Genomic DNA, 72,089 nt, shown 5'->3' on the forward strand with positions numbered 1-72,089 from the left:
TAACATATGTAAAGCCTTGGGTTCCATCCCCAGTACCACCAGGAAAAGAGAAATTGCTGACTGTTGAACAAAGGCAAACTGAACTCTCTGGCCAAAATGAACAAACATAAAAACGATGTGAGTCACCAAGTGTGGTTGGTAGCCCATACCTGTAATCTAACACTTGAGAGCCGAGACAGGAAGATTTCCATGAGTTCTAGGACAGTCTGAGCTTCATCAAAAGACTCTTTCTTCAAAAACTTAAAAACAGGAAATGGGCTGGGTGTGGTGGCACACAGCTCTGATCCTAGCACTCAGTAGGCATAGTCAGGCAGATCTCCATGAGTGTGAGGCCACCTGGTCTACATAGCAAGTTCCATAGGGCTACATAGTGGGTCTCAGAAAAGAGTGTCGCTTTTCCCCTTCCTATTACCCCTTTTATGTCTCTTGTCTAATTGCTACAGCTAAGACTTTGACACTGTAGAAAACAGGTAGAGGAGAGTGGGCAACTTTCCTTATCTCATTCCTGATTTTAGAGGAAATGCTCAGTATGTCTCCATTTAATATAATGTTGGCTATAATAACATGTTGGTATATAACCTTTATTATTTTGAGGTGTTTTCCATCTGTTCCTACAGTCTCCAGAGCTTTTATCACAAAAACTTGTCGAACTTGTCCAATGTGTTTTAAACATCAGTTTAAATAATTAATGTAATTTCTGTCCTTGAGTTTGTTTGTATTCCATTTATTGGTTTATGTATGTTGTAACAATGTTGCCTTTCTAGGATGAAGCCCATTTGGTTATAATGTGTAATCTTCTCAGTGTATACCTGAATTCAGTTTGTAAGCATTTTGTTAAGAATTTTTGCATCTGTGTTCATCAAAAAATTGGTCTGTATTTTTTTCTTTCTTTTTCCTTTCTTTATTCTCCTCCTTCATCTCTTCTCTTTTTTCTTCTTCCCTTTTTTTTTAATATTTATTTATTTATTATGTATACAATATTCTGTCTGTGTGCATGTCTGCAGACCAGAAGAGGGCACCAGACCTCTTTACAGATGGTTGTGAGCCACCATGTGGTTGCTGGGAATTGAACTCAGGACCTTTGGAAGAGCAGGCAATGCTCTTAATCTCTGAGCCATCTCTCCAGCCCTTCTTCCCCCTTTTTTTTTGTTTTGGGTTTTTCGAAGCAGTGTTTCTCTCTGTTGCTTTGGAACCTGTCCTTGAATTCACTGTAGACCCCCAGCATGTGCTGGGATTAAAGGCATGTGTCATCATGCCTGACCTAAAGAACTTTTTTTAATATATTACCTGAACTAACCCAAACTATCAACAAATGGAACTGTATGGAATTGAACACTTTGTGTACATCAAAGGGTGTTGGACTCTAGCGTCCAAACACCGAGAAGGAGTCACCCCCAGAGACCATCTCATACACCACAGCCGATGCAAAAGCATAAGGATTTTATTAATTCTGTCATGACAGGGTCCCCCAGCATTCGGGAAGCCGAGGGACCTCGAATAGCTGGTACAGTCTACTTTTAAAGGGGCCACAGAAGCAAGGGGGGGTTGTTCTTTGAACATTCTGATTGGCTTATTTGCAAGGGCTATTACCAATAATTGACTGGAGAGCTGTTGCCAGATCAGATGAGGTAAGAGGTCATTTTGACCCCGTTTCCCAGGGGACCGAACCAAAGCATACGTATATGAGTAATTGTTCAGGAACCGAGTACGTGTGAGTGTAGCTGTTAGGTCCTTGGTTCCCGGGGAGGAGGGGAAGCACTATGGCACAGAGGCTGAGAGGATTCAGAATTGTCAAAAATGGCTTCAGGATTGTCTTAAAGTCTTACAAGGGAACAGTGGGCAGAGCCAAGAGCAGAGATCTTTACTAGCTACACCTCAGACAATGGGCTGATAGCCAGAATTTTTTTTTTTTTTTTTTTTTTTTGTTTTTCGAGACAGGGTTTCTCTGTGGTTTCTCTGTGGCCTGTCCTGGAACTAGCTCTTGTAGGCCAGGCTGGCCTCGAACTCACAGAGATCCACCTGCCTCTGCCTCCCGAGTGCTGGAATTATAGGCGTGCGCCACCACCGCCCTGCTTGATAGCCAGAATTTACAAAGAATTAAATTAAATTAAATACCAAGGAAACAAAATTGCCAGTCATCAAAAAGTACAAATGAGCTGGGCGTGGTGGCGCATGCCTTTAATCCTAGCACTCAGGCAGGTAGATCTCTGTGAGTTCAAGGCCAGCATGGTCTACAAAGTGAGTTCCAGGACAGCCAGGACGTAGAGAAACTGTTTAAATAAAAACGGGCTGGAGGGTAGTAATGGTGATGGTGACTGCGCATGCCTTTAATCCCAGCACTCAGGAGGCTGAGACAGGTGGATACCTGAGTTTGAGGTCTGCATGGGGAAAACCAAACAAAAACGACCAATAACCATTTTTAAAGTGTTCACTATCCTTAGCCATTAAGGAAATGCAAATTAAACCTACTTTGAGATACCACCTCACCCCAGTCAGAATGGCTGTCCATAAATCTGACAACCAATGTTGGAAAGGATGTGGAGAGAAAGTACCCTTAATCAACTTTTGATAGTGGTGCAAGCTAATATAAAGTCATTGTGGAAATCAGTTTGAAGATTTCTCAAAGAACCCCATACCCTACCATAGAGATATTGGCACCCCCATGTTTATCGCTGCTTTAATCACTATAGGAAAGAATGAAATCTATCTAGTCCATTAACACACACACCAAATTTTCATTAGCCGTATTGAAGGGTTTACCCAGCACTCCCCACCCCAGTTGGCAACTGTGACAGGCTGCAGAAAAGACCCAGCAAGATACAGGCCCCTGACTGAGCAGGATGTGCTGAGCCCCTGGCCTTGCCTTAATTACTGGGAAGAAATTGCCAGGTATTCTCCATTTGGTAAGGAAGCAATCAGAAGTGAGCTGGCGCTGGCGGGCTCTGGATGTGCTTTACTGTTAATGGTGGAATGCAGTAACCGCTCCCCCATGGCTTCCAGGTATAGCAACCTTTCCCCAGCTGCAGCTGACCAATTACCTCAGGACAGGTTCCCCCAGCCTGGAGGTGTGCCTATCCCAGACTGTCCGTGCAACTTGAAGACTCCCAGACCATCCCCCCTTTGCTCTATCCCCCTGCCCCACTGCTGCTCTTGGGGGGTCCCTCCTCCATCGGACCAGCGGGTGGACCAACGGACAGATGGATCCCATTTAACTTGTAATAAAAAAAGACTTTGCTTTTGCATTGGATGTGGTCTCTTGGTGGTTTTGGGGTTCCAGAATCCCAACAATATATTTAAAACAATGGAATGTTATTCAGTGCTAAAAAAAAAAAAAAAGTTAAACAAAAACTCGCAGGAAAATGGATGAACTTAGAATGTATTTTATTCTCAGAAAATGCCTGTTATATTTGGAATGTAGCCAATAATATATGTATATATGTAAGCAAATGTTTACATGGGACACAGTATAGCAAAGAAAAGAACAAGAAAGACTAAGTATAAGGGAATGGGGAAGGACTGAATGCAGGGAATGGACATGAATTATGAAAAAAGATATGAAGCTAATTGTTGGTGGGTTTTATTTCTCTTAAATCTCTAGGTATTTTGCTTGCCTCTATGTCTCTGCCCTACATGAGTGCCTGGTGTCTGCAGAGACCAGGGGAGTGCTCTCCTGGAACTGGAGTTCCAGAGAGTTGTGAGCCACCTTGTGGCTGCTAGGGATGAGCCCAGTCCTTTGAAGAGCAGCCAGTGCTCTTAAGTGCTGAGCCATCTCTCCAGCCCCTATTGTTACTATTTTTGTTATTTGTTTTTTTGTTTTGTTGTTGTTTGTTTGTTTGTTTTTGGCGAGGACTCAAGACAGGGTCTCATTTCGTAGCCCTAGCTGTCCTAGAACTCAGTTTGTAAACCATTATGTCCTCAAACTCAGATATCCGCCTGCCTCTGCCCCTCTCCCCTGAGTCTGGTATTAAAGGAGTGTGCCACTATGCCGGGCTCACGAAAGTTACTTTTATGAAATATCTGTGTAACGTTCGGTATTTTCCCAAGCCCCTCCCCACCCTGTCAATCACTCCTATAACCGCAGTGTTCAGCAGGGTAGCAGGAGGATCTCCTCGAGTTTTAGGTCAAACTGGCCAACACAGGATGTTAGAAGCCAGTGTGGACAATATAGAGTGTACGACTCTATCTCAAAAGTGAAAACCAGGTCACTCCACAACGTGTTCCCTTTCAAATATTTGCAGTCTCAGGACCGCACCCACCCTAAGACCTGGTGCTCAGGGAAGTAGCCACTCCCAAGCCCTGTGACGCTAGCTCGGCCCAAACCACTGCGTGTGACCGGAGGGGACCATCTGAGCCGCGGATCGCGGCGGCCTGGGCTGAACCACATGGATGTCGGGCGTGGGGGGAACTCGGGAGCCGCCGCCCGGCTCGAGCCCCTGCAGGGCGCGGCCATCTTGGGACGTTCCACTTGTCCATGGCGGAGGAGCGGGGCAAACAGGGAAGCGGCATCTCGGCCGCAGACGGCCACCATCCGCTCACCCCAAAACCCCGTCTGGGCGTGCTTCCCGCCACGCTGCGCTGGCGGATGGAACTATCGGGCCAGCGGGACGCCGCTATCCCACCCGGCACGTTCGCCCGCTTTCCTGCGACCCCTCGAACCATTTGGAACCCGCTCCTAAGGCCCTCGCGCAGGCCATTGACTGAGGCGCTGCCCCGCTTGGCTCTGATTGGTCGCCGGTCACGTTCGCAGATTTCCTGCGACCCCTCGAACCATTCGGAACCCGCTCCCGAGGCCCTCGCGCAGGCCATTGGCTGAGGCGCTGCCCCGCTTGGCTCTGATTGGTCGCCGGCCACGTTCGCCGCTTTCCTGTGACCCCTCGAACCATTTGGAACCCGCTCCCAAGGCCCTCGCTCAGGCCATTGGCTGAGGCGCTGCCCTGGTGGGCTCTGATTGGTTGCCGGCCGGGCTCGAGGTCGGCCTTTCCTGCGACCCCGGGTCGGCTGCTTTCTGCGGCTGCGGGGTCCTGGGAATAATGTAGCTCCACCCCCACCCTTGCTCCGGGTTCCCGGAACTGCTTCTAGACATGCGCAGTGGTTGTGACCTGTAGCTAGGCATCCTTCCAAAACCCAGGTTTAAGAACCTTAAGTCGCTGGTTCAAATACCACCTCAGTGTTTAAAACTGCTCGTGGCCGGGCGGTGGTGGCGCACGCCTTTAATCCCAGCACTCGTAAAGCAGAGGCAGGCGGATCTCTGTTGAGTTCAAAGCCAGCCTGCTCTACAGAGCGAGTTCCAGGACAGCCAGGGCTATTAAGCAGAGAAACCCTGCCTCAAAAAACAAAAATTATAAAATAAAATTGATCGCGGGTCAAAAGTCAGCAGAGGATGCTTGTTTTTACTGTCAAAGATTAGTGAGATCACACACCAGGCCTGGCGCTTTCATCATACTACAGTTTAAAATTTATCAATGCTGTTGTGCATGTTAGTGCGCCCCTTTAATCCCAGCACTAGGGAAGCAGAAACAGGCTGATTTTTAAGTTCCAGATCATTCTGATCTACATGGTTCCGCCAGACAGTGGTGGCGCACGCCTTTAATCTCAGAGTGGTGGCGTATCTCCGTGAGTTCAAGACCAGCCTTGTCTAAAGAGCTAGTGCCAGGATAGGCTCCAAAGGTACACAGAGAAACCCTGTCTCGAGAAAAAAAAAAAACAAGCCAAATAGGTATGCATGGTGTTATTAACAGGCAATAAATAATCTCGCCTTGCACAAAAGAACACTCAAAGGGAAAAATAAAGTAGCTAGGTAAGTTAGTTCTTGGAGGAGAGGGTGGCAAAAGAAGTGCTAGAACGCACACCTGGGCAAACATGGCTATTTTTTTTGTAGGTGGAGGTGTTGGCTGCATTGCATTATACCCATTGGTGGGAACTTAACTTCACAATCTGACACGATTGGCTAATCAAAGCAAGGGGGAATGGGGAAATTAGGGGAATACAAGTCATTGCTGGACTGACTGCTTTTGATTTAAAAAAACAAACTTTTCTCATTATTTCTTCTTTTATTATGATTTTTTATTTCAAACTTAGAAAGCATACATAGATCATTTGGAGGCTCTAGTAGCAGTGTTGGGCCCTAAAGCCCCACCAAGCAGGAGGTCGCCCCAAGAGACACTCTCAGCACGGTTGATGCAATAGCACGAGGAATTTTTATTCTGCCACGGCAGAGGTCCCTCAGCCTCGAGAGGAGAAGGAAGGACTCCTGCTTTGTCTATTACAAGCTCTTTTAAAGGAAAAACCACAAAATCAGGGAGGGGGTAGTACAGAATCAAAGGGAAAGTCCAAAAATCATTTGTCAACTATTTTGACTAGTTCATTCAACGGTCAGCTAACTCTACTTGATCAATGTTATGGCGATTACAAGGAGGAACACCTGCAGGTCGTCTCACCCCAGTTCCAGGTCCAGGTCTATTGAAGAAAGACTACAATGGGGATGGAAAGCACTCAAAGCTCCAGTGTATGCGTGGTTGGTTCCCAGGAAAGGGGTGCAGTAATGCTGAGGTGCCCCAAAGTCTTTCAGCAGTACATTACTGTTATGAGTGATGGCCTAAACATGGCTTTCAGCAGGGCTGCTCAACTTTCCTCCTGCAGCGACCCTTTAATACCTCATGTTGTGGGGACCCCCAAAACACCATAAAATTATTTTCGTTGCTACTTCCTGTCATTTTGCTACTGTTGTGAACTGCAATGTAAATATCTGTTTTCCAATGTTTATAGGCAACCCCTGTTAGGTCAAGGCCCTTAGGCTGTAAAGAAACCACTGACTTACAGTCAGGATACCTTCCAAAGGGTAGTTTCTTGACAAAGCTATTGAACAGGCCCAACTGGAATATAAGGTTTTCACCCTGTTCAAAAATTTTATTCTCTTGACTAGAAAGAAATTTGTCTTTGCAAAGTCTTTATTTCACTATTCTCCTCTCTGGAAGGGTCACTCTAGAATTGTTTAGGAGCCAGATTCAAGATCAGGTTTCCCAAAACACTTTGGTGCCCAGACATTTTTGGGTTTTAGCCAAAAAAGAAAAGAAACTATATGCTTTTCCTTGGGGCCTTTTTACTTTAAACTGTCTGGCCAATGTCTACCCCCCTCTCAAGAGGTGTCCCTAATTGCCATTATGGGATTGGGGTGATGGCCGGTCTGGCTTGCTCCATATGAATTTTCAGTGTCAGGTGTGGCATTTGGGGAGTACCAGCCCAGAGGGACTATCCAAAGGTTACCAACTACCAGCTGTAGGGAGGAAAGGAAGTTCTTAACTGCTGTCGAGGCATGCAAGGAGGATAAAGGCCAGAGTTAGGACAAGCAGGTAAGGAGGGAAAGGCAGAATATGGGAATATGTCTAAAACAAAGCCTATTAGAAGTTCTTTCTTCATTTGATTTTTCAAGACAGAGTTTCTAGTAGCTTTGAAGCCTGTCCTGGAACTCCCTCTGTAGACCAGGCTGGCTTCGAATTCACGGAGATCCTCCTGTCTCTGCTTCCTGAGTGCTGGAATTAAAGGCGTGCGCCACCACCGCCCAGCTCATTAGAATTTATTGATGGGCTCACATGGACATATTCTACTGGGCCTCTCATTTTTCCCCCAAGGTGGGGTTCAACAGGATCTGTGGGTTCTGGAAATCCAACCCATGTCTGTTGGAAGAACAGCCAATGCTCTAAAGACTGAGCCATCTCAGCCAGGGTGTGGTGGTACACACTTCTAATCCCAGCACACAGGAGGCAAAGGCAGGCCATTCTCTGCGAGTTCAAGGCCACCCTGGTCTGCACAGCAAGTTCCAGGACAGGCGTTAAAGCCACAGAGAATCCCTGTCTCGAAAAACCAAAAGAAATGTATTATTATTTTGTGTATATGGGTGTTCTGCCTGCATCTATGTCTGAATATCACATGCATGCAGAGTCCTCAGAGACCAGAAGAGGACATCAGATGTGCTGAGACTGGAAATACAGTTGTGAGCAGCCATGTGGGGACTGGGGACAGAACCTGGATCCTCTGGAAGAGCAGCCAATGCTCTTAACCATTAAGCCATCTCTCCAGCCCCCGTACATAGTTTTGCTTTGCTTGAGGCAGGGTCCTACTAGGCAGCCCTGAATGGCCTCAAAACTCGGAGGTCTGTCTACCTGTTTCCAGAGTCTAAAGTCTAGCCCATACCTGGCTCTCTATTGTGGTTGAGACGGGATCTCTCACTGGACTAGAGTTTGCCACTTTGGCTAAATGGTGGGCTACTGAGCCCCTGGGATCCTTCTGTCACCCCTGCCAGCTCCCACTGCTGAGATTAGAGATATACCACTCTGCCCAGATTTTACATGCATGCTGGGGTTCTGAACTCAGGTCCTAATACCTGCGCATCAAGCACTTTACCCACCAATGCATATCCATTACCCATTTTAATTTTTTTTAATTTTATATTATTATTGTTGTCATAATCTGGCTTTTTTAGACAGAGTTTCTCTGTAGCTTTGGATCATGTCCTGGAACTAATTTTATTTTTTAATGCGCATGGCTGCTTTGCTTGTATGTATGTCTGTGCACAACTTTATGCCTGGCGCCAGAAAAGGCCATTGGATCCCCTGGAACTGGAGTTAGAGAGTTGGGAGATTCCTTGGTACTGGGACCGACACTCGAGCCCTCTGGAAGAGTGGCCAGTGCTCTTAACTACTGAGTCATTTCTACAGCCCAACACAGTCTTCTGAAACAAGGTCTCATGAAATCTAGGCTTATCTCAGCCTTCCTGTATAACTGAGCCTGGCCTTGAACTCTCAGTCCTTGGTCTCTGCCTCCAAAATGCTGAAATTGCAGCTTGAGCCACCATGCCCAGCTTCCCTGAGATATTTTTTTTCTTCTGAGACAGGGTCTCACTGTGATCCCTGGCTAGCTACGTGAATGTGGACCAGGATGGCCTGGAAGTTGTGACAATCCTCTTGCCTCCCTGAGATATTTTTTTTTCTTCTAAGACAGGGTCTCACCGTTTATCCCTGACTAGCTACGTGAATGTGGACCAGGATGGCCTGGAACCTGTGGCAATCCTATTGCCTCTCTGCCTGCTGTGCTAGAATTATAAGCATGAGACATCATGCTCAGCCGCTCGTGCTATCTTGAGGGGATTCTTTAGATCTTCTGACTGAGGAATCGTGAGTGTTCTCCCCACGTTTGGGTCCAAGGCTAAATTGTCCTGCACAAGCTCAAACTCCTATAGCTCCAGGAGCTACTGGATACACGCCCTCTGCCGGTGGTAGAGGAGGCCAAGGGGTTGCTTCTGTAGCTTGTTGCAACACATTGCGCCTGCGCGGCAAAAACGAAACCAAGAAACCCTGCCCATTTACTGGGGGAGCCTTAGCCTCCCATGGGCCTGGGCAGGCAGAGAGCCGATATTTGGGAGCCGAGGGCCCGTGATTGTCTGTTAGGTTCCTAGGTGGGGCCAAGTGGGTATACTTCAGGACAAAAGCCTAGGAGGTGAGGCCTTAGGTTATCCTAGTGTAGTCTTCCCTGCAGTGGCTCTCAAGCTTCCTAACTGCGCCCCTTTGATCCAGTTCCTCGTGCTGTGGTGACCCCCCCCCACCATAAAATCAGTTTCCTTGCTTCTTCATTACGTCATTTTGCTACCATTAGGAATCGTAATGCAAATCGTTCTGGAGACAGAGGCTTGTCAAATGGGGTGTAACCCACAGGTTCAGAACTGCTGTTTTCAAGTTTCAATGATAGAGGATTGTCAGAAGTTTTGTTCACCTGGGGTGATTTAACGCTTGGGAGGCTGAGGCAGAAGATTGTCACGAGTTCCTGGGTAAAACAAACAAACAAACAAAAAAAAACACAACCTTAATTTCTCAATATTATTAATGGTATAAGTAATAGATAAGTAAATAGATGTTCGCTAAAATAGGAACCAGGAGGTAGAGGAGGCCCTTGGATTGTCTTTACCTTTTTAAAATATTTTTTGAAGGCCGGGCAGTGGTGGTGCACACCTTTAACCCCAGCTCCAGGCAGTGACAGGTGGATCTCAGAGTTCAAGGCCAGCCTGGTCTATGGAACAAGTTCCAGGACAGGCTCCGAAAAAACTATATATGTGTGTGTATGTATGTATGTATATATATGTGTGTGTGTGTATACATATATATATATGTGTGTGTATATATATGTATATATATATATATATATATATATATATATATAGAGAGAGAGAGAGAGAGAGAGAGAGAGAGAGAGAGCGCTAAGGTCTCATTTGTATGTTCGTATGTCTGACTGATTACTTATGTAGACCAGGCTGGCTTGGAACCTCCAGAGACTCACCTTCTTCTGACTCTGAGTTCTAAAATTAAAGGCATGGGTCATCATGTCCAGCTCAATTTAATTTATTAATCATTTGCCTTTAAACAGGTTTGAGGGAGAAGACATCACACTTCAATTTAAGCAAACACTTTCTACTGTCAGACTTCTCTCTTTCTGTACAGTAGGCCACGAATCCATAGGCAAGGGCCCCACCAGCTTGGGCTCCTTCGTATCAGTTTAATTACTTTATTTAATGATTTAAAATAGTTTTGTTGTTGTTTTTGTTTGACACAAAGTCTCAGTATGTATCCCTGACTGTTCTCGAACTCACTTGTAGACAAGTGGCCTTGAACTGCCAGAGTTCTAACACCCCTCTTCTTAACTCCGCGAGCTCTGCCAGCGCTTGGTACAGGTCTACATGCAAACACAAAACATTCACAGAAATAAAAACACCTCCAAACACCCTCTGAGGATCTGTGTCACACATGGCTGTAAAAGCAGGAAGGGACGGGCACAGGAGTGTATCAAGGGCACAAAGGGAGGCTAGTGCAAGACCCCTGCAGGTACAGGTGAGGGCATAAAAAGAAAAACTAGTGTCATTTCTAGCACCCTGTGCCAAGGCCTACTCTGGAGAAATTAAAGGCATAAAAATGGATGGATGAGTGGCCGGGCAGTGGTAGCACATGCTTTTAATCCCAGCATTCAGAGGCAGAGTCGAGTGAATCTCTGTGAGTTCAAGGCCAGCCTGATCTACAAAGTGAGTTCCAGGACAGGCTCCAAAAGCTACAGAGAAACCCTGTCTTGACACCCCTCCCCCACACACACTGAGAAAAAAGGATGAATGGACAGAAGGAAATAATACATGGTGGCTCGCACCTGTAATCCTAGCACTCAGGGGGCAGAGGAAGGACTGCTAGGAGTTCAAGCCCAGCCTGCACTATCTAATAATCAGACCATCCAAGACTACACAGCATGATCCTGTCCCAAAAAAGAATAAAGTTTTACATTGATTTATTTTGTGTATATTTGGGGAGGGGGTATGTGTACCTTGGTGTGCTTGTAGAGGTCATTGTCAGACTTGGTGGCAAGTGCCCACACGTGCTGAACCATCTCAATACCCCTAAATAAATCATTTTTAAAAAGGGCTGATGATATAGAACAGTGGTAAAGAGAAATCTTTGAAGAAAGAAATTGAAGGCCAGGCGATGGTGGCATACGTCTTTAATCCCAGCACTCGGGAGGCAGAGGCAGGTGGATCTCTGTGAGTTCGAGACCAGCCTGGTCTACAGAGCTAGTTCCAGGACAGGCTCCAAAGCTTCAGAGAAACCCTGTCTCGAAAAACCAAAAAAAAAAAAAAAGAAAGAAAGAAAGAAAGAAAGAAAGAAATTGAAGAAGATGCCAGAAAGTGGAAAGATCTCCCATGCTCTTGGGTTGGTAGTTGGTAGAATTGTAAGACTTTAAGACAATCCTGAAGCCATTTTTGACAATTCTGAGTCCTCTCAGCCTCTGTGCCATAGTGCTTCCCCTCCTCCCCGGGAACCAAGGACCTGACAGCTATACTCACACGTACTCAGTTCCTGAACAATTACCCATATACGTATGCTTTGGTTCGGTCCCCTGGGAAACGGGGTCAAAATGACCTCTTACCTCATCTGATCTGGCAACAGCTCTCCAGCCAATTATTGGTAATAGCCCTTTCGAATAAGCCAATCACAACCCCCCTTGCTTCTGTGGCCTTCTCCTTTAAAAGTAGCCTGTGCAAGCTATTCGAGGTCTCTCGGCTTCCCGAATGCTGGGGGACCCTGTCATGACAGAATTAATAAAATCCTCATGCTTTTGCATTGGCTGTGGTGTGTGAGGTGGTCTCTGGGGGCGACTCCTCCTCGGTGTTTGGACGCTAGAGTCCAACAGAATTAACATAGTAAAAGTGGCAATCTTACAGATTCAATGCAATGCCCAGCAAAATCCCAACAAAATTCTTCACAGACCTCGAAAGAATGGTACTCAACTTCATGTGGAAAAGCAAAAAAAAAAAAAAAACAACCCAGGATAGCCCAAACAATCCTGTACAATAAAAGAACGTCTGGAGGCATTGCAATCCCTGACTTCAAACTCTACTACAGAGCTACAGTAATGAAAACAGCCTGGTATTGGCATAAGAACAGACAGGAGGACCAATGGAACCAAATTGAAGCCTGGATATTAATCCACACTCCTTCAAACTCCTGGTTTTTGGGGGGGTTTTTTTGGTTTTTTTTTTTTTGGTTTTTCGAGACAGGGTTTCTCTGTGGTTTTGGAGCCTGTCCTGGAACCAGCTCTTGTAGACCAGGCTCGAACTCACAGAGATCCACCTGCCTCTGCCTCCCAAGTGCTGGGATTAAAGGTGTGCGCCACCACCGCCCGGCCAAACACCTGGTTTTTGACAAAGAAGCAAAAAATATCAAATTGAAAAAAGAAAGTCTATTTAACAAATGGTGCTGGCACAACTGAATATCATCATGTAGAAGAATGAAAATAGACCCATATTTATCACCATGCACAAAACTCAAGTCCAAATGGATCAAAGACCTCAACATAAATTTAAGCACACTAAGCCTTAAAGAAGAGAAAGTGGGAAGTACACTTGATCGCATTGGCACAGGGAACCACTTCCTAAATATAACCCCAGCAGCACAGACACTGAGAGAAACAATTAATAAATGGGACCTCCTGAAACTGAAAAGCTTCTGTAAAGCAAAGGACATGGTCAACAAGACAAAACAGCTTATGGAATGGGAAAAGATTACCAACCCCACATCAGACAGAGGGCTGATCTCCAAAATATACAAAGAAATCAAGAAATTGTTTATCAAAAGAACAACTAATACAATAAAAAAATTGGAGTACAGATCTAAACAAAGAACTCTCAACAGAGGATCACAACCCAAGAGAACCTAGACAACAATGAGGACACTAAGAGAGACACACATGGACCTAATCTACATGGGAAGTAGAAAAATATAAGATCTCCTGAGTAAATTGGGAACATGGGGCCCTTCGGAGAGGATATAAGGGGAAGGGAGAAGCAGGGAGGAGAGCAGAGAAAAATGTAGAGCTCAAGAAAAATTTTTAAAAATGTGTATGTATAAATGTTTTGCCTGCATGTATGCATGTGAACTACATGCATGGTAGAAGCCTTCAGAAGTAAGCAGAGGGGGTCAGATCCCCTGGCACTGGGGTTATGGATGGATGTAAGTCACCATGTGGTTTCTGGGAAGAGAACCCAGGTCCTCTGGAGAACAAGTACTCTTAACTGTTGAGTCATCTCTCAGCCCCAAATAGACTTATTTTTTTATTTGTATGTGTGTATGTGCACATGTGCGGTGCCTATTGAAGAAAGAAGGGGACATCAGATGGTTGTGAGCTACATATGGTGCTGTGAATTGAATGGACTCATTCATCATAACCACTGAATCTTTTCTCCAGCATCTGGTTTCTTGACTTTGACAAAGTGTGTCCCAGCACGGGAGAGGCAGAGGCAGGTAGACGTCTGTGAGTTCAAAGTCAGCCTGTTCTATAAAACAAGTTCCAGGATAGCCAGAATTGTTACACAGAGAAACTCTGTCTCAGAAAAAGAGAAACAAACAAAAAAGATAAAAAGGGTCTTGCTGGCCTTAGTGGCAAGTCTGTAGTCTAGGCAACTGAGAGGCAGAAGCAGGAAGAGCAGAAGTTCAAGGTTCTTCCTGGCTAAAGATTTCTGGACCAGTTGGATGGAAATACAGTTAAGCAATATATATATGCTTGGAAGATGCAGTGTGTAGTGTCTTATGGGATCACACCTGTACATTTGTAATATCAGCAGTTCTTAAAACCAAGGGGGATCTAGAGTTCAAGGTCATCCTTAGCTACATATCAAATCTCAAACCACACATGAGATCCTGCCTCCAAAACCAAAAAGCAAAAGAGCAAAATAAAAACAAGGACCCACATGAAAGGAGAGAACTGACTCGGACAATTTGTTTTCTGACCTTCACACAGGCAATGTAACAAGTATACTCCCCCACACACACAAAAAATGTAAAGTCATTTTATTATTCTGTTTGCATGAATGTTCGGCTTGCATGTATTATCTGTACACCACACGGATCCAGTGAGTGCTACTGGAGGCCAGAAGAGGGTATCAGATCCCCTGGGACTGAAATAACAGACAGTTGGGAGAGCCCTGTGGATGCTGAGGATCGAACCTGGGTTCTTTGAAAGAGCAGGCAGTGTTTGTTCCATTGAGCCATCCCTCCAACCCTCTAAAAGATTTTTTAAAAAAACAAAATTAAAGCCAGGAATGGTGGTGCATGCTTTTAATCCCAGCACTCAGAGGGCATGGGGCCTACTCAGTGACTTTCAGGACAGTCCAAACTACATAAAGAGAGTGTATCTCAATAAAGAGAGAGAATGAGGGAAGAAGTAGAAAAAAGAAAGACACACACAGAGGAGAGGAGATTATTTAATGGGCAGATATACACATACATACATACATATATCATTTTTTAAAAATCATAAAGAAGCTGGCTGGTAGTAGTCCATACCTTTAATCCCAGAACTCGGGAGGCAGAGGCAGGCAGATCTCTGTAAATTCAAGGCCAGCCTGGTCTACAGAATCAGTTCCAGAACAGGCTCCAAAGCTACACAAAGAGACCCTGTCTCAAAAAACAAAAACAAAATCATAACGATACTCAGTCTTGCACATTTAAGGAATTCCTCCAAAAAATTTCTTTTTTTATTTTTTGTTTTTTTTTTTGTTTTTTTCAAGACAGGGTTTGTCTGTTTAATAGCCCTGGCTGTCCTGGAACTAGCTCTAGTAGACCAGGCTGGTCTCGAACTCACAGAGATCCACCTGCCTCTGCCTCCCAAGTGCTGGGATTAAAGGCGTTCGCCACCACCGCCCAGCGATCTCATTTCTTTCTACCTCATCTGTAGGCGTGACAGAAAACATGCTGGAAACCCTGATTCCCAAGGGAGAGGGTCACCGTGTGATGGTGGTGCTGGGACCACATGCTGGAAAGGTGAGTCCCCACACCTGGAAATGACTCTGGAGATCACTGAGGATCTAGGCTGCCTTTGCTGACTCTCCCCATTCCTCCTCAGGTGGGACTTCTTCTGAGTCGGGACAGCGTGCAGAGTCAAGCTTTGGTGCAACTTGGGAGAGAGAACCAGGTTGTAGAGCTCCACTATGATGCTATCTGCCAGTACATGGGTCCCAGTAACTCGGATGAAGACTGACATGTGGACCACTGTCATCCCCCAGGCTGTCACTAGTTGTGTTGCAATCTGCAATGGATGCCATGGAGAAGATAGGAGACAATTGTTCTATCCTCCTTTGAGGAGCAAGAACAGAGGTGTGAGTTGATAGACCAGACTATTTACCAAAATTTAGAATATAATAAAACCCATTTTAAAAAGTGGGAAGATGACATCAAAACCAGTATGTGAGCTGTGAATTCAGGTGGGAACTGAGATGACTGAGGTGGAGCTACTTCACTTCTTAGCCTCATTTCCCTGCTCAGGGTGCAGGACAAGTTAAATTACCTATCCAATACAGAGTTCCCTCTTGGAGCATAGAAATGATGAGATCTGCCGGGCGTTGGTGGCGCACGCCTTTAATCCCAGCACTCGGGAGGCAGAGGCAGGCGGATCTCTGTGAGTTCGAGACCAGCCTGGTCTACAGAGCTAGTTCCAGGACGGGCTCCAAAGCCGCAGAGAAACCCTGTCTCGAAAAAACAAAAAAAAAAACAAAAAAAAAAAAGAAATGATGAGATCTGTCCTCACACAAACACTATAGAATCTCCAGTGCTACATCTCAGAACAGCTTCCTGAGTTTGGATCTTGAATGGCTTTCAAAGACCCATATCTTTCTTTTTTTAAGGTTCATTGTATTTTTAGTTATATTATGTGTGTGCCTGTGTGAGAGTGTGCAATTATGAGTACAGATGCTTTCAGAGACCATTAGTGTTAAGTCCCCTGGGAACTGAAGCTACATGCAAGGAACCAAACTTGGGTCCTTTGAAAGAGCAGCAAGCACTCTTAACCACTGAGCCATCTCTCTAGCCCATATATCCATATGTTAAAGGATTCTTGCCCAGGATGATGCTAGTAGCACTTATTTTTGACCTTTGAAAGCTAACGGCCTGCTAGAGATTGCTTAGGCCATGACTTAGAACCTCCAAAACTGTGAACCAAAATAGACCTTTCCTCCTCACACTTTATTTCTGGTAGTTTGTCTGAGTAAGGGAAAACTGCTGCCCCCGCTGAGAACTCTAGTAGGACATCCGTTATCCTTGATCCAGGGCAGACCTCCAGGAATGTCACTGAGGTGATGATGCACTGAAGAGACATGGAGACTTATGCCCACAGATGGGATGGGTTACTTCTAATTTCCAAAGAAGCCAGTCACTTTTAGTCCTAAATTATTAGCTTGCAGGTTAAAAGCTATTTCTGACTCATGCAGTTTCTCTGCTTGCCCTAGGTAATTATATTTTTTTAAAAGGTTATTGTTGAGAATCCTGAACATTTTTCCTGCTTAATGGTGTAAGATAAAAATCAACAAGAGAAGTCAGAGTATTAGACACTATTGCTTCTAAATCATATTTGAAGCTTAAGTCATTCATGCAATAAATGGTATTTGACTTAGATCTGGGCCACAGATAAGAATACCTAAATGCCTATGGCATACATTGAAAAGAGTCAAAACACCCCAGAACAGGATGATAAGATAATTGGGACTAGGGATGGGGCTTAGTGTTGGTGTATGTGCCTAACATATGTAAAGCCTTGGGTTCCATCCCCAGTACCACCAGGAAAAGAGAAATTGCTGACTGTTGAACAAAGGCAAACTGAACTCTCTGGCCAAAATGAACAAACATAAAAACGATGTGAGTCACCAAGTGTGGTTGGTAGCCCATACCTGTAATCTAACACTTGAGAGCCGAGACAGGAAGATTTCCATGAGTTCTAGGACAGTCTGAGCTTCATCAAAAGACTCTTTCTTCAAAAACTTAAAAACAGGAAATGGGCTGGGTGTGGTGGCACACAGCTCTGATCCTAGCACTCAGTAGGCATAGTCAGGCAGATCTCCATGAGTGTGAGGCCACCTGGTCTACATAGCAAGTTCCATAGGGCTACATAGTGGGTCTCAGAAAAGAGTGTCGCTTTTCCCCTTCCTATTACCCCTTTTATGTCTCTTGTCTAATTGCTACAGCTAAGACTTTGACACTGTAGAAAACAGGTAGAGGAGAGTGGGCAACTTTCCTTATCTCATTCCTGATTTTAGAGGAAATGCTCAGTATGTCTCCATTTAATATAATGTTGGCTATAATAACATGTTGGTATATAACCTTTATTATTTTGAGGTGTTTTCCATCTGTTCCTACAGTCTCCAGAGCTTTTATCACAAAAACTTGTCGAACTTGTCCAATGTGTTTTAAACATCAGTTTAAATAATTAATGTAATTTCTGTCCTTGAGTTTGTTTGTATTCCATTTATTGGTTTATGTATGTTGTAACAATGTTGCCTTTCTAGGATGAAGCCCATTTGGTTATAATGTGTAATCTTCTCAGTGTATACCTGAATTCAGTTTGTAAGCATTTTGTTAAGAATTTTTGCATCTGTGTTCATCAAAAAATTGGTCTGTATTTTTTTCTTTCTTTTTCCTTTCTTTATTCTCCTCCTTCATCTCTTCTCTTTTTTCTTCTTCCCTTTTTTTTTAATATTTATTTATTTATTATGTATACAATATTCTGTCTGTGTGCATGTCTGCAGACCAGAAGAGGGCACCAGACCTCTTTACAGATGGTTGTGAGCCACCATGTGGTTGCTGGGAATTGAACTCAGGACCTTTGGAAGAGCAGGCAATGCTCTTAATCTCTGAGCCATCTCTCCAGCCCTTCTTCCCCCTTTTTTTTTGTTTTGGGTTTTTCGAAGCAGTGTTTCTCTCTGTTGCTTTGGAACCTGTCCTTGAATTCACTGTAGACCCCCAGCATGTGCTGGGATTAAAGGCATGTGTCATCATGCCTGACCTAAAGAACTTTTTTTAATATATTACCTGAACTAACCCAAACTATCAACAAATGGAACTGTATGGAATTGAACACTTTGTGTACATCAAAGGGTGTTGGACTCTAGCGTCCAAACACCGAGAAGGAGTCACCCCCAGAGACCATCTCATACACCACAGCCGATGCAAAAGCATAAGGATTTTATTAATTCTGTCATGACAGGGTCCCCCAGCATTCGGGAAGCCGAGGGACCTCGAATAGCTGGTACAGTCTACTTTTAAAGGGGCCACAGAAGCAAGGGGGGGTTGTTCTTTGAACATTCTGATTGGCTTATTTGCAAGGGCTATTACCAATAATTGACTGGAGAGCTGTTGCCAGATCAGATGAGGTAAGAGGTCATTTTGACCCCGTTTCCCAGGGGACCGAACCAAAGCATACGTATATGAGTAATTGTTCAGGAACCGAGTACGTGTGAGTGTAGCTGTTAGGTCCTTGGTTCCCGGGGAGGAGGGGAAGCACTATGGCACAGAGGCTGAGAGGATTCAGAATTGTCAAAAATGGCTTCAGGATTGTCTTAAAGTCTTACAAGGGAACAGTGGGCAGAGCCAAGAGCAGAGATCTTTACTAGCTACACCTCAGACAATGGGCTGATAGCCAGAATTTTTTTTTTTTTTTTTTTTTTTTGTTTTTCGAGACAGGGTTTCTCTGTGGTTTCTCTGTGGCCTGTCCTGGAACTAGCTCTTGTAGGCCAGGCTGGCCTCGAACTCACAGAGATCCACCTGCCTCTGCCTCCCGAGTGCTGGAATTATAGGCGTGCGCCACCACCGCCCTGCTTGATAGCCAGAATTTACAAAGAATTAAATTAAATTAAATACCAAGGAAACAAAATTGCCAGTCATCAAAAAGTACAAATGAGCTGGGCGTGGTGGCGCATGCCTTTAATCCTAGCACTCAGGCAGGTAGATCTCTGTGAGTTCAAGGCCAGCATGGTCTACAAAGTGAGTTCCAGGACAGCCAGGACGTAGAGAAACTGTTTAAATAAAAACGGGCTGGAGGGTAGTAATGGTGATGGTGACTGCGCATGCCTTTAATCCCAGCACTCAGGAGGCTGAGACAGGTGGATACCTGAGTTTGAGGTCTGCATGGGGAAAACCAAACAAAAACGACCAATAACCATTTTTAAAGTGTTCACTATCCTTAGCCATTAAGGAAATGCAAATTAAACCTACTTTGAGATACCACCTCACCCCAGTCAGAATGGCTGTCCATAAATCTGACAACCAATGTTGGAAAGGATGTGGAGAGAAAGTACCCTTAATCAACTTTTGATAGTGGTGCAAGCTAATATAAAGTCATTGTGGAAATCAGTTTGAAGATTTCTCAAAGAACCCCATACCCTACCATAGAGATATTGGCACCCCCATGTTTATCGCTGCTTTAATCACTATAGGAAAGAATGAAATCTATCTAGTCCATTAACACACACACCAAATTTTCATTAGCCGTATTGAAGGGTTTACCCAGCACTCCCCACCCCAGTTGGCAACTGTGACAGGCTGCAGAAAAGACCCAGCAAGATACAGGCCCCTGACTGAGCAGGATGTGCTGAGCCCCTGGCCTTGCCTTAATTACTGGGAAGAAATTGCCAGGTATTCTCCATTTGGTAAGGAAGCAATCAGAAGTGAGCTGGCGCTGGCGGGCTCTGGATGTGCTTTACTGTTAATGGTGGAATGCAGTAACCGCTCCCCCATGGCTTCCAGGTATAGCAACCTTTCCCCAGCTGCAGCTGACCAATTACCTCAGGACAGGTTCCCCCAGCCTGGAGGTGTGCCTATCCCAGACTGTCCGTGCAACTTGAAGACTCCCAGACCATCCCCCCTTTGCTCTATCCCCCTGCCCCACTGCTGCTCTTGGGGGGTCCCTCCTCCATCGGACCAGCGGGTGGACCAACGGACAGATGGATCCCATTTAACTTGTAATAAAAAAAGACTTTGCTTTTGCATTGGATGTGGTCTCTTGGTGGTTTTGGGGTTCCAGAATCCCAACAATATATTTAAAACAATGGAATGTTATTCAGTGCTAAAAAAAAAAAAAAAAGTTAAACAAAAACTCGCAGGAAAATGGATGAACTTAGAATGTATTTTATTCTCAGAAAAATGCCTGTTATATTTGGAATGTAGCCAATAATATATGTATATATGTAAGCAAATGTTTACATGGGACACAGTATAGCAAAGAAAAGAACAAGAAAGACTAAGTATAAGGGAATGGGGAAGGACTGAATGCAGGGAATGGACATGAATTATGAAAAAAGATATGAAGCTAATTGTTGGTGGGTTTTATTTCTCTTAAATCTCTAGGTATTTTGCTTGCCTCTATGTCTCTGCCCTACATGAGTGCCTGGTGTCTGCAGAGACCAGGGGAGTGCTCTCCTGGAACTGGAGTTCCAGAGAGTTGTGAGCCACCTTGTGGCTGCTAGGGATGAGCCCAGTCCTTTGAAGAGCAGCCAGTGCTCTTAAGTGCTGAGCCATCTCTCCAGCCCCTATTGTTACTATTTTTGTTATTTGTTTTTTTGTTTTGTTGTTGTTTGTTTGTTTGTTTTTGGCGAGGACTCAAGACAGGGTCTCATTTCGTAGCCCTAGCTGTCCTAGAACTCAGTTTGTAAACCATTATGTCCTCAAACTCAGATATCCGCCTGCCTCTGCCCCTCTCCCCTGAGTCTGGTATTAAAGGAGTGTGCCACTATGCCGGGCTCACGAAAGTTACTTTTATGAAATATCTGTGTAACGTTCGGTATTTTCCCAAGCCCCTCCCCACCCTGTCAATCACTCCTATAACCGCAGTGTTCAGCAGGGTAGCAGGAGGATCTCCTCGAGTTTTAGGTCAAACTGGCCAACACAGGATGTTAGAAGCCAGTGTGGACAATATAGAGTGTACGACTCTATCTCAAAAGTGAAAACCAGGTCACTCCACAACGTGTTCCCTTTCAAATATTTGCAGTCTCAGGACCGCACCCACCCTAAGACCTGGTGCTCAGGGAAGTAGCCACTCCCAAGCCCTGTGACGCTAGCTCGGCCCAAACCACTGCGTGTGACCGGAGGGGACCATCTGAGCCGCGGATCGCGGCGGCCTGGGCTGAACCACATGGATGTCGGGCGTGGGGGGAACTCGGGAGCCGCCGCCCGGCTCGAGCCCCTGCAGGGCGCGGCCATCTTGGGACGTTCCACTTGTCCATGGCGGAGGAGCGGGGCAAACAGGGAAGCGGCATCTCGGCCGCAGACGGCCACCATCCGCTCACCCCAAAACCCCGTCTGGGCGTGCTTCCCGCCACGCTGCGCTGGCGGATGGAACTATCGGGCCAGCGGGACGCCGCTATCCCACCCGGCACGTTCGCCCGCTTTCCTGCGACCCCTCGAACCATTTGGAACCCGCTCCTAAGGCCCTCGCGCAGGCCATTGACTGAGGCGCTGCCCCGCTTGGCTCTGATTGGTCGCCGGTCACGTTCGCAGATTTCCTGCGACCCCTCGAACCATTCGGAACCCGCTCCCGAGGCCCTCGCGCAGGCCATTGGCTGAGGCGCTGCCCCGCTTGGCTCTGATTGGTCGCCGGCCACGTTCGCCGCTTTCCTGTGACCCCTCGAACCATTTGGAACCCGCTCCCAAGGCCCTCGCTCAGGCCATTGGCTGAGGCGCTGCCCTGGTGGGCTCTGATTGGTTGCCGGCCGGGCTCGAGGTCGGCCTTTCCTGCGACCCCGGGTCGGCTGCTTTCTGCGGCTGCGGGGTCCTGGGAATAATGTAGCTCCACCCCCACCCTTGCTCCGGGTTCCCGGAACTGCTTCTAGACATGCGCAGTGGTTGTGACCTGTAGCTAGGCATCCTTCCAAAACCCAGGTTTAAGAACCTTAAGTCGCTGGTTCAAATACCACCTCAGTGTTTAAAACTGCTCGTGGCCGGGCGGTGGTGGCGCACGCCTTTAATCCCAGCACTCGTAAAGCAGAGGCAGGCGGATCTCTGTTGAGTTCAAAGCCAGCCTGCTCTACAGAGCGAGTTCCAGGACAGCCAGGGCTATTAAGCAGAGAAACCCTGCCTCAAAAAACAAAAATTATAAAATAAAATTGATCGCGGGTCAAAAGTCAGCAGAGGATGCTTGTTTTTACTGTCAAAGATTAGTGAGATCACACACCAGGCCTGGCGCTTTCATCATACTACAGTTTAAAATTTATCAATGCTGTTGTGCATGTTAGTGCGCCCCTTTAATCCCAGCACTAGGGAAGCAGAAACAGGCTGATTTTTAAGTTCCAGATCATTCTGATCTACATGGTTCCGCCAGACAGTGGTGGCGCACGCCTTTAATCTCAGAGTGGTGGCGTATCTCCGTGAGTTCAAGACCAGCCTTGTCTAAAGAGCTAGTGCCAGGATAGGCTCCAAAGGTACACAGAGAAACCCTGTCTCGAGAAAAAAAAAAACAAGCCAAATAGGTATGCATGGTGTTATTAACAGGCAATAAATAATCTCGCCTTGCACAAAAGAACACTCAAAGGGAAAAATAAAGTAGCTAGGTAAGTTAGTTCTTGGAGGAGAGGGTGGCAAAAGAAGTGCTAGAACGCACACCTGGGCAAACATGGCTATTTTTTTTGTAGGTGGAGGTGTTGGCTGCATTGCATTATACCCATTGGTGGGAACTTAACTTCACAATCTGACACGATTGGCTAATCAAAGCAAGGGGGAATGGGGAAATTAGGGGAATACAAGTCATTGCTGGACTGACTGCTTTTGATTTAAAAAAACAAACTTTTCTCATTATTTCTTCTTTTATTATGATTTTTTATTTCAAACTTAGAAAGCATACATAGATCATTTGGAGGCTCTAGTAGCAGTGTTGGGCCCTAAAGCCCCACCAAGCAGGAGGTCGCCCCAAGAGACACTCTCAGCACGGTTGATGCAATAGCACGAGGAATTTTTATTCTGCCACGGCAGAGGTCCCTCAGCCTCGAGAGGAGAAGGAAGGACTCCTGCTTTGTCTATTACAAGCTCTTTTAAAGGAAAAACCACAAAATCAGGGAGGGGGTAGTACAGAATCAAAGGGAAAGTCCAAAAATCATTTGTCAACTATTTTGACTAGTTCATTCAACGGTCAGCTAACTCTACTTGATCAATGTTATGGCGATTACAAGGAGGAACACCTGCAGGTCGTCTCACCCCAGTTCCAGGTCCAGGTCTATTGAAGAAAGACTACAATGGGGATGGAAAGCACTCAAAGCTCCAGTGTATGCGTGGTTGGTTCCCAGGAAAGGGGTGCAGTAATGCTGAGGTGCCCCAAAGTCTTTCAGCAGTACATTACTGTTATGAGTGATGGCCTAAACATGGCTTTCAGCAGGGCTGCTCAACTTTCCTCCTGCAGCGACCCTTTAATACCTCATGTTGTGGGGACCCCCAAAACACCATAAAATTATTTTCGTTGCTACTTCCTGTCATTTTGCTACTGTTGTGAACTGCAATGTAAATATCTGTTTTCCAATGTTTATAGGCAACCCCTGTTAGGTCAAGGCCCTTAGGCTGTAAAGAAACCACTGACTTACAGTCAGGATACCTTCCAAAGGGTAGTTTCTTGACAAAGCTATTGAACAGGCCCAACTGGAATATAAGGTTTTCACCCTGTTCAAAAATTTTATTCTCTTGACTAGAAAGAAATTTGTCTTTGCAAAGTCTTTATTTCACTATTCTCCTCTCTGGAAGGGTCACTCTAGAATTGTTTAGGAGCCAGATTCAAGATCAGGTTTCCCAAAACACTTTGGTGCCCAGACATTTTTGGGTTTTAGCCAAAAAAGAAAAGAAACTATATGCTTTTCCTTGGGGCCTTTTTACTTTAAACTGTCTGGCCAATGTCTACCCCCCTCTCAAGAGGTGTCCCTAATTGCCATTATGGGATTGGGGTGATGGCCGGTCTGGCTTGCTCCATATGAATTTTCAGTGTCAGGTGTGGCATTTGGGGAGTACCAGCCCAGAGGGACTATCCAAAGGTTACCAACTACCAGCTGTAGGGAGGAAAGGAAGTTCTTAACTGCTGTCGAGGCATGCAAGGAGGATAAAGGCCAGAGTTAGGACAAGCAGGTAAGGAGGGAAAGGCAGAATATGGGAATATGTCTAAAACAAAGCCTATTAGAAGTTCTTTCTTCATTTGATTTTTCAAGACAGAGTTTCTAGTAGCTTTGAAGCCTGTCCTGGAACTCCCTCTGTAGACCAGGCTGGCTTCGAATTCACGGAGATCCTCCTGTCTCTGCTTCCTGAGTGCTGGAATTAAAGGCGTGCGCCACCACCGCCCAGCTCATTAGAATTTATTGATGGGCTCACATGGACATATTCTACTGGGCCTCTCATTTTTCCCCCAAGGTGGGGTTCAACAGGATCTGTGGGTTCTGGAAATCCAACCCATGTCTGTTGGAAGAACAGCCAATGCTCTAAAGACTGAGCCATCTCAGCCAGGGTGTGGTGGTACACACTTCTAATCCCAGCACACAGGAGGCAAAGGCAGGCCATTCTCTGCGAGTTCAAGGCCACCCTGGTCTGCACAGCAAGTTCCAGGACAGGCGTTAAAGCCACAGAGAATCCCTGTCTCGAAAAACCAAAAGAAATGTATTATTATTTTGTGTATATGGGTGTTCTGCCTGCATCTATGTCTGAATATCACATGCATGCAGAGTCCTCAGAGACCAGAAGAGGACATCAGATGTGCTGAGACTGGAAATACAGTTGTGAGCAGCCATGTGGGGACTGGGGACAGAACCTGGATCCTCTGGAAGAGCAGCCAATGCTCTTAACCATTAAGCCATCTCTCCAGCCCCCGTACATAGTTTTGCTTTGCTTGAGGCAGGGTCCTACTAGGCAGCCCTGAATGGCCTCAAAACTCGGAGGTCTGTCTACCTGTTTCCAGAGTCTAAAGTCTAGCCCATACCTGGCTCTCTATTGTGGTTGAGACGGGATCTCTCACTGGACTAGAGTTTGCCACTTTGGCTAAATGGTGGGCTACTGAGCCCCTGGGATCCTTCTGTCACCCCTGCCAGCTCCCACTGCTGAGATTAGAGATATACCACTCTGCCCAGATTTTACATGCATGCTGGGGTTCTGAACTCAGGTCCTAATACCTGCGCATCAAGCACTTTACCCACCAATGCATATCCATTACCCATTTTAATTTTTTTTAATTTTATATTATTATTGTTGTCATAATCTGGCTTTTTTAGACAGAGTTTCTCTGTAGCTTTGGATCATGTCCTGGAACTAATTTTATTTTTTAATGCGCATGGCTGCTTTGCTTGTATGTATGTCTGTGCACAACTTTATGCCTGGCGCCAGAAAAGGCCATTGGATCCCCTGGAACTGGAGTTAGAGAGTTGGGAGATTCCTTGGTACTGGGACCGACACTCGAGCCCTCTGGAAGAGTGGCCAGTGCTCTTAACTACTGAGTCATTTCTACAGCCCAACACAGTCTTCTGAAACAAGGTCTCATGAAATCTAGGCTTATCTCAGCCTTCCTGTATAACTGAGCCTGGCCTTGAACTCTCAGTCCTTGGTCTCTGCCTCCAAAATGCTGAAATTGCAGCTTGAGCCACCATGCCCAGCTTCCCTGAGATATTTTTTTTCTTCTGAGACAGGGTCTCACTGTGATCCCTGGCTAGCTACGTGAATGTGGACCAGGATGGCCTGGAAGTTGTGACAATCCTCTTGCCTCCCTGAGATATTTTTTTTTCTTCTAAGACAGGGTCTCACCGTTTATCCCTGACTAGCTACGTGAATGTGGACCAGGATGGCCTGGAACCTGTGGCAATCCTATTGCCTCTCTGCCTGCTGTGCTAGAATTATAAGCATGAGACATCATGCTCAGCCGCTCGTGCTATCTTGAGGGGATTCTTTAGATCTTCTGACTGAGGAATCGTGAGTGTTCTCCCCACGTTTGGGTCCAAGGCTAAATTGTCCTGCACAAGCTCAAACTCCTATAGCTCCAGGAGCTACTGGATACACGCCCTCTGCCGGTGGTAGAGGAGGCCAAGGGGTTGCTTCTGTAGCTTGTTGCAACACATTGCGCCTGCGCGGCAAAACGAAACCAAGAAACCCTGCCCATTTACTGGGGGAGCCTTAGCCTCCCATGGGCCTGGGCAGGCAGAGAGCCGATATTTGGGAGCCGAGGGCCCGTGATTGTCTGTTAGGTTCCTAGGTGGGGCCAAGTGGGTATACTTCAGGACAAAAGCCTAGGAGGTGAGGCCTTAGGTTATCCTAGTGTAGTCTTCCCTGCAGTGGCTCTCAAGCTTCCTAACTGCGCCCCTTTGATCCAGTTCCTCGTGCTGTGGTGACCCCCCCCACCATAAAATCAGTTTCCTTGCTTCTTCATTACGTCATTTTGCTACCATTAGGAATCGTAATGCAAATCGTTCTGGAGACAGAGGCTTGTCAAATGGGGTGTAACCCACAGGTTCAGAACTGCTGTTTTCAAGTTTCAATGATAGAGGATTGTCAGAAGTTTTGTTCACCTGGGGTGATTTAACGCTTGGGAGGCTGAGGCAGAAGATTGTCACGAGTTCCTGGGTAAAACAAACAAACAAACAAAAAAAAAAACACAACCTTAATTTCTCAATATTATTAATGGTATAAGTAATAGATAAGTAAATAGATGTTCGCTAAAATAGGAACCAGGAGGTAGAGGAGGCCCTTGGATTGTCTTTACCTTTTTAAAATATTTTTTGAAGGCCGGGCAGTGGTGGTGCACACCTTTAACCCCAGCTCCAGGCAGTGACAGGTGGATCTCAGAGTTCAAGGCCAGCCTGGTCTATGGAACAAGTTCCAGGACAGGCTCCGAAAAAACTATATATGTGTGTGTATGTATGTATGTATATATATGTGTGTGTGTGTGTATACATATATATGTGTGTGTATATATATGTATATACATACATATATATATATATATATATATATATATATATATATATATATATATATATAGAGAGAGAGAGAGAGAGAGAGAGAGAGAGAGAGAGCGCTAAGGTCTCATTTGTATGTTCGTATGTCTGACTGATTACTTATGTAGACCAGGCTGGCTTGGAACCTCCAGAGACTCACCTTCTTCTGACTCTGAGTTCTAAAATTAAAGGCATGGGTCATCATGTCCAGCTCAATTTAATTTATTAATCATTTGCCTTTAAACAGGTTTGAGGGAGAAGACATCACACTTCAATTTAAGCAAACACTTTCTACTGTCAGACTTCTCTCTTTCTGTACAGTAGGCCACGAATCCATAGGCAAGGGCCCCACCAGCTTGGGCTCCTTCGTATCAGTTTAATTACTTTATTTAATGATTTAAAATAGTTTTGTTGTTGTTTTTGTTTGACACAAAGTCTCAGTATGTATCCCTGACTGTTCTCGAACTCACTTGTAGACAAGTGGCCTTGAACTGCCAGAGTTCTAACACCCCTCTTCTTAACTCCGCGAGCTCTGCCAGCGCTTGGTACAGGTCTACATGCAAACAAAACATTCACAGAAATAAAAACACCTCCAAACACCCTCTGAGGATCTGTGTCACACATGGCTGTAAAAGCAGGAAGGGACGGGCACAGGAGTGTATCAAGGGCACAAAGGGAGGCTAGTGCAAGACCCCTGCAGGTACAGGTGAGGGCATAAAAAGAAAAACTAGTGTCATTTCTAGCACCCTGTGCCAAGGCCTACTCTGGAGAAATTAAAGGCATAAAAATGGATGGATGAGTGGCCGGGCAGTGGTAGCACATGCTTTTAATCCCAGCATTCAGAGGCAGAGTCGAGTGAATCTCTGTGAGTTCAAGGCCAGCCTGATCTACAAAGTGAGTTCCAGGACAGGCTCCAAAAGCTACAGAGAAACCCTGTCTTGACACCCCTCCCCCACACACACTGAGAAAAAAGGATGAATGGACAGAAGGAAATAATACATAGTGGCTCGCACCTGTAATCCTAGCACTCAGGGGGCAGAGGAAGGACTGCTAGGAGTTCAAGCCCAGCCTGCACTATCTAATAATCAGACCATCCAAGACTACACAGCATGATCCTGTCCCAAAAAAGAATAAAGTTTTACATTGATTTATTTTGTGTATATTTGGGGAGGGGGTATGTGTACCTTGGTGTGCTTGTAGAGGTCATTGTCAGACTTGGTGGCAAGTGCCCACACGTGCTGAACCATCTCAATACCCCTAAATAAATCATTTTTAAAAAGGGCTGATGATATAGAACAGTGGTAAAGAGAAATCTTTGAAGAAAGAAATTGAAGGCCAGGCGATGGTGGCATACGTCTTTAATCCCAGCACTCGGGAGGCAGAGGCAGGTGGATCTCTGTGAGTTCGAGACCAGCCTGGTCTACAGAGCTAGTTCCAGGACAGGCTCCAAAGCTTCAGAGAAACCCTGTCTCGAAAAACCAAAAAAAAAAAAAAAAAAAAAAAAAGAAAGAAAGAAAGAAAGAAAGAAATTGAAGAAGATGCCAGAAAGTGGAAAGATCTCCCATGCTCTTGGGTTGGTAGTTGGTAGAATTGTAAGACTTTAAGACAATCCTGAAGCCATTTTTGACAATTCTGAGTCCTCTCAGCCTCTGTGCCATAGTGCTTCCCCTCCTCCCCGGGAACCAAGGACCTGACAGCTATACTCACACGTACTCAGTTCCTGAACAATTACCCATATACGTATGCTTTGGTTCGGTCCCCTGGGAAACGGGGTCAAAATGACCTCTTACCTCATCTGATCTGGCAACAGCTCTCCAGCCAATTATTGGTAATAGCCCTTTCGAATAAGCCAATCACAACCCCCCTTGCTTCTGTGGCCTTCTCCTTTAAAAGTAGCCTGTGCAAGCTATTCGAGGTCTCTCGGCTTCCCGAATGCTGGGGGACCCTGTCATGACAGAATTAATAAAATCCTCATGCTTTTGCATTGGCTGTGGTGTGTGAGGTGGTCTCTGGGGGCGACTCCTCCTCGGTGTTTGGACGCTAGAGTCCAACAGAATTAACATAGTAAAAGTGGCAATCTTACAGATTCAATGCAATGCCCAGCAAAATCCCAACAAAATTCTTCACAGACCTCGAAAGAATGGTACTCAACTTCATGTGGAAAAGCAAAAAAAAAAAAAAAAAAAAAAAAAAAACAACCCAGGATAGCCCAAACAATCCTGTACAATAAAAGAACGTCTGGAGGCATTGCAATCCCTGACTTCAAACTCTACTACAGAGCTACAGTAATGAAAACAGCCTGGTATTGGCATAAGAACAGACAGGAGGACCAATGGAACCAAATTGAAGCCTGGATATTAATCCACACTCCTTCAAACTCCTGGTTTTTGGGGGGGTTTTTTTGGTTTTTTTTTTTTGGTTTTTCGAGACAGGGTTTCTCTGTGGTTTTGGAGCCTGTCCTGGAACCAGCTCTTGTAGACCAGGCTCGAACTCACAGAGATCCACCTGCCTCTGCCTCCCAAGTGCTGGGATTAAAGGTGTGCGCCACCACCGCCCGGCCAAACACCTGGTTTTTGACAAAGAAGCAAAAAATATCAAATTGAAAAAAGAAAGTCTATTTAACAAATGGTGCTGGCACAACTGAATATCATCATGTAGAAGAATGAAAATAGACCCATATTTATCACCATGCACAAAACTCAAGTCCAAATGGATCAAAGACCTCAACATAAATTTAAGCACACTAAGCCTTAAAGAAGAGAAAGTGGGAAGTACACTTGATCGCATTGGCACAGGGAACCACTTCCTAAATATAACCCCAGCAGCACAGACACTGAGAGAAACAATTAATAAATGGGACCTCCTGAAACTGAAAAGCTTCTGTAAAGCAAAGGACATGGTCAACAAGACAAAACAGCTTATGGAATGGGAAAAGATTACCAACCCCACATCAGACAGAGGGCTGATCTCCAAAATATACAAAGAAATCAAGAAATTGTTTATCAAAAGAACAACTAATACAATAAAAAAATTGGAGTACAGATCTAAACAAAGAACTCTCAACAGAGGATCACAACCCAAGAGAACCTAGACAACAATGAGGACACTAAGAGAGACACACATGGACCTAATCTACATGGGAAGTAGAAAAATATAAGATCTCCTGAGTAAATTGGGAACATGGGGCCCTTCGGAGAGGATATAAGGGGAAGGGAGAAGCAGGGAGGAGAGCAGAGAAAAATGTAGAGCTCAAGAAAAATTTTTAAAAATGTGTATGTATAAATGTTTTGCCTGCATGTATGCATGTGAACTACATGCATGGTAGAAGCCTTCAGAAGTAAGCAGAGGGGGTCAGATCCCCTGGCACTGGGGTTATGGATGGATGTAAGTCACCATGTGGTTTCTGGGAAGAGAACCCAGGTCCTCTGGAGAACAAGTACTCTTAACTGTTGAGTCATCTCTCAGCCCCAAATAGACTTATTTTTTTATTTGTATGTGTGTATGTGCACATGTGCGGTGCCTATTGAAGAAAGAAGGGGACATCAGATGGTTGTGAGCTACATATGGTGCTGTGAATTGAATGGACTCATTCATCATAACCACTGAATCTTTTCTCCAGCATCTGGTTTCTTGACTTTGACAAAGTGTGTCCCAGCACGGGAGAGGCAGAGGCAGGTAGACGTCTGTGAGTTCAAAGTCAGCCTGTTCTATAAAACAAGTTCCAGGATAGCCAGAATTGTTACACAGAGAAACTCTGTCTCAGAAAAAGAGAAACAAACAAAAAAGATAAAAAGGGTCTTGCTGGCCTTAGTGGCAAGTCTGTAGTCTAGGCAACTGAGAGGCAGAAGCAGGAAGAGCAGAAGTTCAAGGTTCTTCCTGGCTAAAGATTTCTGGACCAGTTGGATGGAAATACAGTTAAGCAATATATATATGCTTGGAAGATGCAGTGTGTAGTGTCTTATGGGATCACACCTGTACATTTGTAATATCAGCAGTTCTTAAAACCAAGGGGGATCTAGAGTTCAAGGTCATCCTTAGCTACATATCAAATCTCAAACCACACATGAGATCCTGCCTCCAAAACCAAAAAGCAAAAGAGCAAAATAAAAACAAGGACCCACATGAAAGGAGAGAACTGACTCGGACAATTTGTTTTCTGACCTTCACACAGGCAATGTAACAAGTATACTCCCCCACACACACAAAAAATGTAAAGTCATTTTATTATTCTGTTTGCATGAATGTTCGGCTTGCATGTATTATCTGTACACCACACGGATCCAGTGAGTGCTACTGGAGGCCAGAAGAGGGTATCAGATCCCCTGGGACTGAAATAACAGACAGTTGGGAGAGCCCTGTGGATGCTGAGGATCGAACCTGGGTTCTTTGAAAGAGCAGGCAGTGTTTGTTCCATTGAGCCATCCCTCCAACCCTCTAAAAGATTTTTTAAAAAAACAAAATTAAAGCCAGGAATGGTGGTGCATGCTTTTAATCCCAGCACTCAGAGGGCATGGGGCCTACTCAGTGACTTTCAGGACAGTCCAAACTACATAAAGAGAGTGTATCTCAATAAAGAGAGAGAATGAGGGAAGAAGTAGAAAAAAGAAAGACACACACAGAGGAGAGGAGATTATTTAATGGGCAGATATACACATACATACATACATATATCATTTTTTAAAAATCATAAAGAAGCTGGCTGGTAGTAGTCCATACCTTTAATCCCAGAACTCGGGAGGCAGAGGCAGGCAGATCTCTGTAAATTCAAGGCCAGCCTGGTCTACAGAATCAGTTCCAGAACAGGCTCCAAAGCTACACAAAGAGACCCTGTCTCAAAAAACAAAAACAAAATCATAACGATACTCAGTCTTGCACATTTAAGGAATTCCTCCAAAAAATTTCTTTTTTTATTTTTTGTTTTTTTTTTGTTTTTTTCAAGACAGGGTTTGTCTGTTTAATAGCCCTGGCTGTCCTGGAACTAGCTCTAGTAGACCAGGCTGGTCTCGAACTCACAGAGATCCACCTGCCTCTGCCTCCCAAGTGCTGGGATTAAAGGCGTTCGCCACCACCGCCCAGCGATCTCATTTCTTTCTACCTCATCTGTAGGCGTGACAGAAAACATGCTGGAAACCCTGATTCCCAAGGGAGAGGGTCACCGTGTGATGGTGGTGCTGGGACCACATGCTGGAAAGGTGAGTCCCCACACCTGGAAATGACTCTGGAGATCACTGAGGATCTAGGCTGCCTTTGCTGACTCTCCCCATTCCTCCTCAGGTGGGACTTCTTCTGAGTCGGGACAGCGTGCAGAGTCAAGCTTTGGTGCAACTTGGGAGAGAGAACCAGGTTGTAGAGCTCCACTATGATGCTATCTGCCAGTACATGGGTCCCAGTAACTCGGATGAAGACTGACATGTGGACCACTGTCATCCCCCAGGCTGTCACTAGTTGTGTTGCAATCTGCAATGGATGCCATGGAGAAGATAGGAGACAATTGTTCTATCCTCCTTTGAGGAGCAAGAACAGAGGTGTGAGTTGATAGACCAGACTATTTACCAAAATTTAGAATATAATAAAACCCATTTTAAAAAGTGGGAAGATGACATCAAAACCAGTATGTGAGCTGTGAATTCAGGTGGGAACTGAGATGACTGAGGTGGAGCTACTTCACTTCTTAGCCTCATTTCCCTGCTCAGGGTGCAGGACAAGTTAAATTACCTATCCAATACAGAGTTCCCTCTTGGAGCATAGAAATGATGAGATCTGCCGGGCGTTGGTGGCGCACGCCTTTAATCCCAGCACTCGGGAGGCAGAGGCAGGCGGATCTCTGTGAGTTCGAGACCAGCCTGGTCTACAGAGCTAGTTCCAGGACGGGCTCCAAAGCCGCAGAGAAACCCTGTCTCGAAAAAACAAAAAAAAAACAAAAAAAAAAAAAAGAAATGATGAGATCTGTCCTCACACAAACACTATAGAATCTCCAGTGCTACATCTCAGAACAGCTTCCTGAGTTTGGATCTTGAATGGCTTTCAAAGACCCATATCTTTCTTTTTTTAAGGTTCATTGTATTTTTAGTTATATTATGTGTGTGCCTGTGTGAGAGTGTGCAATTATGAGTACAGATGCTTTCAGAGACCATTAGTGTTAAGTCCCCTGGGAACTGAAGCTACATGCAAGGAACCAAACTTGGGTCCTTTGAAAGAGCAGCAAGCACTCTTAACCACTGAGCCATCTCTCTAGCCCATATATCCATATGTTAAAGGATTCTTGCCCAGGATGATGCTAGTAGCACTTATTTTTGACCTTTGAAAGCTAACGGCCTGCTAGAGATTGCTTAGGCCATGACTTAGAACCTCCAAAACTGTGAACCAAAATAGACCTTTCCTCCTCACACTTTATTTCTGGTAGTTTGTCTGAGTAAGGGAAAACTGCTGCCCCCGCTGAGAACTCTAGTAGGACATCCGTTATCCTTGATCCAGGGCAGACCTCCAGGAATGTCACTGAGGTGATGATGCACTGAAGAGACATGGAGACTTATGCCCACAGATGGGATGGGTTACTTCTAATTTCCAAAGAAGCCAGTCACTTTTAGTCCTAAATTATTAGCTTGCAGGTTAAAAGCTATTTCTGACTCATGCAGTTTCTCTGCTTGCCCTAGGTAATTATATTTTTTTAAAAGGTTATTGTTGAGAATCCTGAACATTTTTCCTGCTTAATGGTGTAAGATAAAAATCAACAAGAGAAGTCAGAGTATTAGACACTATTGCTTCTAAATCATATTTGAAGCTTAAGTCATTCATGCAATAAATGGTATTTGACTTAGATCTGGGCCACAGATAAGAATACCTAAATGCCTATGGCATACATTGAAAAGAGTCAAAACACCCCAGAACAGGATGATAAGATAATTGGGACTAGGGATGGGGCTTAGTGTTGGTGTATGTGCCTAACATATGTAAAGCCTTGGGTTCCATCCCCAGTACCACCAGGAAAAGAGAAATTGCTGACTGTTGAACAAAGGCAAACTGAACTCTCTGGCCAAAATGAACAAACATAAAAACGATGTGAGTCACCAAGTGTGGTTGGTAGCCCATACCTGTAATCTAACACTTGAGAGCCGAGACAGGAAGATTTCCATGAGTTCTAGGACAGTCTGAGCTTCATCAAAAGACTCTTTCTTCAAAAACTTAAAAACAGGAAATGGGCTGGGTGTGGTGGCACACAGCTCTGATCCTAGCACTCAGTAGGCATAGTCAGGCAGATCTCCATGAGTGTGAGGCCACCTGGTCTACATAGCAAGTTCCATAGGGCTACATAGTGGGTCTCAGAAAAGAGTGTCGCTTTTCCCCTTCCTATTACCCCTTTTATGTCTCTTGTCTAATTGCTACAGCTAAGACTTTGACACTGTAGAAAACAGGTAGAGGAGAGTGGGCAACTTTCCTTATCTCATTCCTGATTTTAGAGGAAATGCTCAGTATGTCTCCATTTAATATAATGTTGGCTATAATAACATGTTGGTATATAACCTTTATTATTTTGAGGTGTTTTCCATCTGTTCCTACAGTCTCCAGAGCTTTTATCACAAAAACTTGTCGAACTTGTCCAATGTGTTTTAAACATCAGTTTAAATAATTAATGTAATTTCTGTCCTTGAGTTTGTTTGTATTCCATTTATTGGTTTATGTATGTTGTAACAATGTTGCCTTTCTAGGATGAAGCCCATTTGGTTATAATGTGTAATCTTCTCAGTGTATACCTGAATTCAGTTTGTAAGCATTTTGTTAAGAATTTTTGCATCTGTGTTCATCAAAAAATTGGTCTGTATTTTTTTCTTTCTTTTTCCTTTCTTTATTCTCCTCCTTCATCTCTTCTCTTTTTTCTTCTTCCCTTTTTTTTTAATATTTATTTATTTATTATGTATACAATATTCTGTCTGTGTGCATGTCTGCAGACCAGAAGAGGGCACCAGACCTCTTTACAGATGGTTGTGAGCCACCATGTGGTTGCTGGGAATTGAACTCAGGACCTTTGGAAGAGCAGGCAATGCTCTTAATCTCTGAGCCATCTCTCCAGCCCTTCTTCCCCCTTTTTTTTTGTTTTGGGTTTTTCGAAGCAGTGTTTCTCTCTGTTGCTTTGGAACCTGTCCTTGAATTCACTGTAGACCCCCAGCATGTGCTGGGATTAAAGGCATGTGTCATCATGCCTGACCTAAAGAACTTTTTTTAATATATTACCTGAACTAACCCAAACTATCAACAAATGGAACTGTATGGAATTGAACACTTTGTGTACATCAAAGGGTGTTGGACTCTAGCGTCCAAACACCGAGAAGGAGTCACCCCCAGAGACCATCTCATACACCACAGCCGATGCAAAAGCATAAGGATTTTATTAATTCTGTCATGACAGGGTCCCCCAGCATTCGGGAAGCCGAGGGACCTCGAATAGCTGGTACAGTCTACTTTTAAAGGGGCCACAGAAGCAAGGGGGGGTTGTTCTTTGAACATTCTGATTGGCTTATTTGCAAGGGCTATTACCAATAATTGACTGGAGAGCTGTTGCCAGATCAGATGAGGTAAGAGGTCATTTTGACCCCGTTTCCCAGGGGACCGAACCAAAGCATACGTATATGAGTAATTGTTCAGGAACCGAGTACGTGTGAGTGTAGCTGTTAGGTCCTTGGTTCCCGGGGAGGAGGGGAAGCACTATGGCACAGAGGCTGAGAGGATTCAGAATTGTCAAAAATGGCTTCAGGATTGTCTTAAAGTCTTACAAGGGAACAGTGGGCAGAGCCAAGAGCAGAGATCTTTACTAGCTACACCTCAGACAATGGGCTGATAGCCAGAATTTTTTTTTTTTTTTTTTTTTTGTTTTTCGAGACAGGGTTTCTCTGTGGTTTCTCTGTGGCCTGTCCTGGAACTAGCTCTTGTAGGCCAGGCTGGCCTCGAACTCACAGAGATCCACCTGCCTCTGCCTCCCGAGTGCTGGAATTATAGGCGTGCGCCACCACCGCCCTGCTTGATAGCCAGAATTTACAAAGAATTAAATTAAATTAAATACCAAGGAAACAAAATTGCCAGTCATCAAAAAGTACAAATGAGCTGGGCGTGGTGGCGCATGCCTTTAATCCTAGCACTCAGGCAGGTAGATCTCTGTGAGTTCAAGGCCAGCATGGTCTACAAAGTGAGTTCCAGGACAGCCAGGACGTAGAGAAACTGTTTAAATAAAAACGGGCTGGAGGGTAGTAATGGTGATGGTGACTGCGCATGCCTTTAATCCCAGCACTCAGGAGGCTGAGACAGGTGGATACCTGAGTTTGAGGTCTGCATGGGGAAAACCAAACAAAAACGACCAATAACCATTTTTAAAGTGTTCACTATCCTTAGCCATTAAGGAAATGCAAATTAAACCTACTTTGAGATACCACCTCACCCCAGTCAGAATGGCTGTCCATAAATCTGACAACCAATGTTGGAAAGGATGTGGAGAGAAAGTACCCTTAATCAACTTTTGATAGTGGTGCAAGCTAATATAAAGTCATTGTGGAAATCAGTTTGAAGATTTCTCAAAGAACCCCATACCCTACCATAGAGATATTGGCACCCCCATGTTTATCGCTGCTTTAATCACTATAGGAAAGAATGAAATCTATCTAGTCCATTAACACACACACCAAATTTTCATTAGCCGTATTGAAGGGTTTACCCAGCACTCCCCACCCCAGTTGGCAACTGTGACAGGCTGCAGAAAAGACCCAGCAAGATACAGGCCCCTGACTGAGCAGGATGTGCTGAGCCCCTGGCCTTGCCTTAATTACTGGGAAGAAATTGCCAGGTATTCTCCATTTGGTAAGGAAGCAATCAGAAGTGAGCTGGCGCTGGCGGGCTCTGGATGTGCTTTACTGTTAATGGTGGAATGCAGTAACCGCTCCCCCATGGCTTCCAGGTATAGCAACCTTTCCCCAGCTGCAGCTGACCAATTACCTCAGGACAGGTTCCCCCAGCCTGGAGGTGTGCCTATCCCAGACTGTCCGTGCAACTTGAAGACTCCCAGACCATCCCCCCTTTGCTCTATCCCCCTGCCCCACTGCTGCTCTTGGGGGGTCCCTCCTCCATCGGACCAGCGGGTGGACCAACGGACAGATGGACCCCATTTAACTTGTAATAAAAAAAGACTTTGCTTTTGCATTGGATGTGGTCTCTTGGTGGTTTTGGGGTTCCAGAATCCCAACAATATATTTAAAACAATGGAATGTTATTCAGTGCTAAAAAAAAAAAAAAAGTTAAACAAAAACTCGCAGGAAAATGGATGAACTTAGAATGTATTTTATTCTCAGAAAAATGCCTGTTATATTTGGAATGTAGCCAATAATATATGTATATATGTAAGCAAATGTTTACATGGGACACAGTATAGCAAAGAAAAGAACAAGAAAGACTAAGTATAAGGGAATGGGGAAGGACTGAATGCAGGGAATGGACATGAATTATGAAAAAAGATATGAAGCTAATTGTTGGTGGGTTTTATTTCTCTTAAATCTCTAGGTATTTTGCTTGCCTCTATGTCTCTGCCCTACATGAGTGCCTGGTGTCTGCAGAGACCAGGGGAGTGCTCTCCTGGAACTGGAGTTCCAGAGAGTTGTGAGCCACCTTGTGGCTGCTAGGGATGAGCCCAGTCCTTTGAAGAGCAGCCAGTGCTCTTAAGTGCTGAGCCATCTCTCCAGCCCCTATTGTTACTATTTTTGTTATTTGTTTTTTTGTTTTGTTGTTGTTTGTTTGTTTGTTTTTGGCGAGGACTCAAGACAGGGTCTCATTTCGTAGCCCTAGCTGTCCTAGAACTCAGTTTGTAAACCATTATGTCCTCAAACTCAGATATCCGCCTGCCTCTGCCCCTCTCCCCTGAGTCTGGTATTAAAGGAGTGTGCCACTATGCCGGGCTCACGAAAGTTACTTTTATGAAATATCTGTGTAACGTTCGGTATTTTCCCAAGCCCCTCCCCACCCTGTCAATCACTCCTATAACCGCAGTGTTCAGCAGGGTAGCAGGAGGATCTCCTCGAGTTTTAGGTCAAACTGGCCAACACAGGATGTTAGAAGCCAGTGTGGACAATATAGAGTGTACGACTCTATCTCAAAAGTGAAAACCAGGTCACTCCACAACGTGTTCCCTTTCAAATATTTGCAGTCTCAGGACCGCACCCACCCTAAGACCTGGTGCTCAGGGAAGTAGCCACTCCCAAGCCCTGTGACGCTAGCTCGGCCCAAACCACTGCGTGTGACCGGAGGGGACCATCTGAGCCGCGGATCGCGGCGGCCTGGGCTGAACCACATGGATGTCGGGCGTGGGGGGAACTCGGGAGCCGCCGCCCGGCTCGAGCCCCTGCAGGGCGCGGCCATCTTGGGACGTTCCACTTGTCCATGGCGGAGGAGCGGGGCAAACAGGGAAGCGGCATCTCGGCCGCAGACGGCCACCATCCGCTCACCCCAAAACCCCGTCTGGGCGTGCTTCCCGCCACGCTGCGCTGGCGGATGGAACTATCGGGCCAGCGGGACGCCGCTATCCCACCCGGCACGTTCGCCCGCTTTCCTGCGACCCCTCGAACCATTTGGAACCCGCTCCTAAGGCCCTCGCGCAGGCCATTGACTGAGGCGCTGCCCCGCTTGGCTCTGATTGGTCGCCGGTCACGTTCGCAGATTTCCTGCGACCCCTCGAACCATTCGGAACCCGCTCCCGAGGCCCTCGCGCAGGCCATTGGCTGAGGCGCTGCCCCGCTTGGCTCTGATTGGTCGCCGGCCACGTTCGCCGCTTTCCTGTGACCCCTCGAACCATTTGGAACCCGCTCCCAAGGCCCTCGCTCAGGCCATTGGCTGAGGCGCTGCCCTGGTGGGCTCTGATTGGTTGCCGGCCGGGCTCGAGGTCGGCCTTTCCTGCGACCCCGGGTCGGCTGCTTTCTGCGGCTGCGGGGTCCTGGGAATAATGTAGCTCCACCCCCACCCTTGCTCCGGGTTCCCGGAACTGCTTCTAGACATGCGCAGTGGTTGTGACCTGTAGCTAGGCATCTTTCCAAAACCCAGGTTTAAGAACCTTAAGTCGCTGGTTCAAATACCACCTCAGTGTTTAAAACTGCTCGTGGCCGGGCGGTGGTGGCGCACGCCTTTAATCCCAGCACTCGTAAAGCAGAGGCAGGCGGATCTCTGTTGAGTTCAAAGCCAGCCTGCTCTACAGAGCGAGTTCCAGGACAGCCAGGGCTATTAAGCAGAGAAACCCTGCCTCAAAAAACAAAAATTATAAAATAAAATTGATCGCGGGTCAAAAGTCAGCAGAGGATGCTTGTTTTTACTGTCAAAGATTAGTGAGATCACACACCAGGCCTGGCGCTTTCATCATACTACAGTTTAAAATTTATCAATGCTGTTGTGCATGTTAGTGCGCCCCTTTAATCCCAGCACTAGGGAAGCAGAAACAGGCTGATTTTTAAGTTCCAGATCATTCTGATCTACATGGTTCCGCCAGACAGTGGTGGCACACGCCTTTAATCTCAGAGTGGTGGCGTATCTCCGTGAGTTCAAGACCAGCCTTGTCTAAAGAGCTAGTGCCAGGATAGGCTCCAAAGGTACACAGAGAAACCCTGTCTCGAGAAAAAAAAAAAAAACAAGCCAAATAGGTATGCATGGTGTTATTAACAGGCAATAAATAATCTCGCCTTGCACAAAAGAACACTCAAAGGGAAAAATAAAGTAGCTAGGTAAGTTAGTTCTTGGAGGAGAGGGTGGCAAAAGAAGTGCTAGAACGCACACCTGGGCAAACATGGCTATTTTTTTTGTAGGTGGAGGTGTTGGCTGCATTGCATTATACCCATTGGTGGGAACTTAACTTCACAATCTGACACGATTGGCTAATCAAAGCAAGGGGGAATGGGGAAATTAGGGGAATACAAGTCATTGCTGGACTGACTGCTTTTGATTTAAAAAAACAAACTTTTCTCATTATTTCTTCTTTTATTATGATTTTTTATTTCAAACTTAGAAAGCATACATAGATCATTTGGAGGCTCTAGTAGCAGTGTTGGGCCCTAAAGCCCCACCAAGCAGGAGGTCGCCCCAAGAGACACTCTCAGCACGGTTGATGCAATAGCACGAGGAATTTTTATTCTGCCACGGCAGAGGTCCCTCAGCCTCGAGAGGAGAAGGAAGGACTCCTGCTTTGTCTATTACAAGCTCTTTTAAAGGAAAAACCACAAAATCAGGGAGGGGGTAGTACAGAATCAAAGGGAAAGTCCAAAAATCATTTGTCAACTATTTTGACTAGTTCATTCAACGGTCAGCTAACTCTACTTGATCAATGTTATGGCGATTACAAGGAGGAACACCTGCAGGTCGTCTCACCCCAGTTCCAGGTCCAGGTCTATTGAAGAAAGACTACAATGGGGATGGAAAGCACTCAAAGCTCCAGTGTATGCGTGGTTGGTTCCCAGGAAAGGGGTGCAGTAATGCTGAGGTGCCCCAAAGTCTTTCAGCAGTACATTACTGTTATGAGTGATGGCCTAAACATGGCTTTCAGCAGGGCTGCTCAACTTTCCTCCTGCAGCGACCCTTTAATACCTCATGTTGTGGGGACCCCCAAAACACCATAAAATTATTTTCGTTGCTACTTCCTGTCATTTTGCTACTGTTGTGAACTGCAATGTAAATATCTGTTTTCCAATGTTTATAGGCAACCCCTGTTAGGTCAAGGCCCTTAGGCTGTAAAGAAACCACTGACTTACAGTCAGGATACCTTCCAAAGGGTAGTTTCTTGACAAAGCTATTGAACAGGCCCAACTGGAATATAAGGTTTTCACCCTGTTCAAAAATTTTATTCTCTTGACTAGAAAGAAATTTGTCTTTGCAAAGTCTTTATTTCACTATTCTCCTCTCTGGAAGGGTCACTCTAGAATTGTTTAGGAGCCAGATTCAAGATCAGGTTTCCCAAAACACTTTGGTGCCCAGACATTTTTGGGTTTTAGCCAAAAAAGAAAAGAAACTATATGCTTTTCCTTGGGGCCTTTTTACTTTAAACTGTCTGGCCAATGTCTACCCCCCTCTCAAGAGGTGTCCCTAATTGCCATTATGGGATTGGGGTGATGGCCGGTCTGGCTTGCTCCATATGAATTTTCAGTGTCAGGTGTGGCATTTGGGGAGTACCAGCCCAGAGGGACTATCCAAAGGTTACCAACTACCAGCTGTAGGGAGGAAAGGAAGTTCTTAACTGCTGTCGAGGCATGCAAGGAGGATAAAGGCCAGAGTTAGGACAAGCAGGTAAGGAGGGAAAGGCAGAATATGGGAATATGTCTAAAACAAAGCCTATTAGAAGTTCTTTCTTCATTTGATTTTTCAAGACAGAGTTTCTAGTAGCTTTGAAGCCTGTCCTGGAACTCCCTCTGTAGACCAGGCTGGCTTCGAATTCACGGAGATCCTCCTGTCTCTGCTTCCTGAGTGCTGGAATTAAAGGCGTGCGCCACCACCGCCCAGCTCATTAGAATTTATTGATGGGCTCACATGGACATATTCTACTGGGCCTCTCATTTTTCCCCCAAGGTGGGGTTCAACAGGATCTGTGGGTTCTGGAAATCCAACCCATGTCTGTTGGAAGAACAGCCAATGCTCTAAAGACTGAGCCATCTCAGCCAGGGTGTGGTGGTACACACTTCTAATCCCAGCACACAGGAGGCAAAGGCAGGCCATTCTCTGCGAGTTCAAGGCCACCCTGGTCTGCACAGCAAGTTCCAGGACAGGCGTTAAAGCCACAGAGAATCCCTGTCTCGAAAAACCAAAAGAAATGTATTATTATTTTGTGTATATGGGTGTTCTGCCTGCATCTATGTCTGAATATCACATGCATGCAGAGTCCTCAGAGACCAGAAGAGGACATCAGATGTGCTGAGACTGGAAATACAGTTGTGAGCAGCCATGTGGGGACTGGGGACAGAACCTGGATCCTCTGGAAGAGCAGCCAATGCTCTTAACCATTAAGCCATCTCTCCAGCCCCCGTACATAGTTTTGCTTTGCTTGAGGCAGGGTCCTACTAGGCAGCCCTGAATGGCCTCAAAACTCGGAGGTCTGTCTACCTGTTTCCAGAGTCTAAAGTCTAGCCCATACCTGGCTCTCTATTGTGGTTGAGACGGGATCTCTCACTGGACTAGAGTTTGCCACTTTGGCTAAATGGTGGGCTACTGAGCCCCTGGGATCCTTCTGTCACCCCTGCCAGCTCCCACTGCTGAGATTAGAGATATACCACTCTGCCCAGATTTTACATGCATGCTGGGGTTCTGAACTCAGGTCCTAATACCTGCGCATCAAGCACTTTACCCACCAATGCATATCCATTACCCATTTTAATTTTTTTTAATTTTATATTATTATTGTTGTCATAATCTGGCTTTTTTAGACAGAGTTTCTCTGTAGCTTTGGATCATGTCCTGGAACTAATTTTATTTTTTAATGCGCATGGCTGCTTTGCTTGTATGTATGTCTGTGCACAACTTTATGCCTGGCGCCAGAAAAGGCCATTGGATCCCCTGGAACTGGAGTTAGAGAGTTGGGAGATTCCTTGGTACTGGGACCGACACTCGAGCCCTCTGGAAGAGTGGCCAGTGCTCTTAACTACTGAGTCATTTCTACAGCCCAACACAGTCTTCTGAAACAAGGTCTCATGAAATCTAGGCTTATCTCAGCCTTCCTGTATAACTGAGCCTGGCCTTGAACTCTCAGTCCTTGGTCTCTGCCTCCAAAATGCTGAAATTGCAGCTTGAGCCACCATGCCCAGCTTCCCTGAGATATTTTTTTTCTTCTGAGACAGGGTCTCACTGTGATCCCTGGCTAGCTACGTGAATGTGGACCAGGATGGCCTGGAAGTTGTGACAATCCTCTTGCCTCCCTGAGATATTTTTTTTTCTTCTAAGACAGGGTCTCACCGTTTATCCCTGACTAGCTACGTGAATGTGGACCAGGATGGCCTGGAACCTGTGGCAATCCTATTGCCTCTCTGCCTGCTGTGCTAGAATTATAAGCATGAGACATCATGCTCAGCCGCTCGTGCTATCTTGAGGGGATTCTTTAGATCTTCTGACTGAGGAATCGTGAGTGTTCTCCCCACGTTTGGGTCCAAGGCTAAATTGTCCTGCACAAGCTCAAACTCCTATAGCTCCAGGAGCTACTGGATACACGCCCTCTGCCGGTGGTAGAGGAGGCCAAGGGGTTGCTTCTGTAGCTTGTTGCAACACATTGCGCCTGCGCGGCAAAAACGAAACCAAGAAACCCTGCCCATTTACTGGGGGAGCCTTAGCCTCCCATGGGCCTGGGCAGGCAGAGAGCCGATATTTGGGAGCCGAGGGCCCGTGATTGTCTGTTAGGTTCCTAGGTGGGGCCAAGTGGGTATACTTCAGGACAAAAGCCTAGGAGGTGAGGCCTTAGGTTATCCTAGTGTAGTCTTCCCTGCAGTGGCTCTCAAGCTTCCTAACTGCGCCCCTTTGATCCAGTTCCTCGTGCTGTGGTGACCCCCCCCCCACCATAAAATCAGTTTCCTTGCTTCTTCATTACGTCATTTTGCTACCATTAGGAATCGTAATGCAAATCGTTCTGGAGACAGAGGCTTGTCAAATGGGGTGTAACCCACAGGTTCAGAACTGCTGTTTTCAAGTTTCAATGATAGAGGATTGTCAGAAGTTTTGTTCACCTGGGGTGATTTAACGCTTGGGAGGCTGAGGCAGAAGATTGTCACGAGTTCCTGGGTAAAACAAACAAACAAACAAAAAAAAACACAACCTTAATTTCTCAATATTATTAATGGTATAAGTAATAGATAAGTAAATAGATGTTCGCTAAAATAGGAACCAGGAGGTAGAGGAGGCCCTTGGATTGTCTTTACCTTTTTAAAATATTTTTTGAAGGCCGGGCAGTGGTGGTGCACACCTTTAACCCCAGCTCCAGGCAGTGACAGGTGGATCTCAGAGTTCAAGGCCAGCCTGGTCTATGGAACAAGTTCCAGGACAGGCTCCGAAAAAACTATATATGTGTGTGTATGTATGTATGTATATATATGTGTGTGTGTGTATACATATATATATATGTGTGTGTATATATATGTATATATATATATATATATATAGAGAGAGAGAGAGAGAGAGAGAGAGAGAGAGAGAGAGAGCGCTAAGGTCTCATTTGTATGTTCGTATGTCTGACTGATTACTTATGTAGACCAGGCTGGCTTGGAACCTCCAGAGACTCACCTTCTTCTGACTCTGAGTTCTAAAATTAAAGGCATGGGTCATCATGTCCAGCTCAATTTAATTTATTAATCATTTGCCTTTAAACAGGTTTGAGGGAGAAGACATCACACTTCAATTTAAGCAAACACTTTCTACTGTCAGACTTCTCTCTTTCTGTACAGTAGGCCACGAATCCATAGGCAAGGGCCCCACCAGCTTGGGCTCCTTCGTATCAGTTTAATTACTTTATTTAATGATTTAAAATAGTTTTGTTGTTGTTTTTGTTTGACACAAAGTCTCAGTATGTATCCCTGACTGTTCTCGAACTCACTTGTAGACAAGTGGCCTTGAACTGCCAGAGTTCTAACACCCCTCTTCTTAACTCCGCGAGCTCTGCCAGCGCTTGGTACAGGTCTACATGCAAACACAAAACATTCACAGAAATAAAAACACCTCCAAACACCCTCTGAGGATCTGTGTCACACATGGCTGTAAAAGCAGGAAGGGACGGGCACAGGAGTGTATCAAGGGCACAAAGGGAGGCTAGTGCAAGACCCCTGCAGGTACAGGTGAGGGCATAAAAAGAAAAACTAGTGTCATTTCTAGCACCCTGTGCCAAGGCCTACTCTGGAGAAATTAAAGGCATAAAAATGGATGGATGAGTGGCCGGGCAGTGGTAGCACATGCTTTTAATCCCAGCATTCAGAGGCAGAGTCGAGTGAATCTCTGTGAGTTCAAGGCCAGCCTGATCTACAAAGTGAGTTCCAGGACAGGCTCCAAAAGCTACAGAGAAACCCTGTCTTGACACCCCTCCCCCACACACACTGAGAAAAAAGGATGAATGGACAGAAGGAAATAATACATGGTGGCTCGCACCTGTAATCCTAGCACTCAGGGGGCAGAGGAAGGACTGCTAGGAGTTCAAGCCCAGCCTGCACTATCTAATAATCAGACCATCCAAGACTACACAGCATGATCCTGTCCCAAAAAAGAATAAAGTTTTACATTGATTTATTTTGTGTATATTTGGGGAGGGGGTATGTGTACCTTGGTGTGCTTGTAGAGGTCATTGTCAGACTTGGTGGCAAGTGCCCACACGTGCTGAACCATCTCAATACCCCTAAATAAATCATTTTTAAAAAGGGCTGATGATATAGAACAGTGGTAAAGAGAAATCTTTGAAGAAAGAAATTGAAGGCCAGGCGATGGTGGCATACGTCTTTAATCCCAGCACTCGGGAGGCAGAGGCAGGTGGATCTCTGTGAGTTCGAGACCAGCCTGGTCTACAGAGCTAGTTCCAGGACAGGCTCCAAAGCTTCAGAGAAACCCTGTCTCGAAAAACCAAAAAAAAAAAAAAAGAAAGAAAGAAAGAAAGAAAGAAATTGAAGAAGATGCCAGAAAGTGGAAAGATCTCCCATGCTCTTGGGTTGGTAGTTGGTAGAATTGTAAGACTTTAAGACAATCCTGAAGCCATTTTTGACAATTCTGAGTCCTCTCAGCCTCTGTGCCATAGTGCTTCCCCTCCTCCCCGGGAACCAAGGACCTGACAGCTATACTCACACGTACTCAGTTCCTGAACAATTACCCATATACGTATGCTTTGGTTCGGTCCCCTGGGAAACGGGGTCAAAATGACCTCTTACCTCATCTGATCTGGCAACAGCTCTCCAGCCAATTATTGGTAATAGCCCTTTCGAATAAGCCAATCACAACCCCCCTTGCTTCTGTGGCCTTCTCCTTTAAAAGTAGCCTGTGCAAGCTATTCGAGGTCTCTCGGCTTCCCGAATGCTGGGGGACCCTGTCATGACAGAATTAATAAAATCCTCATGCTTTTGCATTGGCTGTGGTGTGTGAGGTGGTCTCTGGGGGCGACTCCTCCTCGGTGTTTGGACGCTAGAGTCCAACAGAATTAACATAGTAAAAGTGGCAATCTTACAGATTCAATGCAATGCCCAGCAAAATCCCAACAAAATTCTTCACAGACCTCGAAAGAATGGTACTCAACTTCATGTGGAAAAGCAAAAAAAAAAAAAAAACAACCCAGGATAGCCCAAACAATCCTGTACAATAAAAGAACGTCTGGAGGCATTGCAATCCCTGACTTCAAACTCTACTACAGAGCTACAGTAATGAAAACAGCCTGGTATTGGCATAAGAACAGACAGGAGGACCAATGGAACCAAATTGAAGCCTGGATATTAATCCACACTCCTTCAAACTCCTGGTTTTTGGGGGGGTTTTTTTGGTTTTTTTTTTTTGGTTTTTCGAGACAGGGTTTCTCTGTGGTTTTGGAGCCTGTCCTGGAACCAGCTCTTGTAGACCAGGCTCGAACTCACAGAGATCCACCTGCCTCTGCCTCCCAAGTGCTGGGATTAAAGGTGTGCGCCACCACCGCCCGGCCAAACACCTGGTTTTTGACAAAGAAGCAAAAAATATCAAATTGAAAAAAGAAAGTCTATTTAACAAATGGTGCTGGCACAACTGAATATCATCATGTAGAAGAATGAAAATAGACCCATATTTATCACCATGCACAAAACTCAAGTCCAAATGGATCAAAGACCTCAACATAAATTTAAGCACACTAAGCCTTAAAGAAGAGAAAGTGGGAAGTACACTTGATCGCATTGGCACAGGGAACCACTTCCTAAATATAACCCCAGCAGCACAGACACTGAGAGAAACAATTAATAAATGGGACCTCCTGAAACTGAAAAGCTTCTGTAAAGCAAAGGACATGGTCAACAAGACAAAACAGCTTATGGAATGGGAAAAGATTACCAACCCCACATCAGACAGAGGGCTGATCTCCAAAATATACAAAGAAATCAAGAAATTGTTTATCAAAAGAACAACTAATACAATAAAAAAATTGGAGTACAGATCTAAACAAAGAACTCTCAACAGAGGATCACAACCCAAGAGAACCTAGACAACAATGAGGACACTAAGAGAGACACACATGGACCTAATCTACATGGGAAGTAGAAAAATATAAGATCTCCTGAGTAAATTGGGAACATGGGGCCCTTCGGAGAGGATATAAGGGGAAGGGAGAAGCAGGGAGGAGAGCAGAGAAAAATGTAGAGCTCAAGAAAAATTTTTAAAAATGTGTATGTATAAATGTTTTGCCTGCATGTATGCATGTGAACTACATGCATGGTAGAAGCCTTCAGAAGTAAGCAGAGGGGGTCAGATCCCCTGGCACTGGGGTTATGGATGGATGTAAGTCACCATGTGGTTTCTGGGAAGAGAACCCAGGTCCTCTGGAGAACAAGTACTCTTAACTGTTGAGTCATCTCTCAGCCCCAAATAGACTTATTTTTTTATTTGTATGTGTGTATGTGCACATGTGCGGTGCCTATTGAAGAAAGAAGGGGACATCAGATGGTTGTGAGCTACATATGGTGCTGTGAATTGAATGGACTCATTCATCATAACCACTGAATCTTTTCTCCAGCATCTGGTTTCTTGACTTTGACAAAGTGTGTCCCAGCACGGGAGAGGCAGAGGCAGGTAGACGTCTGTGAGTTCAAAGTCAGCCTGTTCTATAAAACAAGTTCCAGGATAGCCAGAATTGTTACACAGAGAAACTCTGTCTCAGAAAAAGAGAAACAAACAAAAAAGATAAAAAGGGTCTTGCTGGCCTTAGTGGCAAGTCTGTAGTCTAGGCAACTGAGAGGCAGAAGCAGGAAGAGCAGAAGTTCAAGGTTCTTCCTGGCTAAAGATTTCTGGACCAGTTGGATGGAAATACAGTTAAGCAATATATATATGCTTGGAAGATGCAGTGTGTAGTGTCTTATGGGATCACACCTGTACATTTGTAATATCAGCAGTTCTTAAAACCAAGGGGGATCTAGAGTTCAAGGTCATCCTTAGCTACATATCAAATCTCAAACCACACATGAGATCCTGCCTCCAAAACCAAAAAGCAAAAGAGCAAAATAAAAACAAGGACCCACATGAAAGGAGAGAACTGACTCGGACAATTTGTTTTCTGACCTTCACACAGGCAATGTAACAAGTATACTCCCCCACACACACAAAAAATGTAAAGTCATTTTATTATTCTGTTTGCATGAATGTTCGGCTTGCATGTATTATCTGTACACCACACGGATCCAGTGAGTGCTACTGGAGGCCAGAAGAGGGTATCAGATCCCCTGGGACTGAAATAACAGACAGTTGGGAGAGCCCTGTGGATGCTGAGGATCGAACCTGGGTTCTTTGAAAGAGCAGGCAGTGTTTGTTCCATTGAGCCATCCCTCCAACCCTCTAAAAGATTTTTTAAAAAAACAAAATTAAAGCCAGGAATGGTGGTGCATGCTTTTAATCCCAGCACTCAGAGGGCATGGGGCCTACTCAGTGACTTTCAGGACAGTCCAAACTACATAAAGAGAGTGTATCTCAATAAAGAGAGAGAATGAGGGAAGAAGTAGAAAAAAGAAAGACACACACAGAGGAGAGGAGATTATTTAATGGGCAGATATACACATACATACATACATATATCATTTTTTAAAAATCATAAAGAAGCTGGCTGGTAGTAGTCCATACCTTTAATCCCAGAACTCGGGAGGCAGAGGCAGGCAGATCTCTGTAAATTCAAGGCCAGCCTGGTCTACAGAATCAGTTCCAGAACAGGCTCCAAAGCTACACAAAGAGACCCTGTCTCAAAAAACAAAAACAAAATCATAACGATACTCAGTCTTGCACATTTAAGGAATTCCTCCAAAAAATTTCTTTTTTTATTTTTTGTTTTTTTTGTTTTGTTTTTTTCAAGACAGGGTTTGTCTGTTTAATAGCCCTGGCTGTCCTGGAACTAGCTCTAGTAGACCAGGCTGGTCTCGAACTCACAGAGATCCACCTGCCTCTGCCTCCCAAGTGCTGGGATTAAAGGCGTTCGCCACCACCGCCCAGCGATCTCATTTCTTTCTACCTCATCTGTAGGCGTGACAGAAAACATGCTGGAAACCCTGATTCCCAAGGGAGAGGGTCACCGTGTGATGGTGGTGCTGGGACCACATGCTGGAAAGGTGAGTCCCCACACCTGGAAATGACTCTGGAGATCACTGAGGATCTAGGCTGCCTTTGCTGACTCTCCCCATTCCTCCTCAGGTGGGACTTCTTCTGAGTCGGGACAGCGTGCAGAGTCAAGCTTTGGTGCAACTTGGGAGAGAGAACCAGGTTGTAGAGCTCCACTATGATGCTATCTGCCAGTACATGGGTCCCAGTAACTCGGATGAAGACTGACATGTGGACCACTGTCATCCCCCAGGCTGTCACTAGTTGTGTTGCAATCTGCAATGGATGCCATGGAGAAGATAGGAGACAATTGTTCTATCCTCCTTTGAGGAGCAAGAACAGAGGTGTGAGTTGATAGACCAGACTATTTACCAAAATTTAGAATATAATAAAACCCATTTTAAAAAGTGGGAAGATGACATCAAAACCAGTATGTGAGCTGTGAATTCAGGTGGGAACTGAGATGACTGAGGTGGAGCTACTTCACTTCTTAGCCTCATTTCCCTGCTCAGGGTGCAGGACAAGTTAAATTACCTATCCAATACAGAGTTCCCTCTTGGAGCATAGAAATGATGAGATCTGCCGGGCGTTGGTGGCGCACGCCTTTAATCCCAGCACTCGGGAGGCAGAGGCAGGCGGATCTCTGTGAGTTCGAGACCAGCCTGGTCTACAGAGCTAGTTCCAGGACGGGCTCCAAAGCCGCAGAGAAACCCTGTCTCGAAAAAACAAAAAAAAAACAAAAAAAAAAAAGAAATGATGAGATCTGTCCTCACACAAACACTATAGAATCTCCAGTGCTACATCTCAGAACAGCTTCCTGAGTTTGGATCTTGAATGGCTTTCAAAGACCCATATCTTTCTTTTTTTAAGGTTCATTGTATTTTTAGTTATATTATGTGTGTGCCTGTGTGAGAGTGTGCAATTATGAGTACAGATGCTTTCAGAGACCATTAGTGTTAAGTCCCCTGGGAACTGAAGCTACATGCAAGGAACCAAACTTGGGTCCTTTGAAAGAGCAGCAAGCACTCTTAACCACTGAGCCATCTCTCTAGCCCATATATCCATATGTTAAAGGATTCTTGCCCAGGATGATGCTAGTAGCACTTATTTTTGACCTTTGAAAGCTAACGGCCTGCTAGAGATTGCTTAGGCCATGACTTAGAACCTCCAAAACTGTGAACCAAAATAGACCTTTCCTCCTCACACTTTATTTCTGGTAGTTTGTCTGAGTAAGGGAAAACTGCTGCCCCCGCTGAGAACTCTAGTAGGACATCCGTTATCCTTGATCCAGGGCAGACCTCCAGGAATGTCACTGAGGTGATGATGCACTGAAGAGACATGGAGACTTATGCCCACAGATGGGATGGGTTACTTCTAATTTCCAAAGAAGCCAGTCACTTTTAGTCCTAAATTATTAGCTTGCAGGTTAAAAGCTATTTCTGACTCATGCAGTTTCTCTGCTTGCCCTAGGTAATTATATTTTTTTAAAAGGTTATTGTTGAGAATCCTGAACATTTTTCCTGCTTAATGGTGTAAGATAAAAATCAACAAGAGAAGTCAGAGTATTAGACACTATTGCTTCTAAATCATATTTGAAGCTTAAGTCATTCATGCAATAAATGGTATTTGACTTAGATCTGGGCCACAGATAAGAATACCTAAATGCCTATGGCATACATTGAAAAGAGTCAAAACACCCCAGAACAGGATGATAAGATAATTGGGACTAGGGATGGGGCTTAGTGTTGGTGTATGTGCCTAACATATGTAAAGCCTTGGGTTCCATCCCCAGTACCACCAGGAAAAGAGAAATTGCTGACTGTTGAACAAAGGCAAACTGAACTCTCTGGCCAAAATGAACAAACATAAAAACGATGTGAGTCACCAAGTGTGGTTGGTAGCCCATACCTGTAATCTAACACTTGAGAGCCGAGACAGGAAGATTTCCATGAGTTCTAGGACAGTCTGAGCTTCATCAAAAGACTCTTTCTTCAAAAACTTAAAAACAGGAAATGGGCTGGGTGTGGTGGCACACAGCTCTGATCCTAGCACTCAGTAGGCATAGTCAGGCAGATCTCCATGAGTGTGAGGCCACCTGGTCTACATAGCAAGTTCCATAGGGCTACATAGTGGGTCTCAGAAAAGAGTGTCGCTTTTCCCCTTCCTATTACCCCTTTTATGTCTCTTGTCTAATTGCTACAGCTAAGACTTTGACACTGTAGAAAACAGGTAGAGGAGAGTGGGCAACTTTCCTTATCTCATTCCTGATTTTAGAGGAAATGCTCAGTATGTCTCCATTTAATATAATGTTGGCTATAATAACATGTTGGTATATAACCTTTATTATTTTGAGGTGTTTTCCATCTGTTCCTACAGTCTCCAGAGCTTTTATCACAAAAACTTGTCGAACTTGTCCAATGTGTTTTAAACATCAGTTTAAATAATTAATGTAATTTCTGTCCTTGAGTTTGTTTGTATTCCATTTATTGGTTTATGTATGTTGTAACAATGTTGCCTTTCTAGGATGAAGCCCATTTGGTTATAATGTGTAATCTTCTCAGTGTATACCTGAATTCAGTTTGTAAGCATTTTGTTAAGAATTTTTGCATCTGTGTTCATCAAAAAATTGGTCTGTATTTTTTTCTTTCTTTTTCCTTTCTTTATTCTCCTCCTTCATCTCTTCTCTTTTTTCTTCTTCCCTTTTTTTTTAATATTTATTTATTTATTATGTATACAATATTCTGTCTGTGTGCATGTCTGCAGACCAGAAGAGGGCACCAGACCTCTTTACAGATGGTTGTGAGCCACCATGTGGTTGCTGGGAATTGAACTCAGGACCTTTGGAAGAGCAGGCAATGCTCTTAATCTCTGAGCCATCTCTCCAGCCCTTCTTCCCCCTTTTTTTTTGTTTTGGGTTTTTCGAAGCAGTGTTTCTCTCTGTTGCTTTGGAACCTGTCCTTGAATTCACTGTAGACCCCCAGCATGTGCTGGGATTAAAGGCATGTGTCATCATGCCTGACCTAAAGAACTTTTTTTAATATATTACCTGAACTAACCCAAACTATCAACAAATGGAACTGTATGGAATTGAACACTTTGTGTACATCAAAGGGTGTTGGACTCTAGCGTCCAAACACCGAGAAGGAGTCACCCCCAGAGACCATCTCATACACCACAGCCGATGCAAAAGCATAAGGATTTTATTAATTCTGTCATGACAGGGTCCCCCAGCATTCGGGAAGCCGAGGGACCTCGAATAGCTGGTACAGTCTACTTTTAAAGGGGCCACAGAAGCAAGGGGGGGTTGTTCTTTGAACATTCTGATTGGCTTATTTGCAAGGGCTATTACCAATAATTGACTGGAGAGCTGTTGCCAGATCAGATGAGGTAAGAGGTCATTTTGACCCCGTTTCCCAGGGGACCGAACCAAAGCATACGTATATGAGTAATTGTTCAGGAACCGAGTACGTGTGAGTGTAGCTGTTAGGTCCTTGGTTCCCGGGGAGGAGGGGAAGCACTATGGCACAGAGGCTGAGAGGATTCAGAATTGTCAAAAATGGCTTCAGGATTGTCTTAAAGTCTTACAAGGGAACAGTGGGCAGAGCCAAGAGCAGAGATCTTTACTAGCTACACCTCAGACAATGGGCTGATAGCCAGAATTTTTTTTTTTTTTTTTTTTTTGTTTTTCGAGACAGGGTTTCTCTGTGGTTTCTCTGTGGCCTGTCCTGGAACTAGCTCTTGTAGGCCAGGCTGGCCTCGAACTCACAGAGATCCACCTGCCTCTGCCTCCCGAGTGCTGGAATTATAGGCGTGCGCCACCACCGCCCTGCTTGATAGCCAGAATTTACAAAGAATTAAATTAAATTAAATACCAAGGAAACAAAATTGCCAGTCATCAAAAAGTACAAATGAGCTGGGCGTGGTGGCGCATGCCTTTAATCCTAGCACTCAGGCAGGTAGATCTCTGTGAGTTCAAGGCCAGCATGGTCTACAAAGTGAGTTCCAGGACAGCCAGGACGTAGAGAAACTGTTTAAATAAAAACGGGCTGGAGGGTAGTAATGGTGATGGTGACTGCGCATGCCTTTAATCCCAGCACTCAGGAGGCTGAGACAGGTGGATACCTGAGTTTGAGGTCTGCATGGGGAAAACCAAACAAAAACGACCAATAACCATTTTTAAAGTGTTCACTATCCTTAGCCATTAAGGAAATGCAAATTAAACCTACTTTGAGATACCACCTCACCCCAGTCAGAATGGCTGTCCATAAATCTGACAACCAATGTTGGAAAGGATGTGGAGAGAAAGTACCCTTAATCAACTTTTGATAGTGGTGCAAGCTAATATAAAGTCATTGTGGAAATCAGTTTGAAGATTTCTCAAAGAACCCCATACCCTACCATAGAGATATTGGCACCCCCATGTTTATCGCTGCTTTAATCACTATAGGAAAGAATGAAATCTATCTAGTCCATTAACACACACACCAAATTTTCATTAGCCGTATTGAAGGGTTTACCCAGCACTCCCCACCCCAGTTGGCAACTGTGACAGGCTGCAGAAAAGACCCAGCAAGATACAGGCCCCTGACTGAGCAGGATGTGCTGAGCCCCTGGCCTTGCCTTAATTACTGGGAAGAAATTGCCAGGTATTCTCCATTTGGTAAGGAAGCAATCAGAAGTGAGCTGGCGCTGGCGGGCTCTGGATGTGCTTTACTGTTAATGGTGGAATGCAGTAACCGCTCCCCCATGGCTTCCAGGTATAGCAACCTTTCCCCAGCTGCAGCTGACCAATTACCTCAGGACAGGTTCCCCCAGCCTGGAGGTGTGCCTATCCCAGACTGTCCGTGCAACTTGAAGACTCCCAGACCATCCCCCCTTTGCTCTATCCCCCTGCCCCACTGCTGCTCTTGGGGGGTCCCTCCTCCATCGGACCAGCGGGTGGACCAACGGACAGATGGACCCCATTTAACTTGTAATAAAAAAAGACTTTGCTTTTGCATTGGATGTGGTCTCTTGGTGGTTTTGGGGTTCCAGAATCCCAACAATATATTTAAAACAATGGAATGTTATTCAGTGCTAAAAAAAAAAAAAAAGTTAAACAAAAACTCGCAGGAAAATGGATGAACTTAGAATGTATTTTATTCTCAGAAAAATGCCTGTTATATTTGGAATGTAGCCAATAATATATGTATATATGTAAGCAAATGTTTACATGGGACACAGTATAGCAAAGAAAAGAACAAGAAAGACTAAGTATAAGGGAATGGGGAAGGACTGAATGCAGGGAATGGACATGAATTATGAAAAAAGATATGAAGCTAATTGTTGGTGGGTTTTATTTCTCTTAAATCTCTAGGTATTTTGCTTGCCTCTATGTCTCTGCCCTACATGAGTGCCTGGTGTCTGCAGAGACCAGGGGAGTGCTCTCCTGGAACTGGAGTTCCAGAGAGTTGTGAGCCACCTTGTGGCTGCTAGGGATGAGCCCAGTCCTTTGAAGAGCAGCCAGTGCTCTTAAGTGCTGAGCCATCTCTCCAGCCCCTATTGTTACTATTTTTGTTATTTGTTTTTTTGTTTTGTTGTTGTTTGTTTGTTTGTTTTTGGCGAGGACTCAAGACAGGGTCTCATTTCGTAGCCCTAGCTGTCCTAGAACTCAGTTTGTAAACCATTATGTCCTCAAACTCAGATATCCGCCTGCCTCTGCCCCTCTCCCCTGAGTCTGGTATTAAAGGAGTGTGCCACTATGCCGGGCTCACGAAAGTTACTTTTATGAAATATCTGTGTAACGTTCGGTATTTTCCCAAGCCCCTCCCCACCCTGTCAATCACTCCTATAACCGCAGTGTTCAGCAGGGTAGCAGGAGGATCTCCTCGAGTTTTAGGTCAAACTGGCCAACACAGGATGTTAGAAGCCAGTGTGGACAATATAGAGTGTACGACTCTATCTCAAAAGTGAAAACCAGGTCACTCCACAACGTGTTCCCTTTCAAATATTTGCAGTCTCAGGACCGCACCCACCCTAAGACCTGGTGCTCAGGGAAGTAGCCACTCCCAAGCCCTGTGACGCTAGCTCGGCCCAAACCACTGCGTGTGACCGGAGGGGACCATCTGAGCCGCGGATCGCGGCGGCCTGGGCTGAACCACATGGATGTCGGGCGTGGGGGGAACTCGGGAGCCGCCGCCCGGCTCGAGCCCCTGCAGGGCGCGGCCATCTTGGGACGTTCCACTTGTCCATGGCGGAGGAGCGGGGCAAACAGGGAAGCGGCATCTCGGCCGCAGACGGCCACCATCCGCTCACCCCAAAACCCCGTCTGGGCGTGCTTCCCGCCACGCTGCGCTGGCGGATGGAACTATCGGGCCAGCGGGACGCCGCTATCCCACCCGGCACGTTCGCCCGCTTTCCTGCGACCCCTCGAACCATTTGGAACCCGCTCCTAAGGCCCTCGCGCAGGCCATTGACTGAGGCGCTGCCCCGCTTGGCTCTGATTGGTCGCCGGTCACGTTCGCAGATTTCCTGCGACCCCTCGAACCATTCGGAACCCGCTCCCGAGGCCCTCGCGCAGGCCATTGGCTGAGGCGCTGCCCCGCTTGGCTCTGATTGGTCGCCGGCCACGTTCGCCGCTTTCCTGTGACCCCTCGAACCATTTGGAACCCGCTCCCAAGGCCCTCGCTCAGGCCATTGGCTGAGGCGCTGCCCTGGTGGGCTCTGATTGGTTGCCGGCCGGGCTCGAGGTCGGCCTTTCCTGCGACCCCGGGTCGGCTGCTTTCTGCGGCTGCGGGGTCCTGGGAATAATGTAGCTCCACCCCCACCCTTGCTCCGGGTTCCCGGAACTGCTTCTAGACATGCGCAGTGGTTGTGACCTGTAGCTAGGCATCTTTCCAAAACCCAGGTTTAAGAACCTTAAGTCGCTGGTTCAAATACCACCTCAGTGTTTAAAACTGCTCGTGGCCGGGCGGTGGTGGCGCACGCCTTTAATCCCAGCACTCGTAAAGCAGAGGCAGGCGGATCTCTGTTGAGTTCAAAGCCAGCCTGCTCTACAGAGCGAGTTCCAGGACAGCCAGGGCTATTAAGCAGAGAAACCCTGCCTCAAAAAACAAAAATTATAAAATAAAATTGATCGCGGGTCAAAAGTCAGCAGAGGATGCTTGTTTTTACTGTCAAAGATTAGTGAGATCACACACCAGGCCTGGCGCTTTCATCATACTACAGTTTAAAATTTATCAATGCTGTTGTGCATGTTAGTGCGCCCCTTTAATCCCAGCACTAGGGAAGCAGAAACAGGCTGATTTTTAAGTTCCAGATCATTCTGATCTACATGGTTCCGCCAGACAGTGGTGGCACACGCCTTTAATCTCAGAGTGGTGGCGTATCTCCGTGAGTTCAAGACCAGCCTTGTCTAAAGAGCTAGTGCCAGGATAGGCTCCAAAGGTACACAGAGAAACCCTGTCTCGAGAAAAAAAAAAAAAACAAGCCAAATAGGTATGCATGGTGTTATTAACAGGCAATAAATAATCTCGCCTTGCACAAAAGAACACTCAAAGGGAAAAATAAAGTAGCTAGGTAAGTTAGTTCTTGGAGGAGAGGGTGGCAAAAGAAGTGCTAGAACGCACACCTGGGCAAACATGGCTATTTTTTTTGTAGGTGGAGGTGTTGGCTGCATTGCATTATACCCATTGGTGGGAACTTAACTTCACAATCTGACACGATTGGCTAATCAAAGCAAGGGGGAATGGGGAAATTAGGGGAATACAAGTCATTGCTGGACTGACTGCTTTTGATTTAAAAAAACAAACTTTTCTCATTATTTCTTCTTTTATTATGATTTTTTATTTCAAACTTAGAAAGCATACATAGATCATTTGGAGGCTCTAGTAGCAGTGTTGGGCCCTAAAGCCCCACCAAGCAGGAGGTCGCCCCAAGAGACACTCTCAGCACGGTTGATGCAATAGCACGAGGAATTTTTATTCTGCCACGGCAGAGGTCCCTCAGCCTCGAGAGGAGAAGGAAGGACTCCTGCTTTGTCTATTACAAGCTCTTTTAAAGGAAAAACCACAAAATCAGGGAGGGGGTAGTACAGAATCAAAGGGAAAGTCCAAAAATCATTTGTCAACTATTTTGACTAGTTCATTCAACGGTCAGCTAACTCTACTTGATCAATGTTATGGCGATTACAAGGAGGAACACCTGCAGGTCGTCTCACCCCAGTTCCAGGTCCAGGTCTATTGAAGAAAGACTACAATGGGGATGGAAAGCACTCAAAGCTCCAGTGTATGCGTGGTTGGTTCCCAGGAAAGGGGTGCAGTAATGCTGAGGTGCCCCAAAGTCTTTCAGCAGTACATTACTGTTATGAGTGATGGCCTAAACATGGCTTTCAGCAGGGCTGCTCAACTTTCCTCCTGCAGCGACCCTTTAATACCTCATGTTGTGGGGACCCCCAAAACACCATAAAATTATTTTCGTTGCTACTTCCTGTCATTTTGCTACTGTTGTGAACTGCAATGTAAATATCTGTTTTCCAATGTTTATAGGCAACCCCTGTTAGGTCAAGGCCCTTAGGCTGTAAAGAAACCACTGACTTACAGTCAGGATACCTTCCAAAGGGTAGTTTCTTGACAAAGCTATTGAACAGGCCCAACTGGAATATAAGGTTTTCACCCTGTTCAAAAATTTTATTCTCTTGACTAGAAAGAAATTTGTCTTTGCAAAGTCTTTATTTCACTATTCTCCTCTCTGGAAGGGTCACTCTAGAATTGTTTAGGAGCCAGATTCAAGATCAGGTTTCCCAAAACACTTTGGTGCCCAGACATTTTTGGGTTTTAGCCAAAAAAGAAAAGAAACTATATGCTTTTCCTTGGGGCCTTTTTACTTTAAACTGTCTGGCCAATGTCTACCCCCCTCTCAAGAGGTGTCCCTAATTGCCATTATGGGATTGGGGTGATGGCCGGTCTGGCTTGCTCCATATGAATTTTCAGTGTCAGGTGTGGCATTTGGGGAGTACCAGCCCAGAGGGACTATCCAAAGGTTACCAACTACCAGCTGTAGGGAGGAAAGGAAGTTCTTAACTGCTGTCGAGGCATGCAAGGAGGATAAAGGCCAGAGTTAGGACAAGCAGGTAAGGAGGGAAAGGCAGAATATGGGAATATGTCTAAAACAAAGCCTATTAGAAGTTCTTTCTTCATTTGATTTTTCAAGACAGAGTTTCTAGTAGCTTTGAAGCCTGTCCTGGAACTCCCTCTGTAGACCAGGCTGGCTTCGAATTCACGGAGATCCTCCTGTCTCTGCTTCCTGAGTGCTGGAATTAAAGGCGTGCGCCACCACCGCCCAGCTCATTAGAATTTATTGATGGGCTCACATGGACATATTCTACTGGGCCTCTCATTTTTCCCCCAAGGTGGGGTTCAACAGGATCTGTGGGTTCTGGAAATCCAACCCATGTCTGTTGGAAGAACAGCCAATGCTCTAAAGACTGAGCCATCTCAGCCAGGGTGTGGTGGTACACACTTCTAATCCCAGCACACAGGAGGCAAAGGCAGGCCATTCTCTGCGAGTTCAAGGCCACCCTGGTCTGCACAGCAAGTTCCAGGACAGGCGTTAAAGCCACAGAGAATCCCTGTCTCGAAAAACCAAAAGAAATGTATTATTATTTTGTGTATATGGGTGTTCTGCCTGCATCTATGTCTGAATATCACATGCATGCAGAGTCCTCAGAGACCAGAAGAGGACATCAGATGTGCTGAGACTGGAAATACAGTTGTGAGCAGCCATGTGGGGACTGGGGACAGAACCTGGATCCTCTGGAAGAGCAGCCAATGCTCTTAACCATTAAGCCATCTCTCCAGCCCCCGTACATAGTTTTGCTTTGCTTGAGGCAGGGTCCTACTAGGCAGCCCTGAATGGCCTCAAAACTCGGAGGTCTGTCTACCTGTTTCCAGAGTCTAAAGTCTAGCCCATACCTGGCTCTCTATTGTGGTTGAGACGGGATCTCTCACTGGACTAGAGTTTGCCACTTTGGCTAAATGGTGGGCTACTGAGCCCCTGGGATCCTTCTGTCACCCCTGCCAGCTCCCACTGCTGAGATTAGAGATATACCACTCTGCCCAGATTTTACATGCATGCTGGGGTTCTGAACTCAGGTCCTAATACCTGCGCATCAAGCACTTTACCCACCAATGCATATCCATTACCCATTTTAATTTTTTTTAATTTTATATTATTATTGTTGTCATAATCTGGCTTTTTTAGACAGAGTTTCTCTGTAGCTTTGGATCATGTCCTGGAACTAATTTTATTTTTTAATGCGCATGGCTGCTTTGCTTGTATGTATGTCTGTGCACAACTTTATGCCTGGCGCCAGAAAAGGCCATTGGATCCCCTGGAACTGGAGTTAGAGAGTTGGGAGATTCCTTGGTACTGGGACCGACACTCGAGCCCTCTGGAAGAGTGGCCAGTGCTCTTAACTACTGAGTCAATTCTACAGCCCAACACAGTCTTCTGAAACAAGGTCTCATGAAATCTAGGCTTATCTCAGCCTTCCTGTATAACTGAGCCTGGCCTTGAACTCTCAGTCCTTGGTCTCTGCCTCCAAAATGCTGAAATTGCAGCTTGAGCCACCATGCCCAGCTTCCCTGAGATATTTTTTTTCTTCTGAGACAGGGTCTCACTGTGATCCCTGGCTAGCTACGTGAATGTGGACCAGGATGGCCTGGAAGTTGTGACAATCCTCTTGCCTCCCTGAGATATTTTTTTTTCTTCTAAGACAGGGTCTCACCGTTTATCCCTGACTAGCTACGTGAATGTGGACCAGGATGGCCTGGAACCTGTGGCAATCCTATTGCCTCTCTGCCTGCTGTGCTAGAATTATAAGCATGAGACATCATGCTCAGCCGCTCGTGCTATCTTGAGGGGATTCTTTAGATCTTCTGACTGAGGAATCGTGAGTGTTCTCCCCACGTTTGGGTCCAAGGCTAAATTGTCCTGCACAAGCTCAAACTCCTATAGCTCCAGGAGCTACTGGATACACGCCCTCTGCCGGTGGTAGAGGAGGCCAAGGGGTTGCTTCTGTAGCTTGTTGCAACACATTGCGCCTGCGCGGCAAAACGAAACCAAGAAACCCTGCCCATTTACTGGGGGAGCCTTAGCCTCCCATGGGCCTGGGCAGGCAGAGAGCCGATATTTGGGAGCCGAGGGCCCGTGATTGTCTGTTAGGTTCCTAGGTGGGGCCAAGTGGGTATACTTCAGGACAAAAGCCTAGGAGGTGAGGCCTTAGGTTATCCTAGTGTAGTCTTCCCTGCAGTGGCTCTCAAGCTTCCTAACTGCGCCCCTTTGATCCAGTTCCTCGTGCTGTGGTGACCCCCCCCACCATAAAATCAGTTTCCTTGCTTCTTCATTACGTCATTTTGCTACCATTAGGAATCGTAATGCAAATCGTTCTGGAGACAGAGGCTTGTCAAATGGGGTGTAACCCACAGGTTCAGAACTGCTGTTTTCAAGTTTCAATGATAGAGGATTGTCAGAAGTTTTGTTCACCTGGGGTGATTTAACGCTTGGGAGGCTGAGGCAGAAGATTGTCACGAGTTCCTGGGTAAAACAAACAAACAAACAAAAAAAAACACAACCTTAATTTCTCAATATTATTAATGGTATAAGTAATAGATAAGTAAATAGATGTTCGCTAAAATAGGAACCAGGAGGTAGAGGAGGCCCTTGGATTGTCTTTACCTTTTTAAAATATTTTTTGAAGGCCGGGCAGTGGTGGTGCACACCTTTAACCCCAGCTCCAGGCAGTGACAGGTGGATCTCAGAGTTCAAGGCCAGCCTGGTCTATGGAACAAGTTCCAGGACAGGCTCCGAAAAAACTATATATGTGTGTGTATGTATGTATGTATATATATGTGTGTGTGTATACATATATATGTGTGTGTATATATATGTATATACATACATATATATATATATATATATATATATATATATATATATAGAGAGAGAGAGAGAGAGAGAGAGAGAGAGAGAGAGAGAGAGAGAGAGAGAGCGCTAAGGTCTCATTTGTATGTTCGTATGTCTGACTGATTACTTATGTAGACCAGGCTGGCTTGGAACCTCCAGAGACTCACCTTCTTCTGACTCTGAGTTCTAAAATTAAAGGCATGGGTCATCATGTCCAGCTCAATTTAATTTATTAATCATTTGCCTTTAAACAGGTTTGAGGGAGAAGACATCACACTTCAATTTAAGCAAACACTTTCTACTGTCAGACTTCTCTCTTTCTGTACAGTAGGCCACGAATCCATAGGCAAGGGCCCCACCAACTTGGGCTCCTTCGTATCAGTTTAATTACTTTATTTAATGATTTAAAATAGTTTTGTTGTTGTTTTTGTTTGACACAAAGTCTCAGTATGTATCCCTGACTGTTCTCGAACTCACTTGTAGACAAGTGGCCTTGAACTGCCAGAGTTCTAACACCCCTCTTCTTAACTCCGCGAGCTCTGCCAGCGCTTGGTACAGGTCTACATGCAAACACAAAACATTCACAGAAATAAAAACACCTCCAAACACCCTCTGAGGATCTGTGTCACACATGGCTGTAAAAGTGAAAGACCCCAGTGCTGGGCAGTCTTTCAGGCTGAGGAGACCCTCCCAAGGAACAGCGAGTCACTCTTCGGATGCAAATAGCAAGAGGCTTTATTTAATACACAGGTACCTGGGGCGGCTTAGTCTCTCGGAAGACAAGCGCGCGCCTGCAGACTGGGGGAAGGTCTTTTTATAGGAAAGAGGGCAGCAGAAGCAGATTACAGAAGCAAATGCATCGTTAATGGTCAGTTGGAATGGGGCAAGGGGCACAGGTGGTTTTTCCTCTCCCAGCACAGATGTATGGGAACAGACATCCTGTTAATTGATGTCCTGTCCTAATCTATGGATATAAAGATCCTGTTTTGCAGCCAGGGACCCTGACCTTACTCTGCACTTACAGTCGTTCGTCAAAAGCTTTGTGAAATGACGTTACAGCAGATAAGCTGGGATCTTTCATAGGGGGAGTTGTCTTCTTCTGTGAATTACTGACATTCTAAGTTGGGCACATGTGCTGACTATAGGCATCCCGTTTCCCTAAGCAAACGGGATGTTCTCATTAGAGCAGGCCAGCTGCGGGTTCCTTATCGCTTGGGGCCAGGTGGCTGACCGGCTGACCGCAGATATCTCGCCTGGCTTCTCCTGCCCTTGCTTTCAAGTCGAACTTCCCTGCTCTAATTACTTGCGTTGCTCCAAAGTTTAAGCCTTGCAAAATGGCATTACTGCTGCTTAGTGAGTGGGGGTCTTTCAAAAGCAGGAAGGGACGGGCACAGGAGTGTATCAAGGGCACAAAGGGAGGCTAGTGCAAGACCCCTGCAGGTACAGGTGAGGGCATAAAAAGAAAAACTAGTGTCATTTCTAGCACCCTGTGCCAAGGCCTACTCTGGAGAAATTAAAGGCATAAAAATGGATGGATGAGTGGCCGGGCAGTGGTAGCACATGCTTTTAATCCCAGCATTCAGAGGCAGAGTCGAGTGAATCTCTGTGAGTTCAAGGCCAGCCTGATCTACAAAGTGAGTTCCAGGACAGGCTCCAAAAGCTACAGAGAAACCCTGTCTTGACACCCCTCCCCCACACACACTGAGAAAAAAGGATGAATGGACAGAAGGAAATAATACATGGTGGCTCGCACCTGTAATCCTAGCACTCAGGGGGCAGAGGAAGGACTGCTAGGAGTTCAAGCCCAGCCTGCACTATCTAATAATCAGACCATCCAAGACTACACAGCATGATCCTGTCCCAAAAAAGAATAAAGTTTTACATTGATTTATTTTGTGTATATTTGGGGAGGGGGTATGTGTACCTTGGTGTGCTTGTAGAGGTCATTGTCAGACTTGGTGGCAAGTGCCCACACGTGCTGAACCATCTCAATACCCCTAAATAAATCATTTTTAAAAAGGGCTGATGATATAGAACAGTGGTAAAGAGAAATCTTTGAAGAAAGAAATTGAAGGCCAGGCGATGGTGGCATACGTCTTTAATCCCAGCACTCGGGAGGCAGAGGCAGGTGGATCTCTGTGAGTTCGAGACCAGCCTGGTCTACAGAGCTAGTTCCAGGACAGGCTCCAAAGCTTCAGAGAAACCCTGTCTCGAAAAACCAAAAAAAAAAAAAAAAAAAAAAAGAAAGAAAGAAAGAAAGAAATTGAAGAAGATGCCAGAAAGTGGAAAGATCTCCCATGCTCTTGGGTTGGTAGTTGGTAGAATTGTAAGACTTTAAGACAATCCTGAAGCCATTTTTGACAATTCTGAGTCCTCTCAGCCTCTGTGCCATAGTGCTTCCCCTCCTCCCCGGGAACCAAGGACCTGACAGCTATACTCACACGTACTCAGTTCCTGAACAATTACCCATATACGTATGCTTTGGTTCGGTCCCCTGGGAAACGGGGTCAAAATGACCTCTTACCTCATCTGATCTGGCAACAGCTCTCCAGCCAATTATTGGTAATAGCCCTTTCGAATAAGCCAATCACAACCCCCCTTGCTTCTGTGGCCTTCTCCTTTAAAAGTAGCCTGTGCAAGCTATTCGAGGTCTCTCGGCTTCCCGAATGCTGGGGGACCCTGTCATGACAGAATTAATAAAATCCTCATGCTTTTGCATTGGCTGTGGTGTGTGAGGTGGTCTCTGGGGGCGACTCCTCCTCGGTGTTTGGACGCTAGAGTCCAACAGAATTAACATAGTAAAAGTGGCAATCTTACAGATTCAATGCAATGCCCAGCAAAATCCCAACAAAATTCTTCACAGACCTCGAAAGAATGGTACTCAACTTCATGTGGAAAAGCAAAAAAAAAAAAAAAAAAAACAACCCAGGATAGCCCAAACAATCCTGTACAATAAAAGAACGTCTGGAGGCATTGCAATCCCTGACTTTGAAAGACCCCAGTGGTGGGCAGTCTTTCAGGCTGAGGAGACCCTCCCAAGGAGCAGCGAGTCACTCTTCGGATGCAAATAGCAAGAGGCTTTATTAAGTACTTAAGTACACAGGTACCTGGGGCGACTTAGTCTTTCGGAAGACAAGCGCGCCTGCAGACTGGGGGAAGGTCTTTTTATAGGAAAGAGGGCAGCAGAAGCAGATTACAGAAGCAAATGCATCGTTAGTGGTCAGTTGGAATGGGGCAAGGGGCACAGGTGGTTTTTCCTCTCCCAGCACAGATGTATGGGAACAGATATCCTGTTAATTGATGTCCTGTCCTAATCTATGGATATAAAGATCCTGTTTTGCAGCCAGGGACCCTGACCTTACTCTGCACTTACAGTCGTTCGTCAAAAGCTTTGTGAAATGACGTTACAGCAGATAAGCTGGGATCTTTCATAGGGGGAGTTGTCTTCTTCTGTGAATTACTGACATTCTAAGTTGGGCACATGTGCTGACTATGCAAACGGGAGGTTCTCATTAGAGCAGGCCAGCTGCGGGTTCCTTATCGCTTGGGGCCAGGTGGCTGACCGGCTGACCGCAGATATCTCGCCTGGCTTCTCCGCCCTTGTTTTCAAGTCGAACTTCCCTGCTCTAATTACTTGCGTTGCTCCAAAGTTTAAGCCTTGCAAAATGGCATTACTGCTGCTTAGTGAGTGGGGGTCTTTCATTCCCCCCTTTTTTTTTATCATGGATTTAATCATAAATCCATGTGTTTAAAGACCTCTACGTCATTCTGCTTTAATATCTGATATTGCTGGGAGAGTACCATGGTTTGGATAACTGAAAGTCTGTCTTTTATAAATTGCACCAGGCGATTTAAAGTGTAAGGGCCGATTGTAAAGATAAGAAGTAAAATAAGTAGGGGCCCAGCTATAGTGGAAATTAAGGCTTTTAACCATGGTGATTTATTAAACCATCCTTTAAAATATCCTTGTTGAGAAGATAGTAGAACATCTCTAGGGTTTGCAGAATAGCTCTTAGCAAAACTATCTGAATGAGGCTTGAAAGTAACTACATGGTAGACATTGTGAACCACTGTAGACCCGAGAATAGCACCCAACATTGTGGCAATAATAGTCTATTGACTACAAAGAGCTTAACTCAGCCCTAAGAAACACATGGATGCCTTCTCCTAAGAGGCAAGTTTAGTATTATGAAGACAAATCTCTTTTGCTGTAGACACCGGGAGTGTTGTTCCTCAGCTCCAGAGAATGTGCCGGAGAAGTCAGTTTCGGTCCAGCTGGCACCACATGGCATTTACGAGTTTCCATTGCATCCCGTAGCATCAGCTTTATCCAAATGTACAGGGTTGTGTCCATTGTGAGAACTTTAACAAACAATGAGAGAAAATGCAATACAGGATGACAAATGTTTAAAACAAAACAGAAAGCCCTAAAGCCAGAGGACAGCCAATGAGGACATAAATATCTTTTTGAGACTGACCTTACCCAGGCTTCACATTTGTAAGTACAGCATCAAAAAGTTTTAACATCCCATTGATATCTATTTTATCATATATTAAATTACATCTGTTTACCTTTTGAAAGCCATATCATTTTATAACCCCATAGATTAAAACAAGATTTTCCTGTAGAAAAACAAAACCTGTCAAGAGGTAAGGAGGCTTTAGGTGTGTTTGCTTCTCTCTGCAGTTATCTGCACAAAACGGTCTGATCTGGAAAAGTCTCAAACTATACTAAATAATTCCTGTCAATAGGTCCCAGACACACAAAGGAGGAACAGAACAGAATTGTCTTTTGCTTCTGCTGTCTGATATTATGCTTTAAAAGACATTAAAAATGAGCAGAGCCCTGTGGGTTTCTGACTTTAGGAAAGAAGAGCCTTAAAGGTGATGTAAGCCCATCTTACAGCAGATGTGCCTGCCCTGTGCAAGCCTTGAGCTCAGGATTCCATCATCAAGGTCAACCATTGTCAGCAGATACATGAGCAGCAGCTAACTAGCCAGGCAACAGAGCTAGTGGCAACGATGCCGGGGTGTTTTGAACCCAGAACAGGACAGGAGGGAGGGTGATGGAGGAAGGTCATTGGCTAATAAAGGCACTGCCCTGGCCCATTTTATTGGTTAGAGGATAGGTGGGAGGAGTAAACAGAACAAAATGCTGGTAGGAAGAGGAAGTGAGCTCAGAGAGACTCCACAGCTCTGCTCTCTCGGGAGCAGATGCCTCAGAGAGAGACGCCATGCCCCGCTCCCAGGATGAAGCTCCGACCCAGGATGGACTAGGCTAGAATCTTCCCGGTAAGACCGGTTCTCACAGATTATTAGAGATGGGTTGATCGGGATGTGAGAATTAGCCAGTAAGGGCTAGGGCTAAAGGGCCAAGCAGTGATTAAATGAATACAGTTTGTGTGTTGTTATTTCGGGGCATAAGCTAGCCGAGCAGGCGGCCCGGGTGCTGGGAACGCAGCCCCGCCACTCTTATTACTTCATATGGCGCCCACGTGGACAACTGCTTCCACATAAAGCCTGAGACAGCTTGGGAAGTAATTCTAGAACAAAATGAAAGCATTGTGCATGGTTTCTTGGTAGCAGCAATTTCTCGGTTCTACTCTGCTTGCTAGAGGCAAGCAAGCGCCTCATCTAAGAGAGGCTTCCTGACTCAGCTTTAGCTGCAAAGCCTCAAGCTCATTAAGAGGTCCTACCACGAAACACTTAAACGGTGTTGACGAAAAGCTGAACACATGCTTTTCGGTTTTCAGCCGTAGCAGGAAAAAAGCTGCGCCATTTAAAAATGCCGGCTTTCTGGGCTGTCCTGCCAGGACAAACTCTGACTCTTTTACGCAGGCGGTCCCTGCGGTTTGCAAACACAGGCTGCTGAAGCTCGCTTGCTGGCTACAGCCAGTACCTCAGCCATGAGGCTGGAAAGCTAAGGAATGGACTGGATCTAGCTGGCAAAGCCACGCCTTTAATCCTACCCATATTGCTCAGTAATTTAAAGGCTCGTGTGGTCAGAAAAAGAGAGATATATAGTAAAGAGAGATTCAAAGACAAAGAAAATTTCTAAATGGTTTGAAGTGTGTTAAAAATATATGCAGACTAAAATTTAAAGTTCTTAAAGTAACAAAAAAAAAAGGAAGAAAGTTGTGTATGTGGTAGCACACGCCTTTAATCCCAATGCCTAGAAGGCAGAGACAAACAGATCTCTGTGAGTTCAAGGTGTAGTAGTGTACACCTTTAATCCCGAATGCCTGGGAGGCAGAGACAGGCGGATCTCTGAGAGTTCAAAGACAGCCTGGTTTACAGAGTTACTTCAGGTCAAAGATACAGAGAACCTGTCTCAAAAAGCAAAGAGTTAAAAGTAAAAATAAACAAAATCGAGGTTAAAACAAAGCTGTACAAAGATGGAAAATACACAGAAAATTTTGATACTGTATGCTATTATGCTCTCTTTAAATTATTTAAATGCTGAGGAAGGAGCAACAGATGCTAAAAGATATTTGTTTATAAATGCTGCCGAACTAATCCAACATAGATACTTTGAAAATGCCTTAACTTTGAAATTTGGATCTAAGGACATGATGCTTTGGAAAGGAGTTTCTTATTTTGTTTTCACAGAGGATGAGACGCTGTTCATTTCTTCTATTCCGATTTGGTATGATGGACCACGCCCTCCTGAAGGGTTGGTGTGAACACCTTCAGAAAATTGCTTCGCTCAACTGCCAACTGAGATGAAACTAGCACACAGGTTATACCATGAAAGACCTAATTAACGACGCCCCCATTCAGCAGGAAGCAGTTTGGAGAGAAAAAACTGCGCCCATGTTCCCAAATATGGTTTATAAACGTCCTTTTACATTTAAAGGGGGATATGATATAGATATGAATAATTTACATTAGTATAGATTTTGCTTTATTGATAGAGATTTAAGGTCAGGTTTGTTATATATATAAGTGTTTCTGATTTTGATTAAGGTATTGTGATTGTGTAGTTCATTTAAATATGTACTGTATAATTAAGAAATATAGGTTGTTAATGGATAATCATCGATAATAGTAAAGCTTGTAGTCATGTTAGTTAGATTTTCTAGATATATAGAGATATATTTTAGATAGACATTCTTCATGTCTTTCAAAGATTACAGAATAGGACATTTAATGTTTTAATAACTGAGGACTTTTCATGACAATGAGACACTCTGCTCCTGGCAGCACCAATCTATTTCAAGAGGAAGATGGGCATCGAAGAGGCTCGTTATGGAGTTTTGATAGCCATTTGGGCAAGAAACTGCTCTTGCCTGGACTATTGCATAAACTGGACACAGAGAACCCGCAGAGAGAGGACTACTGAACTTGCGTAAGGTGAGATGATCTTTCGGGGTTCCTGATTCATTTTGAAAGAGTCTGCGAGACATTCTGCAGGACACAACAGATAGTGACTGAACTGACTTTGAATTTTCCTGCTTTATGGAAATGTCTGCTGGATACCATGGGCCTGAAGGCTGAAGATGGATGCCCCAACGGTACAAAAGAACTTTGGGTGACTGTCCAGGCAGCGAGATGTCTTTGTCATTTCTAGAGTTTGAAGTTTCTTAGTTCTTGTTTACTTAGGTAATATTATATCTTTCTGGAGTCTTTGATGGAGTTAAGAATAGTTAGTTATAGTTATAGTTTTCCTTAGTTATGATAAAGATTATTGTAACTTTTACTTGATAACTGTTTTGTTATATGTAATTTTGCTATGTTAAAGTTAAAGCCTTTTTTTTTTTTGTTTAAACCGAAAAAGGGGAAATGATGGAGGAAGGTCATTGGCTAATAAAGGCACTGCCCTGGCCCATTTTATTGGTTAGAGGATAGGTGGGAGGAGTAAACAGAACAAAATGCTGGTAGGAAGAGGAAGTGAGCTCAGAGAGACTCCACAGCTCTGCTCTCTCGGGAGCAGATGCCTCAGAGAGAGACGCCATGCCCCGCTCCCAGGATGAAGCTCCGACCCAGGATGGACTAGGCTAGAATCTTCCCGGTAAGACCGGTTCTCACAGATTATTAGAGATGGGTTGATCGGGATGTGAGAATTAGCCAGTAAGGGCTAGGGCTAAAGGGCCAAGCAGTGATTAAATGAATACAGTTTGTGTGTTGTTATTTCGGGGCATAAGCTAGCCGAGCAGGCGGCCCGGGTGCTGGGAACGCAGCCCCGCCACTCTTATTACTTCAGGAGGGAGGTCTGTCCAGTCATTTTTGCTGGTCTCCAGGGCCAATTATATCAATTTGTTTTTTTTTTTTTTAGAATCTTACTTATCCTATCTATCTGACCTGAGCTTTGAGGTTGGTAAGCTTAAGTTCCAATTGATCCCCAATGTCTTGGCCACATCCTAACTTGCCTGGGCAACAAAGGCAGGCCTATTATGGGACATGATTATCTTGGCCATCCCAAACCTTAGGATGATTTTTTTTTTTTTTGATCTTCTTAGCCATTACATTGGGTGTCTCAATCTTGGTCAATGTATGATGGCTATCTTCTTTGGCAAATGCGTGGCCTCCTGGAGGCTCAAAATTTCCGCAGATGTCAACAGTCCTTTTTGTCTGTATATTGCTTTATATATATATATATAGGTGAGGGCAAAAGCATACCTGCTGTTAGTATAGACGTTCCCTCTGCCATCTGTAGAGCTTGTATCAAAGCCACAAGTTCAGCGTTCTGGTCGGGCCGCCATCCCTGAGGGGAGGCTACTGGCCCAGATCATTTGCTTCCTGTCCACCAATGTTGCCCCCGCCTTCCGCTTACCTTCAGTCTTCTGTACCTGCTTAGCTCGGACCGCCAGCCTTGTACCCCTGGCAAGCTTCACCCTCATTTTCGGCTCTGCCTGGCACAGCTTAGCCTGCCATTTTGCCATTCGCCTGTCCTTTAGGCAGATGCTGGTAGGATCCATAGTCCATCGACGTCAGCCCAGCACAGGAGCAGTAGTCTGGCACAGGAGGGCACCTGTGGTAGCATGGTGACTGCTGTATCGCAGTCTGACATGGGTGAGGGGAGCAAGACTGTAGAGTGAGCAGTCAGGGCTCATGCAGGCTTTAGAGCAAGCACAGCACCAAGGCAGTTGCTAGGAGGTGAGGATTTCTTCAGCAGTGAAGGCAGGAGAGGTGGTCGTCCTGGTGAGGAGGGCGTGGTAGAGACAGAGGCAGACAAGCAGCCTGTGTCTCCTGCAGAACTGAAAACAGCAGCGAAAGCAAAAGTCCCTCGTTTGGTCAACAAAAGGCTTTGGTCATACATTCAGAAGTGACCAGGGAGGAACGAGTCATTTATTTGTCTTTTTCCCAAATTTATAGTTCGTAAGGTGTCCAGTTTGTATTCTTTACTCAGTTCCAGTGTCCCTCTTTATCTGTCTTTGATCTTCTGTTGCCCAGGCTCCTAATCTGTCTGAGTCCTATCTTTCTTTTGCTTCCCGCCTCTCTCTCTCTCTCTCTCTCTCTCTCTCTCTCTCTCTCTCTCTCTCTCGTGGCTACTGCTGTCTGCTGACCTTCAGAGGTTGGGTAAAATGCCTGTAAACTTTCATTAATCATTTAAGGAACACAGATTTTAACTGGCCCCTGGAGAACCTCTCTTATCTCAGCCGAATTAGTGGGGTGCCTTGCAGCCCCCGCCTGAGATTTGCCATGAGCCCAGCATTTTGACTGTCAGTTTCTCCCTTTAGAAGAATGAAGATAGATCCATATTTTTCTCTATGCACAAAACTGAAATCCAAACAAATTAAAGACCTTAACATAAAACCAACAATATTGAACCTTTTATAGAAGGAAAAAAGTTTAAAATTTATTTTAGCAAAGGATATAATCAACAGAACGTAATATCAACCTGTAGAATGGGGAGGTATCATGAGACATATAAGGAACTTAGGAACTTAATCCTCATAAAAACAAATATTTTAGTACAATTACGTCACAGACCAAAACTGTAAATTCTCAACAAATGAACTTGAAGTGACTGAAAGATATTTAAAATTTGTTTAAATATAACATCCTTAATCATCAGGGAAATGCAAATTAAACAATTTTGAGATTTTATCTTATTCTTGTAAAACTGACCAAGATTAAAAATATCATTTGACAATTTATGCTTACAGCTACTTTGAACATTAGCATGGTGGACTTTCAAAATTAGATAACATATTACCTTAAAAACTTAGCGACATCCTTTATATTATCATTGACAGAATCTGAAAACAACTCAAAATGCACCTTTTTTATATTAATAATAAATGAGAATCTTCGCCATGTTTTTTTTTTAATAGCCATAAACATTATAAAGAGTCAAAAGGACCATTTTAACTCAACCTCATCATTTAGTAACACCCCCTTTGCCATTGTAGTGGGGTGAGAGGCTTTAGCAGATCTTTGTCTTGTGGGGCAACTCAGGGCCCCCATCTTATCACAAGCATTGTGAGCAGACAAGTGTTAAATTCAGATCTAAACATGGGCTGGCTCAGAAGCTCAGCTGGGCTGTTCATATGGCCCCGGCCCTGTGCCAGGCCTTCTACAGCAATAGTTCTTGAAGACAGTGTAGTCCTGCATCCATCTAAACAGAACTGGGAATTTACTTTTCTTCTAG

The 72,089-nt window shown here is 45.1% G+C and overlaps 3 long non-coding RNA genes across 3 annotated transcripts; all 3 read left to right on the forward strand.

Annotated features, from left to right (window-relative positions):
• Positions 1–7,294: 7,294 nt before the first annotated feature.
• On the forward strand, positions 7,295–16,030 carry LOC121442611. The gene is made up of 3 exons (XR_005973577.1): positions 7,295–7,349; positions 15,259–15,344; positions 15,427–16,030. It is a non-coding gene; the product is annotated as an uncharacterized LOC121442611 (long non-coding RNA).
• An 8,358-nt stretch (positions 16,031–24,388) lies between these two features.
• Positions 24,389–33,187, forward strand: LOC121442608. The gene is made up of 3 exons (XR_005973576.1): positions 24,389–24,443; positions 32,393–32,478; positions 32,561–33,187. It is a non-coding gene; the product is annotated as an uncharacterized LOC121442608 (long non-coding RNA).
• An 8,336-nt stretch (positions 33,188–41,523) lies between these two features.
• On the forward strand, positions 41,524–52,179 carry LOC121442607. Its single transcript, XR_005973575.1, has 3 exons — positions 41,524–41,578; positions 49,478–49,563; positions 49,646–52,179. It is a non-coding gene; the product is annotated as an uncharacterized LOC121442607 (long non-coding RNA).
• The last annotated feature ends 19,910 nt before the right edge of the window (positions 52,180–72,089 follow it).

Source organism: Microtus oregoni, unplaced genomic scaffold (assembly GCF_018167655.1).
Source record: "Microtus oregoni isolate MIOR12 unplaced genomic scaffold, Mior012 000092F_002, whole genome shotgun sequence".
Lineage (NCBI taxonomy): Eukaryota > Metazoa > Chordata > Mammalia > Rodentia > Cricetidae > Microtus > Microtus oregoni.